Source organism: Podarcis raffonei, chromosome 11, assembly GCF_027172205.1.
Source record: "Podarcis raffonei isolate rPodRaf1 chromosome 11, rPodRaf1.pri, whole genome shotgun sequence".
In the NCBI taxonomy this organism is placed as follows: Eukaryota; Metazoa; Chordata; class Lepidosauria; order Squamata; family Lacertidae; genus Podarcis; species Podarcis raffonei.
In genome coordinates this window covers 20,045,300-20,117,388 of record NC_070612.1, presented here as the reverse complement: position 1 = coordinate 20,117,388, position 72,089 = coordinate 20,045,300, and positions in this window count along the sequence as shown.

Genomic DNA, 72,089 nt, shown 5'->3' with positions numbered 1-72,089 from the left:
TAGAAAGCTTGGACTACTGCAATGTGCTCTACGTGGGGCTACCTTCGAAGGTGACTCAGAAACTACAACTAATCCAGAATGCAGCAGCTACACTGGTGACTGGGAACAGTGGCCGGGACCATATAATACTGGCCCTGAAAGACTTAAATGGGCTCCCAGTATGTTTCTGAGCGCAAGTCAGATTTTGGTCTGACCTTTAAAGCCCTAAATGGCCTTGGCCCTGTATACCTGAAGGAGCATCTCCACCCCCATTGTTTAGCACGGGGAATATTTTAGCATCCATTGGATCTAGCTCAGTCATAGAAACCTCTTCTAACTGGAAAGGACAACCTCAGAGTATTCGGTTTGCTCCACTCCCAAGCCGGGATTATTATCATTAAGTCAATTATTTTTCCAATAATTGAGATATTTTGCATAATCTGTCATAATGTTTGTACTGCTAAGCCTCTGCTGCTTTGAACTCAGCTATGTTTGTTGAGGGGGAAATGGCTCCCAAGAGTTTTCCATCCTTAAGTGAACCCTAACCTGGTCTGCGGAAACAAACTCAGTGTGGCCAGGAGGGGTAGGAAATGTAACACAGGACTAAGGAAGTTGGTTTATACGCAGTCAGGTCATTGGTCCATCTAGGTCATTGCTGTCTACACTGACTGGCAACAGTTCTCCAGCACAAGTTCTCTTTCAGCCCTACTGTGATGGCCTGGGAATCGGATTCAGAGGCTGAACCTGAGGAATCCCAGCCTGCACAGGAGTCCCCGCCTCCAGGACCAGCTGAGCCAGGGCTGGGGCTTGAACCTGAAGGGCCCTCACCTGTGCCGGATCCTCAGGAGCAGACACCAGCTGAGTCTGCTCTGGCCCCTGAGGTGATGGAGGACCCATTGCCTGCAGGTGCTCCACTCTCAGCCCCGTCAGGGGAAGCTGAGGTTGCCTCTGGGTCCAGTAACCCTTCAGCCTCTCCTGAGCTGCACTAAATCAAAATAAATGAGCTAATAGGTGCCATGGTTTGAGTTCGTAAATCTCAATATTGAATGTAGAAAACCCTGACCAGTTTACTCAAGATGCATAGCCACTGAGGCCACCTGAGCCACTCAGGACAGAGAGGCGGGGGAACTAAGTTCTCACAGGAGGAGTGCTTGCCTCCAGGCCAGGAGAGGCGAGTCACCTGTGGACCGGGACCGCCCTATGCCTCGGGGCAGATAAAAGCCAGCCAGCCCAGTCCCAGGTTGCGGGAGCAACATTGTTGGTAACCTGTTCCTGCTGGCACCCTGTCCTGCTCTTCTGCCAGAGTTCCTGACCACAGCTGACTCCTTGCCTTGGACTCTGCTTCAGCCTTGACGGACAGCCTCCATACCACACCCTCGACCTTGGACTGGACTCAGATCACGCAGCACGGTAACCCCCCCCCCCCGGACCAGCACACCTACCTTGAGATGCCAGGTTTTGGACCTGGGACCTTCTGCATGCAAAGCAGATGTGATATGGCCCTTGCCCAACTTAAGGAATGACAGATAGGTGTGTATTGCACTAAATCTAAATAAATGAGCTAACAGGCGCCATAATAGGAGTTCGTAAATCTCAATACTGAATGTAGAAAACCTTGACCAGTTTACCCAAGATTAAGAGCCACTGAGGCCACCTGAGCCTCCAGCAACAAGATGGATTCAGGAGTACCCCAAACTCTGAACCTGTTCCTTCAGAGGCAGGACAACCCCATCCAGAACAGACAACTAACCAACCTTCCAGATATGGGAATCACCAACCCACAGTTACTCCAGGGTTGGAGCTCAGGTTCTTGGCCTTTATCCACTCCACCATTGCACAGTCCACATCATGCACAGCCTCTCCTGACTTAGAGATTATGGAGATCTAGCATGTTTCAAGTGCTCTGTGTCATCCTCGTCCAACAAATCCACTTTTTAAAAAGCCCAGATATTTCGAGGTTTTGAAAGTGACAGGGTTTTAAATCGGCAGTGAAAAATGTGGGATGGATGACTAATGAGAAGATGTGTAAACAGCCCACAAGCAAATTAGCACAAATGTTCATTGCTGTGTAACCTCCCTGAAAACAAATTGGAACGAATGCTCAATAAAGACCAGACATTGTCTAACCTCTGTGTAAGCTTTGTGCAAGCAAATCAGGATGCATGTTCAGTAAACAGGTCATCTGGAACAGTCCAGCAAAAATAAAGACTCAAATTAAGGGAGGTCTTTATAATGAAATATCATGGAAAGCACCAGAGTACAAGATTCTGCATAACATTCCAAATCCTAGCCATAAAAGCCACTGAGCAAACTGCCTCTGTTCTCCTCCAGCCTTCCCTTGCCTTTATGTATCAGAACAAAATCAACTCTAATTCTAAGTATTTAATATAGACTATATTTTCAGCAGTGTCCAATATTGTCTTTGGGCTGGCTGTTTTGTTTAGGAGGACTGTTTGCAGCTGCAAGAGATTGTAAACTATCATAGCAAAATGTTTTCTTTTTCTGGTTGAGAATTAAGCCTGCTGTGGGGAGAATTCATGCCTAAGTCAAATTGTATGCAGTCGTGTTTGTGTGTGTGTGTGTGTGTGTGTGGCAACCATAAATGCCCATTTGCTTGCTAGAATTTGTCTTCATAAAGAAATGGGTCATTACGATGACTGCCCTTAACAAGTTATTTTTACGTGGAATTTTCATCCTTCACCCACCCCAAAATCTTACTTTCAATCTTTGTGTTTTGTTTCAATTATTCCAAGACCTTATTGTGGTTTCCTGAGCAAAATTACATCCTGAAGTCTAGGGTTTACTATAGACGGAGGATCATATAAAGTAAAAAGCCAACAACAGGGGACAATATGTTTTATATGTGCATTTAACTACCCCAAACTGGAAAATATTGGCAAGTGGCACTTAATTATGGCACCCTTGGTTTTCAACCACATTTTCAAGAAGACAAATTGAGCCATGGCTTATTTCTTGAGGTTCTTTTAAGGCATTGCTTCTCAGGTCAGCTTTGTTCAAAGCTGATCAGTCCTGGTTGCTTCAAGATGGAAGGAGCTTAATTTGCAAACAGGACACTATCACAAATGGGCAACAGTGTTTTTGGTTTTTTTAATTTATCTAATTTCTGCTGGAAAGGGTAGATCTTAATTAAATTTGGAGCAAAGGAGATATCCAGTGCTGGATTTACATAAAAGCTAAACAAGCTATAGCTTGGGCCCCACTCTCTTGGGGGCCCACAAAACAATTAAAGGAAAAAAACAACTGGATGTACATTTCCAAAATATAAGATAAAAAAAAACAAATAAAATAAAACCTACATATAGCAACAGTGTCTTGTGTTGTGTAGGCTCCTATGATGTAAGTAATGGGTCCCGCCTGCTAGCCTGCTCCCTAAAATATCCCTGGTTTGCTCGATTCTATATATAAGGTGCCTACATTCTGCATGGACTTTGGACATGCCTGGTCTACTCTGACTGGTAGCAAGTACCCAAGCTTTCAGACACGAATATTTCCAATTCCTTCCTGGAAATGCTGAGGACTGAACCTGGATCTTCTGCATGCAAAACATGCTGCTTACAGTATACTCTCCTTGCCATTTACAGTAGAGATGGGGAGGGAAACTTGCACTCCTCCCCAGATGTTGTTGGACTACAACTACCATTATCCCTGATGCTTGGCCAGGTTGGCTGGGACTGATCAAAGTTGGAGCCCAGAAACATCTGGAGTGTTACAAGTTCTCCATCCCAGCAGTAACGGTTGATGTGTTCTGGGCAACGTCTTACTAGGGCTGGGACCAGGGTCATGCTAGTTCTGGAATCAGGGAACAAGCTACCTCCCTCCTCCCCAAGATCCCAAGTTCTCCTATCAGGTTTGTATTTTGCGATCACTAATAGAATTATCCGTCTTTGTTTATCTTCTCCGTTTATGTTAAATCCTTTTCAATTATTAATTGGATTGAAAAGTAGTTTCATGTGAGACACATTACAAAAGAGAAAGGGGGGAAAGAACTATAATTCCAGACAGATGTAATTCCAGTTTATTTACCATGTTGATTTTGGGCTTGTGAGTTTTAAACAACACCATAGTTGGAGAATTTCCTGCTGGACAGCAGAACATCTAGATCTGAAAACAAAAACAGGGCTGGGAAGGAGCCATGGAAGTGTGGAAGTGAAATGGCAGGGATGTTGACAAGACAGCGTTTCATCTAGTGGCAGAATGGCTTGAGTGAAACATCGCTCAGCATACTGCAGAATTATTGTGTTTTTTTCATACACTATCCAGAACCAGGAATGGTTTATTTTATTAGCCTTCGGGATAATTGCTTGGATAACCCTCCGGGGGGGGGGCAGATGCCAGTAATGGGCATGAATGATCACTCTTAAGTGCACCTCACAGCTCCCCCCACCCTCAGCTGATCCATACTAATATTATTGTCTCCTCTCAGCTCATTGAATCATTGATCTGATTATCAGAGATGCGACCATTTGCTTCCCAGTGTGGTGTAGTGGTTAAGAGCGGTGGACTCGTAATCTGGTGAACCGGGTTTGCGTCGCCGCTCCTCCACGTGCAGCTGCTGGGTGACCTTGGCTAGTCACACTTCTCTGAAGTCTCTCAGCCCCTCTCACCTCACAGAGTGTTTGTCATGGGGGAGGAAGGGAAAGGAGAATGTTAGCCGCTTTGAGACTCCTTCGGGTAGTGATAAAGCGGGATATCAAATCCAAACTTCTCCTCTTCTTCTTCTTTCCCCAGTCAGGGTGCTGGGTCGAATAGAGGCATTTAATCCACTGCTCACCCCAGTACTGTGTCTTCTTTATTTTCTTTTTGCCATCCCTGTCTAAATTGTTGGAGTCTTGAAGGATGAGCAGAAACATTTGCTTGAGGGGAGCAGATCAGCCTTTCCGTGGGCCAGATCAGTATTGCAAACTGATGTCGATATGTAGAGAACTGAACTTATTAAGAATGAAAGAAAAGAGAAAGAAACTGAAATTGACACGATTCATCCATCCCGCCTGATGTTACCAACTTCCTGCCCCTATTGCCTCCAATTTGGGGGGGGGCATTTAGGCCCTCCCCCAACTGTGTTGTCAATTGCAGCCAGCTTATTTTGTCACATAGAACTCCATAAGAGGCAACTAACAACCAAGGTCACACCTACCTGCAGAGACCTGCCGGGGTTCTACTGTGTGCAGGCAAATCCTATAAACATTTATACAAAAATAAGTCCCATTGAATTCAATGAGGCTTACTTCCATGGTTGTGTAACCCTTCACCACAATCCTATGCATTTCTACTCAGAAGTAAACCCTACTGAGTTCATACAGGTAACTGCATGTGTAGGACTACAGCCTTAGTCAAGGTGACAAAGGGACTATTGGGAACGGACAGTGACGCAGATACATTAATTTATTTATCTGTAAAATACAGTGCTGAAATATTGATATTATTCTGGCACCATATATAACAAACTGACACACTTAACAGCATTTGTGGATAATAATATTATTCCATTCAGCATTTAGGCTTGGGGGGGGGGAATAAGATGAAACATTAGGCATAATAATAATAATAATTACCAGACACTTTTCAGATCCTTACAACAAAGTTTCAGTGAACGTTATTCAGTTGACAGTGATCTGGGTTTGCCCCCTAAGGTTAAAAATAGTTCAAAATTTGCAGTGTTGAAAGACCACAATTCCTGACATTTTTAGCTAGTTTATTTTCTCAATACAATGCAATCTCTTACAATAACTCTGCTTTATTTTGAGCAGCTATATAAATGGAACTGGGGAAAATAGCCCAGATTCATAGCCAATATAAACTGCCACTTCAATCCACAAGCCAGCTGAGTTCAGATAGTTGGCTTTAAGGTGATTTATGGAGCAATACTGTGAGCGGTTATGATCACAGGAGGTGGAGTAGGGCCTGGTAAGTATGATTTAGAGGGCAGGGAAGGAGCCATTCCATCCGGCTGCAGAAGAAGGAGAGATGGGAAGAAGGGAAATCCATCTGCTATGTTGGGAGATTAGCTGTTCTTGGTTCCTCCACTCCCTAGTGCGGCAGGAGCTCACGAGAGTCCCATGGCCACACCCATAAGTAGAAACCCAGCATGCAAACTACTGTGTTGACCCATCTCACATCAAAGAGCAGCAAGTACATACCACAGCATCTATTTTACTGGGGTCAGCATGAGTGAAAAACTCTTTTCATAGTTTCCTGGAAGTAAGCATCATTGAACTGAGTGGGACTTACCTCTGACAGCCCTGGTTTAAATTTTAACGTACTTTGAGCTTCAACAAAAATATATTTAGCCAGCTGCAATGCAAGCAAACTTGCAAAGAAGTGCCACCATTTAATCAGTTAGCAGTAGCCTTTTCAGCTGAAGAGCAAGGCTAGGAATGCTAGAAATCAGTGCTTTGTGAGCTTCATTCATGTGACTGATGGCAGTGGGTCTGCAGAGTAGCATGTGTGTGATAGTGGATGAAGCATGGCAGTAGATTTTAATGTAGCAGGTTGTTTGACCATTAGTCACTCCTTCTAAGAGCAAACTCAGGTGGCGAGTTCTGATGGAACTGGAGGCAAACAACCCAATGAGCACAAAGCATGCTAAGTAGCCATAAAATGTTGAACATCAGTTGGGGTGGGTGGCGATGGATGGAATGCCAGACTAGAACAGCACTCCTGGTGGAGGGAGGATGCACTGCAACTTTTTTGTTCCAGGTCCCATTGTTGGGACTAAACTGAAATTATCTGCTCAGCTGCATCTATGGTATTGGGAAACATTCCCCCCCCCTTGTATTTTCAACACTTCATATGCATTTACATAACCTACATTGTTTTTCTACCTTACCTTTTTTTCAAGGAGTCCACTGCGATGGTTACCTCCACCCTTGTTTAATCCCCACAGCAACCCTGTGAGACAGGTTAGTCTGAGAGGCAGCAACTGGCCCAAGGTGACAGGACTTGAACCCTGGTCTCCCAGGTCCTAGTCCAACATTCTAACCACTACACAACACTGTATTGCTTCTCCGATCAATAGCATGTGGATTTCAGCACAATTACATGACTGCCTATACAGTGGTACCTCGGTTTATGAACAGTCCTATTCAGTTTACGAACTCCGCAAAACCAAAATTAGTGCTCCATTCGGGAACTTTAGCTCAGTCTATGAATAGAAGCCGAATGGTGGAAGGGCACCGGCGGCGAGAGGCCTCATTAGGGAAAGCACGCCTGGGTTTAAAAATGGATTTCATTTTAAAATGGATTTCTGGAACGGATTAAGTTCGTAAACCGAGGTATCACTATACTTAGAGTGTGTCTAGACTAGAGCAATTCAGCCTAAAGCGGTTGTACAATTATTCCCTCAGGCCAAGTGGCCTAAGATCTGTTTGTGTATGCACGTGTTCTAACAATGAATCGCAGTCTTCAAATATTCACTGACCCCATGAAACAATCAGAATATGCTGAGTAAGGAATCTAACTATAATTTGTGGTTGAGACGAATCTTCCATTACTTGGCTCTGTGGGTTTTTAAAAGAATTTTAAAGGCATTCATATTTTCCAGCTTTTTCTAGAGAGACTAATACTTTCTCAGCAGAATAAAACTTTTCAACAAAGAAGGGAAATTGAAAGCAATTAACAAGAGCTTTATATATCCAAGAAATAATAGATCTTCCTATGTGGGCCTTTCATTAGAACAGAGCATGGAATTGTACCTTCTGAGTCATGGACATAGCGGCTATGTATTTTATTATATTAAAATATATTGATAATACAAATTACATTCCTTTCTTAAGTGATGGCCTTACATTGGGAAGAATAACACAGCCCCTAGAACATTCCTGTACTACAGACATGTATCACTTTGATACCAGTTTGACTGTCATGGCTTTTTTTCTAACCACATCAATTTACCACTTTCTGACAGCAATTCAACTCTGCTGGTTTCTAGTTTAAAACAATGGTTTAATCCAATAGACAAAAATGGGAGTAGCAACAAAAATTTGCAGCATGAAGTGCTCTGGTCCAATGTTTCATTCAGTCAGTTAGGCCTCTTTCAGGGGAAAGTAGGGAGCAAAAATTATCTGGAGACCCTGAGCCAAGGGTGTTCACCCAAAAACTTGAAGCATGGGTAAAATGTTTGCATGCTTCAGATTTATAAGATCCAGCACTGTTCTGATTCAGTTCACATAGCAGTTGTTATCTGTTGGCAGATCTTTTAAGTGTAAAAAAATGTGTTGCTATTTTAGTCCCAAAAATCTGTCTCCTTTTCATGTCTCCTTTTTATATGTGTGTGTAAGGTAAAGGTAAAGGGACCGCTGACCATTAGGTCGAGTCGTGACCGACTCTGGGGTTGCAGCTCTCATCTCGCTTTATTGGCAAAGGGGACCGGCATACAGCTTCCGGGTCATGTGGCCAGCATGACTAAGCCACTTCTGGCGAACCAGAGCAGTGCATGGAAACGCCATTTACCTTCCCACTGGAGTGGTTCCTATTTATCTACTTGCACTTTGACGTGCTTTCGAACTGCTAGGTTGGCAGGAGCAGGGACCAAGCAACAGGAGCTCACCCCATCGTGGGGATTCGAACCGCTGACCTTCTGATCGGCAAGTCCTAGGCTCTGTGGTTTAACCCATAGCACCAATATACCAGTTGGGCAAGGGGGAGCAGGCAGGATACACTAGTCATTTTAAAAAACAAAAATATCCCTTCACTCAATTACAAACAGCATCCACCTGGTCTCACTCCTGTTGCTTCACCCAAGGCTGTGTCTTCTAGCCGGCTGCAAATCTCAGATCTCTGTGTCTTTTTGGTCAAATTGCATCTCCAAAACCAATCTTTTTCTTTTTAATTTTTTGCGCTCATACACATACAAACCTTCAGAAAATTTATCATTCTCCACCCTACCCGGACTGGGAAGTGTGCCCCTGTTGAGAGTAACCTCCAACTTTAATGGGCCATCTAAATAACCATCTTCCAGATGCCCAGGGAAGAAAGATCCACTGATCATCAGCAAGCAATCAAGTGCAAAAACGGGTCACTTCATGGCAGTTCCCCACAAATATGCTCAGCTATGGTAGATGTTTATTTCTCAAAAGTACCAGTCTACAAGCCCCATGTTATGAAAAAGGGTGTCTGCAAGATTTCAGTGTGAGCAAACAAAGCAATGTTTGAGTTATGGAAGTGTGGAGGGACATCTGCAAGTAGTAACTTCCTCTACCCCCATCCCCCTATCAATTTTGTTTGCTTTCTTACACTCCTATAATTTAAAAATAGACACACACATTCGACGGAATGGGTTCCTCTTCTCAAACTTTTATGAAAATAAATATGCTGTCAGGCTAAATGCTTCTGTTCATAACGTCAGCCTCTTGACTGCATCTTTACAAGTGCATCACCCAATTCACTCTCCATGAGTTGACAGTTGTTGTAGCAACAGCAATTCCATACTGGCTAGTCCAGCTCCAAAACTAAGGAACACGTTTTATTCTTGATACATAGGTAACCCAAATTTGGGCCTTGGGTCAGATTTGTCAAAGGAAGGCATTTGAGGGAGGATTCAGCTTAAGGGAAAGCATGTCAAGGAGGATCTAACTTTAAAGGTCCACACTAAATATATCTAGATCTGGTGAAACAGGAAGAAATACTTTCATACCCAACAGCATCTTTTTCTTTTGGCACACAGTTTTGTGTAATTGCACTAGGACCACTCTTTACTCCATCATAGAAAAGCCACCTTTTTACAACATGTTCCAAAATACGTTAAAGCATGATCTTATTGTTGGTGTATATGCAGGGTAACCTCTCCACAAACAAGTCACTTTTTGTGGATTTTATGGGATTGGCTTCCATTTTGATTTCAGTCATGCTACCAGAGAGCGTGGCTCTGACACTCAAATGATTTATTCCAAAGTAACCCAACAGGCTTCAGATGCTACTGCACATTAGCATCTTGAGGCCATGCAACAAAATCCTTACTCGGGAATAAATTCTCCTGATTTCTATGGGTCTTTGAATCCAGTGTGTTCATGACTAGCCAGAGACACTGAGTACCTAGGATTCACTAGAGTTTAGTTGAAACTTCATTTCATAACACATTGCACTAGTTTCCTTCAGAATACTTGGGACTGTGGAATTAATTCCTGTAAGTCTTTCAGTTACATGGCATTCTACGCAGACTGGAGTCAGGGACAATTTTTGATGGTGGTGGTGATGATGAATATAGTGTCATTATTATATGTGGTGCTTTGCAGACAGGGGGATCTTACAATCTACTACCTTCTGCACAGTGAAGTCAACAGAGAGAGGAAAAGATAAAGATGAAAATAAACAGAATAATATACATCTTCAATTCTGTTATGCTTCTTCTCTCAGACACCTTTTGGAAAAAAAATTGTTTAAGACAGGCCTTTGTAATATGAATTTTCTTTTTTAAAAAAAAATCCAATCAGTTTTGTTGATGTTTCAAATGATGTTTTTATGGGCATCTTTATTGACTTTATTTTTGGTTGGGAAACTGTATTGCAAAAATCAGAAGTGTGAACTTTGAAGGGTAGCTCATTTTCAGTTTGCTCATTGTTTCTGCCCCACCCTTACTCCAGCATCCATCCAGCTGAAGCCATCATAGTTTTGTAAAGTTTCAGCGAACTGTGCTAAATATTTGCCTTCACCATGCAGACTTTTCTGCAAACATTAGGACTTCTCAGTGGTCACTGAATAGCGCCTGCCTCTAGATGGAATAATGGTTACCTTACTTTGTTTACCCTCTACAATGTTTCCATCATTCCTGTGGGCAAAGTTAGATGTCTTTTTTTGGCATTTTTCAAATTGGTTCCCCATTTTCTGTCTGTGGTTCACTGTTTTCTGGGAGATAGGAAGCACAGTAATAGAGGCAAATCCTTAATTAGAGATTATAACTAATGATGTTTTTTGGTGCAAAAAAAAACCCTCCAATCTCCCACAAAGGCTGGAGAGGGACCATAGATGTGATGAGTTTCGGCTTTCATGTATGCTAATAGTTTCTTATTAAATTAAACCTTAAATACCAGATATTTGTGTCTTGGAAACTTGAAAATAATTTCTGGCTTTAATGTTAGATTTTTCTGGGCAAGCTGATGACCCGTTAAAGCCATTTACTGATACAAAGTTTTTAATTTAACCCAGTCTGTGGCATTAAATGATTGAGTGTGTTTTAAACCCAGAAAGAACCAACCAGCAATTTGACAAAAGTCATGGCCAATCACTCAAACAGTTGAACAGGGCAAGAGCACCAATTAACCCCATCGATACCATGCGACTAAGCAACATTTTAACCTCAGGGAGACATCTTGAAACTATCAAAGTACAGAGCACTTCATTTCTCATCCAGACTTCTTCTCATGAAGCAATAATATCTGCAGAGCTTGTGGCCTATTCTACACTAGGCTCCTAAGTCCCTTTCAAAGTTGGTTTAGCAAAGCTGAAGTGTAACTGCGTAAAAGCTACACAACTCCAGTATAAAGAACAATTATGGCTGCCCAACTACTACCAATTCAGGTTCAATGTCCTTGTATTAATTTACAAAGTTGGTTGTGTGTCAATTGGATGTGTGCTATGAGAGGAATCATTAGGAAAGGAATTGAAAATAAAACTCCTGATGGGGTCTGAACTGGTGGTGACTGAGCAGGAATGAGACCTTGGGGTCGAAGTGGATAACTTGATGAACATGACAACTCAGTGCGTGACAGGTGTGAGAAAGGTGAACTTCATGAGAGGAATCATTAGGAAAGGAATTGAAAATAAAACTGCTGATACCATAATGTTGTCATACAAATCTATGATGTGCCTGCACTTTGAATACTGTATACTGTTCTGTTCTGTTCTGGTCAGCTCACCTCAAAAAGGATATTGTGGATCTGGCAAAGGTTCAAAAAGGGCAACCAAAATGACCCAGAGGATGGAGCAGCTGCCCTCTGAGGAAAGGTGACAACTGGGGTTTTTTAGGGTAGAGAAAAGGCAAGAGGGCACATGATGAGAGGTGGATGAAAGCATGCATGCACAGCGCGGAGAAATTGGACAGAGAGAACTTTCTCCCTCAGACATTCAATGAAGCTGAATGTTGGAAGATTCAGGTTGGGCAAAAAGAAGTACAATGGTACCTCAGATTACAGACGCTTCAGGTTACAGACGCTTCAGGTTACAGACTCTGCTAACACGCTTAACCCAGAAACCTCGGGTTAAGAACTTTGTTTCAAGATGAGAACAGATATTGCGCGGTGGCGACGGCAGCAGTGACAGCGGGAGGCCCCATTAGCTAAAGTGGTAGCTCAGGTTAAGAACAGTTTCAGGTTAAGAACGGACCTCCGGAACGAATTAAATTCTTAACCCGAGGTACCACTGTACTTTCACGCATAGCACAAAGCTAAGCTGTAGAATGCACTCCCACAAGAGAGTCATGGTCACCAACGTGGATGACTTTAAATGAGGATTAGACAAAAATTCATGGGAGGATAAGGCCGTCAATGGCTATTAACCCTGACAGTTATGCTCTACCTCCACTGTTGAAGGCTGTGTGCTTCTGAATACCAGTTGTTGGGGACTTCAGGAGAGGAGGGTGCTCAGGTTCTGCTTGTGAGTTTCCCACAGGCCGCTGGGAGAACAGGCTGCTGAATCAGACGGTTCCTGTAGTCTAATATGGTCCACGATGTCCTGTGAACATGGTACCAGCTGCATTGATAGATCAGTCCTTTTGACAGCACATATTACCTGTTTGGTTGTATGGGAGAGTCTAAATCTTTCCTCATTCTACAACATATGATTGACAGCTAGAGATGGGGAAGAAAATTGATTCAATTCTCATTTAAATATGAAGTTACCTAACATACAAGCGTGCATTGTATTTGGGGAAATTGCCTTGCAAAAATGTTTCTGTTATGCATACAGAAATGTGTATATTAAGAAGAATTTGTACTATAATGCCGGTGAATTTTTCAAGAGGATTTTTATATTTTAAAAATCACAGACTGATGTGGAAATGTGAACTGAAATTAAGAGTGGGAAAATGAGAAACTGAGAGAAGCCAAAATTTAGATGGGTCCCTTAATTTTTTATTTATTTATTTATATATATATATATATATATATATATATATATATATATATATATATTTGTTTTCTATTTTCAAAGAGAAAGTATTAAATACTCTGGGAACCTTTTGCAAGAGTTTAAGGTAACTCAGCTTAGAAATGGCACTTTTTATTTTAAGAAAGATGGTACCTTTTTAACGTACACCCTCTTTTAACTTTTTTTTCCCATCAGTGAGCTGAACTCACAGGGAGCTAATTGCTCTCATTTATTATTGGAAACTTAATACAGTAAATCTTTTGCTGCATACTCATGTAAACATATAAGCATAAATACACTTTTGGAGTTCCCTATGCTATCATAGATACATTAACCCAAGTCCATTTAGAGAGTGTCATGACAAAATCCTAGGGGCATTTTTTCCATAGATTAAAGAGAAAATAGAAGCAAGATGAGAGAGAAAAGTAAGCAAAACAAAGCCATTAAGTAAATCAGAGTTAGAAGAGGGGGATCCATGTGTAACCAATTTAGCAATGTCAACACATCTGGCAGGCAGGGTCCTTTCTCATGTATTCACATGATAAATATTTTTTATATGTAAACTATACATTATCAAGTATGAGTCAATTTTGTTGAAACAACAGTTGGGGTAATTATATATTATCAGGCAATACAGAACAGCCCTGTTATCTGAACACCTTGCAAGATGGGGATTTTGTCGATAATGCACAATGTCTGGGAGACGCTAAATAAAACGGTTAGTTAAGACTTATTGGTGGCTTATCTCTAAACAGCAAATTAGTAGGCAGTTGAATGTCTTCATGCTTCTTGCCTAGACTGTGCCAACTTCACTGGCTCCCAGTCCATCTTTTCTGAGCCCAACTCAAAGTGCAGACTTTGATCTTTTAACCAGTTTACAATGTAGGAACCAGGTACTCAGAGGACTCCTTGCCTCCATGCCTAACCTTCTGCAGGTGCCTCTGCCATCGAAAGGTACAGTTGGCCGATTGTGGAACACTCTCCCCAGACAGGTTTGCCTGGCACTGGGGATGGGCGAGAAATTTCATTAAGGTTTTTTTTTATTATTATTATTATTATTATTATTATTATTATTATTATTATATTGTGAACCTGTCCAATTCATGTCTCCAGAAACAATACGCAAACTGAAATGCAGTTACCCTTTGAAATTCATACTTTTCTGAATTTTGCAATGTGGTCCTCTAACCAAACATCACATACAAAAGTGTATGTGCTAGTGGAATGTGTATTCAAAAATGCATTTATTAGTGAAAAGAACATGCAAAAAGTCGTTGTATTAGAGATTATTGTTTGCAAGAATGTGTGTATTGGGCAACATTGAATGTGAATGTATACTGTAGATTTGGGGGGAAATGTGCTAAAATCCTGGTAAATATATGTGAGGTTTTTTTGTGTGTGAGAGAGAGCTTTTATGAGAACTTTTATTTTTAAAGCATTGCAAACTGATATGGAAATGTGGAAAACTGAATAAAAGATTTGATAAATGAGATAATGAAACTGAACAATGTGGCAATCCCTACCCAGAAACAACTTTTATTGCCCTTTTGGTGTCATGCAAATACATTTGGATTCTGCTGACCATTTTGTGCTGCCTTTATAAATGTGTGGCTTTTATTTGTTGATTTATTTTTGTATGTGCACTTTTGTTTTCATTTTTCATTTTTTGGTTGTTTTGAACAAAAACATGTCCAACATTTAAAACACATATATACATACATATATACATGCCAAAATTACCTCAACAACAAAACACAAATATCACAAATCAACTATGAGTTGTGTCCAGGGCTGTCCCCCCCCCCACCCCAAATCTTATCCTGAGAACGGGGGGAACCTCACACTTATCTGCTTCCCCTGTTCCACTGACAGATTCCTTCTATCGGCAGACATACAGCATTGGATGCCCCCTACACGTCAATATAAATTGCATAGCCTCACAATTACATTGTGCATTGTATGTTAAAATATACTTTGAAATATTATGGGATGTCTAAACTCTCATAAGGCCCAGCCAACATGGGCAATGGTCAGTGGTGACGAGAGGGCCACAGGTTAACCACCCTGGTTGCATATGCATTTACATGTTCAGAACATAGGAAGATTTTAAGTATGTGTTATGTGACCTACTTTCTTTTGTCTGTTCTGAATCTACTGCCAAACCAGTCAGCTGCACTGGGTGACCCTGAGTTCTGAGAGGGAGAAAAATCTCCTCTACCCACGTTCTCCACACCCTGTGTCATTTTATACAGCATATAATTTTTTACCCGATTGACGCCTCTGTTTTAGCTGTAGGTGGAATTCGGTGGGAACCTCATGGTGTGCAACCATCACCCACAATTCCTGCTAAATGTTTCTGGTTTTACTGGAACTCTGCTTAAATTTCTCAGATGTTTTGGTCAAGGAGAAGCCTTCCAAATTCTCTGGATCTTTTCTGCTTTTGCCTCTAGGTTGTCACTCATTTTGTGGGAGGGGGAAAGGAGGTGTAGGCGCAAATTAAAGTGGATTAAACTGCTCTGTTGCCTTCATGTAACGGTGCCACTTTAAAAATGAAATTGACTTTTTGCAGTTATGTAAAATGAACGAATGATTAATGGGAAGACTTAAAATCGCTTGTCAAGCAAGCTGGGATGAATTCAGGATAAATACTCAAGGTCATGACATTTCCCCACAAACCAGGATGAATGCTCAAAAAAGACCCGATATGATCTAACTTCAACGTTAGCTTTGTGCAGGTCATATGGAGGGATGGCTTCTGTTATCCTGAGCACATCGTGGCCCATCACATAAAAATATAATGAAATGACAATTCCCTCCCTCAGAATCTTAAAAAAACAAAAATTATGAATGTAGTGGGTGGAGATATGTGGTCATTCAAAATTAAGACTATTTAAGCCTCATTTATTTCAATGAGGGTTTTATAATAAGAAACAGATACATGAAAAAATGAGGAAATCAAGTACGTTCTTAACCAGTGACAAATATATTATTTCATTAACATGCTTACAGACCAGTTCTGAATGTTTAGTTGGGATGTATCATGAGCTATGCTGGTGTAATATCAAACAATATGGCATTACACCGACCTTAGAAGGATGTTATACCAGCATTAAAAGTGGAAATACATTCACACAGATGTTCTGGATTGGGGTGTCCAAGGCTGTATAGATTATTATTATTTTAGATAGATTGATATATATTGTTATCTATCATCTTTCTATCGATCTATCATCTGTCTGTCTGTCTGTCTGTCTGTCTATCTATCTGTCTATCATCTATCTATGGCTTCTTCAATTAATGTCCACAACACTTACTCTTTGTGAGAGATTTAATATTGATTTAACTTATCTAGAATGTTACATCCTATCTTTTAAGTGTTCCTTCCTGTGATTTTTTCCCCTCTCTCTTCCAAATTTGATTGATGGTTAAGTGTGTGCAAGAGAGAGTGTTTTCAACTTGGCTTGGAAGTTTAAAAGGGAGTTTTCCTGTGAGGCCCAAATGGGAACCAGTGATAATCCTTTTAAGAAACACCAAAGGGAAGAAAGAAAAGATGAAAGGGGCAGGAAGAGGTAGTGACAATTTATGGTGCAGAATCATCCTTTTTTCTTTCTTTTCCTGCTTGAGAGCTACAGCTATAAATATTCACCTCTTTTTCATTACTTACTTTATTTGTTGGTGAGATGCATGCATAAGACAGAGACAGAAAGGAAGGGGGAGATTTATCTATCTATAAATAAAGTTAATCATCCTAACTGTACTAGCTGCATCAGATGAGGTGGGTCCATAGTATGGTGAAACTGGAATAAAGCACCGAAAGAACAGGTTCTAACACACTCAAATGGCACAGGTACTTGGAATTTGTGGCATATATTCTGAATGGAAAGAGGAAGTACGTGAGATCAGCAGTGAGGTTGTCAGGCTTACACTTCTGCCTAATTCTGACACACATTGCTGCTGCCGCGTGAGTGTTGCCTATGGTGTGTGGGGTTCCCCACATTGAATCAGATTGGTTTCAAAGTGGTGAGGATTTTCTTATCGCAACTGTATTCTGCAACGTGTCATTGATTACTGGTGGGTTTATGCTGGGCCAGATACATATAATTCTGCTTTATTAGTTCTTCTGTGACACTTCCCCCAGTGTAATAATAATAATAATAATAATAATAATAATAATAATAATAATTTATTTGTACCCCGCCCATCTGGCTGGGTTTCCCCAGCCACTCTGGGCAGCTTCCAACAAAGATTAAAAATACATCAAAATGTCACACATTAAAATTATATGGTATTATTGCCATCTCGAGGGGCACCCTTATGCCGCAACACTGCCAAAGCAGAACAAAAAGAACAACAGCCCTGGAACATTTGTGCTGTGAAATTTTATGGGATTTCATCTGGAAGGTATGAGACACGCACAACCTGGAAATAAAGCTGCCTGTCCACCCAAAACGTTTTGTGTGCACAAACAGTATTGAAAGCAAGATTGCATTTAACTCCCCTGATACAGTGGTACCTCGGATTACATACACTTCAGGTTACATACGCTTCAGGTTACAGACTCCTCTAACCCAGAAATATTACCTTGGGTTAAGAACTTTGCTTCAGGATGAGAATAGAAATCGTGGCAGCAGGAGGCCCCATTAGCTAAAGTGGTGCTTCAGGTTAAGAACAATTTGAGGTTAAGAACGGACCTCCGGAACGAATTAAGTACTTAACCCGAGGTACCACTGTACTGTCATGAGCACCAAAGAATTCACCATAGAAAGGACACTTGGAAGGGGCCATCAAATTCTCTCACATACAGACTTCCGGAGGCGGCGCCATCGGTAATGGCTGATTCCCTCCTGTTGTGAGGGGATTACTCCTCGGAAATCGGGTCTAACTGCGACGGCGACGCGGGGACCCTTTAGAAAACTACAGGCGGGAGAAGCCTTTAGCGCCCCCCTAAATGCAAAGGAACCCTGTAAAGGGTCCCGGAGCGGAACGGGGAGACAGGCGCGGTGCTGGGAGCCATCTTCTCTTTCCGTGGAGTGAAGCCGCACAGCCGTTGCCGGAGAGCGCTGACCTTTTTCCTGGGACAATTCGGCTAAAAAACAACTACCCATGAGTAGGTCAAGTTTAAAGACTCAGGGATTTATGAAAAAAGAGGATTAATTTGGCACCGAAAAGGGAACGGCGAAAACAGGAAGTCCGCCTTCCTTTCTGTATATAGATCAAAGCAAAGACTGACTAAGTTAATGCTGGAGAGTGGGGGATGAAAAAGCCTTAATCCTAACGTCAAATCAAAGATCTCCCTCCCTGGATTGCAGGAGAGGGGAGGGAGGAGAAGAAAACGTACGTTGCCTGCAAGAAAAGTGAGGGAAAAGGAGTAAAAGACCACCACTTAATCCCTGGGAACGGACTGTCAGATTGATAAAATTGTTGCACTGAGAAACCGCACTACTTATGGACAATGTTATTTTGTGACAGGTAACTCAAGGTGGCTGTCACCAATGGAAGCAAAGGCTCAGAAAAAGCTCAATATGGAGGCCAAATGGCCGAAATATTGGGAAATATTGGAACAAGAAGGAGACAAATTAAAATTGCAGAGTTTTGAGAAATTAAAAGATAAAGTGCGAGATTGGCTTCATTATTATCAAATAAGAGAGGCCTATAATTTGGACAAAAAAATTGGCTTCCAGGTGGAAAAATCAAAATTGGAAACAGAACTGTTAGATCCCAAAACTAAGATACTTTCAAGAATGTATAACTTGCTGTTAAAATGGAATATGCAGGATGAAACGGTTAAATCTGCTATGATTAAATGGGCACAAGATGTTGGACACAACATTATGTTTGCTGACTGGGAACAGTTGTGGACCACCAGTATGAAATTTACGGCATGTAATGCCTTAAGAGAGAATATTATGAAAATGATATATAGGTGGTACATGACACCAGTCAAGCTTGCAAAAATATATCATTTGCCCGATAACAAATGTTGGAAATGTAAAGAAAATGAAGGTACATTCTTTCACCTTTGGTGGACGTGCCCAAAGATTAAGGCTTTCTGGGAGATGATCTATAATGAAATGAAAAAGGTATTTAAATATACCTTCCTGAAGAAACCAGAGGCCTTCCTTCTGGGCATAGTCGGCCAATTGGTGCTAAAGAAGGATAGAACTTTCTTTATGTATGCAACAACAGCAGCAAGAATACTTATAGCAAAGTATTGGAAGACACAAGATCTACCCACCCTGGAAGAGTGGCAGATGAAAGTGATGGACTTTATGGAATTGGCGGAAATGACTGGCAGAATCCGAGACCTGGGAGAAGAGTTGGTGGAAGAAGATTGGAAGAAATTTAAAGATTATTTGCAGAAACATTGTAAAATTAATGAATGTTAAAATGATGTTGGATTGGAAATAAGTGGTATTAGCTACAAAGTTAATAAGAATATGCAAAAATGAATTGATAATGGATGAAAATATAGAGTTATAAAATGTTAAGATATTGAGTTAAGATCAATGAAAGAGGGTAAGGATTTGCCGATTTGATTATTTAAATGGGAATACAAGAAGGGGAGGTGTGAGGAGGTCAAAGAAACAAGCAAATGAGTTTTAAGTTATGGAAAATGGAATTGTTTTTAATTTTTTCCCACCTATTCGTTTTTTGCATTTTGTATTTTTATTTTTATTTTTTATTTTTTATGTTTTTTGTATGTTTTCTTTTATCTCTTTCTTTTTATATGTTCTCTTTGTATTTTGTAAACTTTTGACTTTTATAAAATCTCAATAAATATTTTATATAAAAAAAACAAATTCACATACACACCCATCAAAAACATCCAGCCCAATGCCTTCATTACCATTGCAATAGCTATTTGGAAGCCTACAAGCCTCATAGGCCATTAAACCTTGATGGAAAGGAGAGGAATGGCAGCCCTCACATCTTCTCTCTTGGGCACACAGCCACTTCTCCCACCACTGTTGGCCAGAAAAGTAACAGGAAGAGAAAATTTGAGAGGGTTGGCATGGCAGACAAAGGGATCATTTTCTAAGACTCTGATTGGCTTGAAAAACAATCTTGAGTTCTTCTCGTTTTGGAGACAGAACTTGATAATCTCCAGGTCAATCTGAGGCAAAGAGGAGAAAGCTCTCACACATCCAAATATAATTTTTCAGCAGGCAAACTGCCTCCTATTGCAAATTTAGATTTTTATTCTACATTGTGCTTGCAATTAAGTCCCTTGTGGAGGGTTCATCATTACAAGAATAGAATTCACCCCTCTTTCTCTTGGTTTATGGATGCTTCCTCAATTAATGTCCCTTTGAGAGTCTCCCTGTACCCCAATAAGGCCTGGAAACATGCCAACCCCTGAAATAATGGAAACGTGTTTCTGCAGTCCTATGTCCTCTTGATTACCAATACAGAAATACATTTTGTTTTGCAGGGAGACAGATTGTCTTTTGTCTTCTTTTTAAGAGAGGAAGGGATATCTTGGCTTTGAACTTGTCTCATCTTCAGATTTGAAGTTGGCTGTGGCAATAAACAATTTTGAACAGATTTTGATTTTTCCTTGTTCCTGGGTGAGGTTTATACTTCACCATTTTATTTTTCCAACCTTTTTTCCTTCATCTGGAATCCACTGGTCCTACTCAAAGGACCTTGACAGTCATCTCTCAGCTCGCCCCTGAACCCACAGAAACGGGTTCCTTTGAATTTTTTTTTTAATATTTTTATTAAGAAGTTTTTATAGCCACAAAAACATAACTTAACATTACAATAAACACAACAAATACATAAACAAACAAAAACAAAAACACAACAAAAAACAAGTACAATTTCATATCTTATTTTCTTATGCCTTTCTTCCCCGACTTCCTCATGCCTCCCTTTTCTGTATTCCAGATTCTAATCAATTATTCAGCAAATCTTCCCTTATTTTAATTTAATTTTAATTTAATCTTCCTTATTCTCCTTGTCTTAACCATTACTAATAGTAACCGTTTACTTTCTAGTCCAACATCATTCTAACTTTCATTAATTTTATAATATTTCTTTAAATAGTCCTTAAATTTTTTCCATTCTTCTTCCGCTGCTTCTCTTCCCTGGTTTCGGATTCTGCTCGTCATTTCTGCCAAGCCCATGTAGTCAGTCACCTTCATCTGCCATTCTTCCAGAGTGGGTAGATCTTGTGTCTTCCAGTACTTCGCGATAAGTATTCTAGCTGCTGTTGTAGCATACATAAAAAAGGTTATATCCGTCTTTAACACCCCTTGGCCGACAATACCCAAGAGAAAGGCCTCTGGTTTCTTAGAGAAGGTATATTTAAATACCCTTTTCAGTTCATTATAGATCATTTCCCAGAATGCCTTAATCTTCGGGCACGTCCACCAAAGGTGAAAGAATGTGCCTTCCTTTTCTTTACATTTCCAACATTTATTATCAGGCAAATGGTAAATCTTTGCAAGCTTGACTGGGGTTATGTACCACCTATAGATCATTTTCATAATATTTTCTCTTAAGGCATTACATGCCGTGAATTTCGTCCCGGTGGTCCACAACTTTTCCCAATCAGCAAACAAGATGTTATGACCAATGTCCTGAGCCCATTTAATCATACTTGATTTAACCGTTTCATCTTGTGTGTTCCATTTCAGCAGCAGGTTATACATTTTTGACAAGTTTCTAGTACTTGGTTCTAACAGTTCAGTCTCCAATTTTGATTTTTCCACCTGGAAGCCAATTTTACTGTCCATTTTAAACACTTCATTTATTTGATGATAATGCAACCAATCCCTCACCTTCCCTTTTAATTTCTCAAAACTCTGCAATCTCAGTCTGTCCCCTTCCTTTTCCAAAATTTCCCAATATCTTGGCCATTTAGACTCCATATTTAACTTTTTGACTGCCTTAGCTTCCATTGGCGACAACCACCTTGGAGTTTTACTTTCCAGCAAATCTTTATATCTAATCCAGACATTTAATAGTGCTTTTCTGACAATATGGTTTTTAAAACCTTTATGTGCTTTAACCTTGTCATACCACAAATATGCATGCCACCCAAAAATATTATTAAAACCTTCCAAATCCAAAACATCAGTATTTTCAAGAAGTAGCCATTCTCTTAGCCAGCAGAAAGCTGCCGCTTCATAGTACAGTTTAAAGTCTGGCAGGGCAAACCCCCCTCTTTCCTTTGAATCCGTTAGTATCTTAAATTTAATTCTGGGCTTCTTGCCCTGCCAGACAAACTTAGATATGTCTTTTTGCCACTTCTTGAAACAATCCGTCTTATCCATTATTTGTAATGCTTGGAACAAAAACAACATTCTCGGCAATACATTCATTTTTATAACTGCAATACGACCTAACAAGGAAAGCTTCAGGTTTGACCAAATCTCCAAATCTTTTTTCACTTCTGTCCAAGTTTTTTCATAATTATCTTTAAATAGATTCACATTCTTAGCTGTCATGTTTATTCCCAAATATTTCACTTTTTTAACCACAGTCAACCCTGTCTCATTCTGAAACCTTTCTTTTTCAAACTGTGTTAAATTTTTCTCCAAAACCTTGGTCTTTGACTTATTCAATTTAAATCCTGCCACTTGACCAAACTCTTGAATTATTTCCAAAACTCTTTTCGTGCTAGCTTCTGGCTCTTGTAATGTAAGTACTAGGTCATCTGCAGTCTTTTGTCTTCTTTTTAAGAGAGGAAGGGATATCTTGGCTTTGAACTTGTCTCATCTTCAGATTTGAAGTTGGCTGTGGCAATAAACAATTTTGAACAGATTTTGATTTTTCCTTGTTCCTGGGTGAGGTTTATACTTCACCATTTTATTTTTCCAACCTTTTTTCCTTCATCTGGAATCCACTGGTCCTACTCAAAGGACCTTGACAGTCATCTCTCAGCTCGCCCCTGAACCCACAGAAACGGGTTCCTTTGAATCCCTGCTTGGGTAGGTGGCAACATAGTCTCTCTTTCCTCTTTCCTTAACATTTAGGATTATTATTAATAATAATAATAATAATAATAATAATAATAATAATAATAATATAATAATAATAATACCCCGCCCACCTGGCTGGGTTTCCCCAGCCACTCTGGGCGGCTCCCAACAAAGGACTAAAAAGAGAATTGTTATGTACTGAAGTTCTCATCCTGGGCCAGCAGGGGGATACTGTAGATAGTTCAGGTCCACATATGCAAATAAGGGATTGAAAGTGACGTTCAGTGATTGGATAGTTACAGAAAATGGTTACTGTTGCGTTCTAGTGGAGCTCTATATAAGCAGGCTGGCTGAACCCTTCAGTTCTGTTCTGTTCTGGCCTGTGAATAAACAAGAGCTGTTTGAACAATCACTGTGTCGTCTGATATGTTCACCCACAACTTAACAAGAATAAAACTTCAGACATTAAAAGGTTCCCTAAACAGGGCTACCTACTATGTAGCTGGAGCATAGCAAAGGTTTTTAACTAGTTCAGAAGTGGGGTGTTTTGGAGGACCAATAAAAGTACAGTTGCATAATAGTTAAAAATGTTAGTTTTGCATGCCATAATCATTGTTTGCAAACTAAGTTGCATGTTGTTCCTCTGAGGAAACTGTTAAGCTACATATTCAAATTCTATCTTTTCCCATGTAATCCCTAGTTGTATAGATTGTTTTATTTTTCCATTCCCCAAGATTCATCCATGTACAATGTGGTATTGATTTCTCCTTTATATTATTCTCATAGCTTTTGTAAGCTGAAATGCATTTGCTGTTCTTTTGCTGGTGTATTTAAAATCAGACTTTTCAACAGGAGCTGTTTGGTTACGACTCTGTTGCCCACTGGGGTAAATTAAGGACCCCTGTTTCATGAGCCCATATAACCTTATGGAAACCGCTGCATGTATGTACCCCAACGCCATGAAGATTTGGTAGGCTTTTTTACCTTTAAGGAAGATAGAATAATGAAGATAAAATAATGAAAAATAGATTCCGCAATAAATATTTTTCAGATGATTTTTTTCCTCCCCCTGGGAATGTACAGACTTCAAAGGATTCCGAGGTTTGGCTGTGATAACCATCCAAGCTTTTAGGTGTTTGTCAAGCTTTATCCAACCCCTTTAAAACATTTTAGAGTCTCTAGTACTAGGCCAGAAACACAGTAAAAACAGTCTGCCTTGCAGGATTTTGGCGTTCTAGCTGCCCATATCTGCCAGAACCAGGGAAAGCAAAGGCACGCAAACACTAACTTTGTTATTGCTTTTTAACTTAAGCTTCTTCCCCAACCTGAACAAAACATTTCAGCTCTGGTTCCATGTAAGTTTCAGTCAAAAGTCTGCATTGCTTTTAATTCTATCACAATTTATTATCTCATCCCTCGTTTTCAAAATCCTACATACTTTTACTCATCTTCTGAGTAGAAACAGATGTCAAGAGCCTTGCAAATCAGCTTCAGAAAAGAGAATGAATTGGTGATTGGATATGGACTCAGATCTGCTTCGTACAGACGGCATTTGAGATAGCAGATGTGTGGAGAAGGCTCTGTGGGAACCGGGGATGCTACTGTTCTTTTCACTGTTTTATCAGTCGTCAGCTTTTAAGGATTAGCGTTTGCTGTCACCTTAGATCGGCCACTGCCGCAGTCTCTGTATCGCCGCAAAGCATTTCTGTCAGTGCTTTGCAATAGCATGGAGGGAAACTGCATGCCAACTGCAGGCAGCCAGCACATATGGCTAGAGGCCTCATGCTAGAAGTTCATTGTGTGGAAAACCTCCTACACCAACCTTCATCCGGCTTGGGGTCCTCCAGATGTTTGGACTACAGCTCCCATTAGCCACACCCAGCATGGTTGTAGTTGTCCAAAACACCTGGAAGGCACCAGGTTGGAAAAGGCTGTGCTGTGCAAATGCAATTTCAAGCACTTTCTCAGAGGGCATCCATTTTGTGAGCAGGCGGCAAGGAGCTTCTGGCTTACAAGAAAAGAGATTCTGACTCAACATGAGGCAGAACTTTATGGTGGTAAGAGCTGTTCAACAGTGGAACGGACTTGCTCAGAAGGCGGTGGGCTCTCCTTTCTTTGAGGTTTTATAAAGAGAGGTTGGGTGGCCATCTATCATGGATGCTTTAGTTGAGATTCCTGCATTGCAGAGAGTTGGACTAGATGACCTTTGGGTTACCTTCCAATTCTACAGTTTGGCTGATTTATACAGTCTTTGGCCCTTCCATTTTGGACACTCTCATTTGAGACCCACCACCATCTGAGATAATACAGTGAGTGAGTATTTGAAACAGGGCCTTTTCAATTGTGGCACCTGTGATGTAGAATGGCCTCCCAGGAGAGGTACATCTGATTCTATCATTGCCTGTTTTTAAGTGATTATTGTTTCACTTAAATGGGCCTGTTTAGAATATTGGTTTTATCATTTGCTCACAGCCTTGTACCCAGAGCTGCTCAGGAATTCTCAAGGACCAAAAATTTGAAATCAGTGGCTAAGATCAATGAAGTTTTGAAAGCTTTGGTCCACCATGCTTATTCAAAATGGCATCTTATTTTATCCAAACGTAGATACAAAATACATAAATACCAGCTCCTTGATCTCAGGAACCATCAAGAAAAATGAGGCTATGTTATCTTAAGATGTAGCCAAGTTCATACTTTGGTAAAGCTTTCCTTGGGGCTGATGAGCAGGTTATATTTTGTTATGACTGTGTTGACTTATGACATTTATTTACATATTTATTTATTTCATAAGATTTATACATGGCTTGATTGTTTTAAAAAAAACATTGAAGTGGTTTACCAAAAAACACACACAATGAAACTGTGTAAATTCACAGCCATAATTTAAAACATACAAAAGTTAATATACCAAAACATACTAAAATTACCTCAACTTTACAAGCATCTGAGTAGGCTATTTTTATTTATTTCATAAAAAATTATGCATGTGTCCTTTGCATTTGGACTGCTGATTTTATCTTTCTGCTTTCTAAATTGTACAGCGCTTTGTGTATTTCTGATAAAAAAACTATTTTATAAATGTTAATGATGGATGATTATTATTATTATTCCCACTGAACCATGGAGCAGTTGTCTGTAATTGCTCTGTTGCTGAAAAACTCCATTCTTTATTTGGCAAATTACTGTACTTCCCCTCCACTTCCTATCCTGCAATTAACCTGCAAGTTATTGGTTCAAGGGGCAATTGCGGAGCTTGAAGTCAAGGAATTCAGCAACCAGCAATGTGTTTTACGATCTGCAGAGATGCTCAGAGTGGGGAAAGGTAATCTTACTTGAATAAGGGATGGGTAAATGTACCAATTTTGGTTTCTCTCAGTTTTGATTTTTCCAATCTTAAATTCAGTTTCTCCACATTTCCACATTAGTCCTCATGAAAATTCACCCACATTTAATTCCAGTTTCTCCTAATATACACATTTTTGAGAAGCAATTCTTCCTAATATATGCATTGTATATGTTTTCATTCATATAAGTATTTATATGCAAACATTACATAGCATGTGCATTTTTGTACACATTACTTGTCTAGAGGACTACATTACTATTTCAGAAAGTGCAAATTAGGTGAATGAGAATGGAATCAAAGTTCTCCCTCATCCTTAATCTGAATGCAGCCTTGCTCCTTCAACAGGTAGTTTGTGCAGGAGTATTCTGGTTCAAGACTTGACTATTCAAAAGACACAGTGGCCAAATAACCCAAAACACCACATTCTTGCACTGTTTATGAAACATCTTCTTCCTAGGCCTAACTGTGGCTCATAGGTACCTGCCTTATACTGAGCTAGAGAAAGGACTGCACCAACAATAATTTAAAAAGAGAGGGGGAAATGTGGAAAAACACATGTGTGGGATGAAAAATATCAAGCCTGAACAATATATGAAGAAATAAGTATTGAAATGCCATAATCCCAATGTGTTTTGAGTATTGTTCTTCATCTTAGCATCAATATCAACTATGCCCCTGCTAAAATAAGGGATGAGACACACTTTCGCCTGAAAGACTTATAAGAAAATGATTCCAGTCCATAGGAAGCTGCTTTATACAAAGTCAGATCATTTCCCCCTTCTAGGTCAGTATTTTTAACACCATTTGGCATCAGGTCTCCAATGTTTTGGGTAGGATCACATTCCCAGCCCTACTAGGAGAGACTAAGAATTGGACCTATGGTCTTTTGCATAGAAATGTACCATTGAGCGATGGCCCTTCCCTTAAGTGTTAGCCTCAGTCTCATACCCTCCATCATTTCACATATGAAAGCACGGAGATGGTTGTAACTCCCCATTTATGATACCAAGGATTACTTCCTGAACCTTCTTTTCTGTTTACGATTTGCTGAAGGCTCTATTGAGTCTTCTAAATGCCATTATCTGTTTAGAGCAGATGTAGCCCTCTAGATGTTGAAGTACCAACTCCTACCAGCCTGTCAACATGGCTAAGGGCCATGGATGATGGGAATTGTAATCCAACAAAGTCTGGAGGGCTAGAGATTAGCCACCCCTGGTTTATGGTATGGAAGCTTGATCTCAGCTGATCTAAAACCCAAGCAGTTAAAAAAAGTAAAAAATAGGAGGCAGATTAATACTGGATCAATGTTCAGTATTAAAACCAAGAGAAACCAGATGGATCTAGTGCACATGTAAATAATTATTAAAAATGATGCTACACAAGTGTTTCTGGAGAGGGTGTTCCACAATGATGGTGGAACAACAGAAAAGGTCCTCTGTCCAGTAGCTACCCACCTAACCTCTGAACACCTAACCTCTTGTATCAAATGTTGCCTGGACCATTTTGCAATGGACACTTTCGTAAGGTTGGTTGTGAGCCAGGAACATTGTTACTACTGAGCTATAAAACAAAAGGGCATCAAGCCTCTAAGCCATGTAGAAGTCATCCCTGTTGACCCGCTAAATCCTTCCTATGTGAGGAACAAGATGTAGAAACATCAAAGTGAAGGAAGGCACTCAGTTATTCCCTTCTTTCATATTGCTTCACATGTGCCATGGATTCGTGCTCTGGCATTGAAAACAGGTGGTGCAGCTAAGCCTCATAAGCCCCCTCTCGAGTTAAGCATTGCTTGTGTATAACAGTGCAATGTTGGGGATGGGCACATGCCTTCTAGGCAGAAGATCCCAGATTCAATCCCTCGTACTGCCACTAAAAAATCAAAAGTCTAAAAAAGATCCCCACTTGTGATTTGGAGAACAGCTGTTGGTCAGAATCAGTCCCTGGACTGGAAGGGGAAATGGTCCCATTCAGCATTAAGCAGCTTCATATGTATGTCCCTTCTGTGTTTTTTTTCTCCTTTTTCTTTTTGTTCAATGGATAGTTTACATCTGAATCTTCTCCCCCACACTTCTCCCCACAATTGCCAAAGGGCACAGATACACATTCTTGGTTATAATAAGTAAATCTAATTTGGCCTTTAAAATGCGCACTAGGACTGTTCCATAATTGGTCTTTCACCCAGTGATTGAATTGTGTGACAGTTCAGCAACCGGCTGAATGAATGAAAAACACAGAACTGCAGTGTGTGGTAGAGGCTGGCTTCAGAAGCGAGAGAGATTTGCCTGTGACCATTTTGGCAAGCGCGCAGCTGGAAAGACAAATGTTGTCATAACCTCCACCCGCTGGAATCTGGTTGTCGGTTTAGTTAACATATCCCCTGGCTATTTGAACTGGTCACTTAAGAAGTCAACAGCAAGTCAAGCTGTCGTGCATTCCTTTTTTTTTAGTTGCTCCCCCCTCTCCGCAGCAACAGCTGGCTTTCCTACATTTCTGTTTATGAATTAAACTGAAATCCTTTTTGAACATATATTCTGTAGAGGAATCGACCAGAGAAGACCAGCAAGTAGAGACTGTAAATGCCTGCTTCAGAAGAGCCAGAAATGGCTTAGATCAGAAATCTTCTTTCTTCTCAAAGCCCTGTTCCTACCTGGTTTTCTCCAAGGAATCCTTGTATTACTTGGAAATGGGGTTTTTGAACTTGTTTTAGAGCTGGTGGCCAGTCCTGTTTTCACCTGCATAAACTGAGAATGTTCTCTGGGGAGCACCCAACACTCCATATATGTTGCATAGGAATTTCAGTAGGGTGGCAACTTTGCATAGCAAAAACGAAGAAGACATACCCCCCCCCCAAATCCAAAGATGCACATAAAATTTATACATGCTAATTTAGAAATTATATCTGCAATTTAACTAGAAAGGCAGCACATTTTGCCATAGAGGAGAAGACAGTGACAAGGTGACCTGTTCAGTCTGCTGTCCAGGAGATCATTCTTGACCAGCAACGTTAAGGCCCCTGCACCCCCTTATTATGGTTCCTTTTCTATCTTGGAAGTGTCCTCTGGAAAGTAGGGCACATATGGCTACACCGGTGGTGTGCAAGCTGTCTTTCAGGGAAGCTTATCTTACCTCTCTGTAAGGCTGGAAGGCTACAAGTAAGTCTCCATGTAAGACTGGCAGCAGCTGTCCAGAGTTTCAGGCAGGGGTCTCCTGTTGAAAAGAGAGGTTTGGGAGAGAGATCCTTACTCTCTCATAGCAGATTTAAGCACAAGGGTGACTACTCCAAACACGTTCAAACTTGGTTAGATTTACATCTGCCCTCATCCACCTTTAAACAAATGTTCCCACCAAAAACACTTAGGCTAGAATAAACCACAGACACCTAGCTTTGAAAATAAGTCAATGTTTTGCTCACAGAGTTTCCAGAAATTGCATCAAAGCAGTTTCCATCTGTTGGCAGTAAAAGAAAGAAAAAGAAAAAGGTTCTAACTGACTTAAAAAGAAAAGTATTTGGTTTCCTAACAAAAAGGATCGCACAATCTTTGGATTAGCAAAGATTTAGGCTGTAAAATCTCATTTTAGAGATTCAGTTCACTTGCAGGGAGCCATAGCCACATGGCTCCTTCTTCACGTGTTTCAGGAAGGACAAAGAGAAGCAGGGAGCGGAGGCTCTTGAGAGCCTGCTAACTTGAGCTGAGGCTCAGGTTAACCCTTTCATGCATGCAAGTGTGAGTCAGTAACTGTATATGGCAACATCTCTCCTATCACTATCCCTGTGTTCTTCTGCATACAAAGCAGATGCTCTACCACTGAGCAAGAAGTTGAACCCAAAGTATATTGGTCCCTTTGAGGTAGAGGAACAGATCAACCCAGTAGCTTTCCGTCTACGTCTGCTGCCCTCCATTGTGCTAATATAGACATCACAACTCAAACAAGTGCTAACACTGTCAATCTAAGTTGATTCCTCCCCACTCCCCGTCTTAGTCTCAAACTTGAGAACTCACAGGAATGTCTCTTGTTGAACTTGGGCACTTTACAAATTGTATAATTGTTGCCTCAGGACTGATCAGGTCTTCGGAAGTATATGTTGGCTTTGGATAGAACTAGCATGTGTGTGTGTGTGTGTGTGTGTGTGTGTGTGTGTGTGTGTGTGTTTAAAAAGAACTTGGATGATTTGACTGTGACAGTGCTTAACCATCTTGCAACATTTAGGACTAATAAATGTTTCATGTTATCCAGGTATTTGCTCTAGGACTCTGGAAAGGTGAAGAGGACTTTTGCCAATCACCACAATTGCTAGCTTTTACTGGTCTTTTACAAACCACATCAGAAAATTCTAAATTTAGATCTATTGTTCTCCTATTAGATGCATAGCCTGTGGTTTATGAGCATAGTTGGATAGGCTATCATAAAAGAGAATTGTCTTGCGAGTTTTTATCCAAGTCTGCCAGATTTCATTACCAAGCAAGCAGTGGTCCTTGAGTCAACATTTTGTTCTTCATAGTGTGCTCTTCTTTTTAATTTTTTAAAAAATAATCCCATTGGGCACCTTCTAAACCAAAAGAAGTCAGAAGATAGATCTCCCCACCTACCGGCAAATCTCTGATGGATTTTCAGAAGATTCACAATATATTACTCCCAATTCTTCTAGCGATAACAATAAAACCTCTCCCTCCACACCCTTTCATTGCTGGTGAAATTAAAAAAAAATCTTTGGGGGAAGGAACGAGAGTGGATTTTTGTCTCAAAGGACTGCAACCTCACTTCTACTGAAAGTGAATTCTTTCTTTGAGCATGTATTCAGATGTGCTTAATTTTAAGTGTATTTGCCTTCAAAGCCAGCCCAAGACATTTTCCAGCCAGAGGCATGCACCCATTCCACATACAGTAGTGAATCCTACTGCAGTTGTAGCAGTGGGGCACTGCATTGCCCCTGAGGGGCAATGTTGACTGAACTAAAAAGTTTCAATTCGTATTATGTTGACTTGTTGAGTTTAATTAATTGTCAGATGAAGTTATTAAACTCATTTTAAATAATATTATTTCCCCCCCAAAAAATGTGCTGTGAGCCCCCCCCCAAAAAAATTATTTTAAAAACACATATTTTTGCCATTTTGTCACACACACCCCTCAGTGATGACACCCAGGGCGACCCGCACCCACCGCACCCCCTTCCTACGCCACTGGGTATGAACTGTTCAGCATGGAACAGGTTGCCCCAGAAGGTGTTTAGAGGTTTCTATGCAGAGGCTGGATGGCCTCCTATTGGAAATGTAACAGCAGGTTTCCTGCATCAGCTGGGGTTGGAGTAGATGAGGTTTGAGATCCCTTCCAACTCAATGATTCTATGAATGTCTAAGTAGTCTGGACTTAGAGTGCACTGCAATCAATGGAAGGTGTTGTAAACAAAACATCTGCCCTTTTTCCCTCGTGGGGTATCCAAGAGCCCATATAGAGTCCTTACGTACGTCCCTATTGGTAGGAGAAAATAACAGAGGCCAACCAGAGAATATTGAGAAGCAAAGCGGCTAGTAAGCCTGATCTTTATTGATCTGTTGCAACAGGGTGCTCCCCTCACATGCTGGAAAGGAGGAGGAACCCAGAACCAAGGTGTGCCTGCCCTTATATAGACATTTTTAATTCCCTTTCCTGGAGCTCAAGACCACCCCTCCATACATCACACATATATCACAGAAGGGATGTAACCCAAGACCACCCGCCACATAACTACATCACAGAAAAGGTGGTCTAAAACAGAAATTTGAATGTTTTTCCTGTCTGCCGGGTTATCTGATTGCCTTTTCTGATAGTCTGTCACCCATTAAAATGTTGATTACTCAATTCCTGAGACAATGGGAAGGCTCCCTGTCCCCCTCCCTCCTTGTAAAGAAAACATTTGGTCAGTTTGGGAATCAAAAATGGTTTCAGGTCGGTCTTCCTGTGCTGATCTATGTACGTGCTTGATTGGTACATTTATGAACATTTAATATATAACTAAGACCTTAAAGGTCTTAGATCACAAAGGTTTGTCCAGAGTATGGATAACCTTCATAGAATATAATGCTTTAAAGCTTCCCATAAGCATCTGGTTGGCCACTGAGAACAGGATGCTGGGTTAGCTGAGCCATTGGCCTGCTCCAGCAGCCTCAGCTTATGTTCTTAGATGCTGCAGTGAGAATGAAGAGAAAGGGTATGCTAAATGATGACTGTACCATGCACGCAATCCCATGTCACAATTTGGGCAGCATTAAAACTGGGGGGGGGGGCAGATGGTTTTTTGCAGATGCTCAATTCATAAATATGCTGAACATTCCAGTCCAGGAAATTATGAACTTCCATGACATCACAGGGACTAACTGCTCCAGGCTTGCAATTTCCTACTTTCTGTATGCCCAGAAAAGTGACTCATGGCTACTCAAATACAAGCCCCACTGAGTTCAGTGAGACTTACCTGCAGGTGGATGTATGGGGCTGGGTAGGTCTTATTCTGAGAATGAAGTGTGCCTTCGAGTTTAATTCAGAAGAAAACAGGACTTGGAGCTATCAGTTTAGGAAGCATATTGATGGATAAATAAATAAACATGTATATTTATATAATAGCTCCCCACTCATATACACAAGATCTGAGGCTCCACAGATTCTATTAGTCAGTTGCCCTTTGGCTCATAGTATGCGTAAGCTCCTTTCCAGTAACTAAGTTGCCTGAGTCATTGGGCTTGTCTTGCTCAATAAATGGAACACACAAAGAGAGGCGGTTATAGGTATTGATTCTACAATTTTGTTCATGGCAGCATCCTTCTATATCTACTTTCCAATAATGTGTGGTTTTCATTTGGCCCGGGGGGGGGGGGTGTTTAGCTCAAACACTATAATCAAAGCATGTACAGTGGTACCTCGGGTTAAGTACTTAATTCGTTCCGGAGGTCCGTACTTAACCTGAAACTGTTCTTAACCTGAAGCACTACTTTAGCTAGTGGGGCCTCCTGCTGCCGCCGCGCCGCCAGAGCATGATTTCTGTTCTCATCCTGAAGCAAAGTTCTTAACCTGAAGCACTATTTCTGGGTTAGCAGTCTGTAACCTGCAGCGTATGTAACCTGAAGCGTATGTAACCCGAGGTACCACTATATAGGAAAGTCGATCTGGCAGAAAGCAAGACAGAATATTGTAAGATATTATGCAACCTCTAGCAGATCTAGGATTATATCAGATGCAACGTGTTTTGTCTACAGCAAGGTTGGCCAATCTGAGAACCAGCCTAGCCTCTAAACAGTAGTCCAGGGACTAGAAGTGTGTGTGTGTGTGTGTGTGTGTGTGTGTGTGTGTGTACACAATATTTATGCTGCTTTTCAAACAAAATGTCCTCCTAAAGTGACTGATCACCAAGAAATTATAAAGAAAAAATACAGGAGAACAACATCAAAATCTAATAACTGAAGGCACACATAATTAGAAATTATAACAAATCTTTAAAAACAAAACAAATGGAGCAGCAGCTAAAATCAAAGTGATATAAAACAACATATCAGCCAGTTTCTTTTGCAAGATAAATCTGGCACCATTGAGCAATAAGGAATTTCACACATATGCTAAGCAGAGTATTATTCAAATCAGAATTCTTCAGGTTATTTTCAAATTGTTCTTAACAGCAGGATCTGAGCACAAAAGCACTCTACCTTTTTTGATTCCCAGTAACCGACACAGAGGCACTGCCTCCAATGGGGGAATTAGAACATAAACATTGTGGCTAATAGCCATCAAAAGCCTTATTCTCTATGAATTTGTCTAATTCACTTTTACAGCCATCTAACATGCCTCTGGACAGCCTGTAGACTGGATGTGGGCCTGTTGTTGCTCATCCAGCAACTGGCATTTAACAGCCTGCAGCCTCTGAATCTGGAGATTCCATATAGCCATCACGGTGAATAGACCTTTGAGACACCAATACTTCATGAATTTGTCAGATCTCCTTTAAAGCCATGTAAGCTAGCAGCTATCACCACATCCTGGGGCAGCGAATTCCATAAATTGATGATGTGTTGTGTGAAGAAGTACTTTCTTTCTTCTGCCTGAGCCCTGACAAAACTTTATCGCCACCTTGAATGAAGCCTTGTATATGTGTTTTTTAGAGGCACTCTGTAAATCAGCCTTCACCAACTGGACACCTCCATCTGTTTTGGACTACAACTCTCATCAGCCACGTTCTGGCTGGAGCTGATGGGAATTGTGGTTCAGAACATCTGGAGGGCACTAGGTTTGCAAAGGATGGAGTAAGCTGAGCAATAAACAGGGACCACTTCACTGAGGTATTCAGCCATGCAAGTCTTCCCAACAAAGCGTCCAGCAGCAGATTCCAGCAGAGAGAGAGAGAGAGAGACTGGCTAACTGTGGATGTTGCCTTGCACTCTGAGCCCATCCTTAGAGAGAACTAGAAACCGGAATTCTCAAGGATTTTGGAACACAAACAAAACTGGATTAATAAGCATGTCATCTTCTGAAAGTTTCTTGTGGGCAAAATAGCTATCATTTTCTGGAAGACAGCCTAACTTTACTCTAATAAAAAATGACTCCAATTGAATGAGAAAGAACTGGAGGCTGGGAATTATGAAAACAAACAATTGACCACATTTCAATTTTGTGGTGCAGGAAGCGATGAAGAGACGCAAAGCTAGAAGAAAACCCTGCCAAGTCTTCTGGGGAATCTGTTGATGCTTTTAAACAAAAACAAAAACAAACAAAAAAACAGGGCATGCATCAGTTCCATTTGTTTTCTGGTGCCATTACCAAACAATAGACTCCATTTATATGAATTGTGTACATTTATACAGTCAAGCACCTTGGGGGAAAGTATTAAGCAAAAATCTTCTAACAACATTGTGTGCTCCATCTTGGGATTCTTGATGGACATATCTCCTTACAAAGACAAATTGCCTCAAAGCAGCTACATTTTCTGCAATCAGTGAATTTCCAGTACACTTACTGCATATCGGTAGTTGTTTTTCTTACCTGTCCCCAAACTGGGTAATTATTAGCTCTTTTCAAACTGAAGCCATATTTTGAATAAACGCTGAAGGATATGCAACACTCATTTTGTCCACTGACTATCCTTCACAAGCTAAGACCCAACAAATGGACTTATCATCAGTGAGAACAGCAGGGACTTTGGAATAATGCTCCCTTCATCTACCTCAACTGCTCAGTCCCATTTGCTCACACATAAGAGTAACCAACTGTGCTCAGGGTGGCTGCCATTTCTTTCTTTTTAAAAAAAATAATTTTTATTAACAGGCCAACCAGATCACATTAATTCCAAATCACATTAGTTCCAAATTATACAGCCAAATTTTTAAAATTTTGTTGGGGGTACCCATACTTCGAGCTCTGAAAGGGATCCAAACATCACTCTTGCTGCTGCTTTAATTACACAGTTCTGTCCAGATAGTCTCTTTGTTATTTTCCTCATCTTCTTGTTATCATATATTCCTTTCTTTGTGATCTCTGATAATCGGGTGGCTGCCATTTCACCTAGCAAATGATGAGCAGTTGTTTATATCATTGCATGTATGTATTTATTCCATTTATATCATGCCCTTCTACCCAAAGGAAGCCAGTGCAGCAAGCACATCAATATTATTATTATTTTAAAAGAATTTTTCAAACAGTTAAAAATATTATTTTCTAGGTTGCCAGGAAGAATATCTTGCAACCACCAAATGCCTGGGTAATGCTTTTAAAAGAATGCTTTTAAATTCCCCCTGAAAATCTCCAGTGGGAGATACACTGCAGTTGTCACATCAATGATTCAAACAAGTGGCACACCCCAATGGCTTACTACAACCACAGTACAGTGGTACCTCGGGTTACATATTCTTCAGGTTACATACGCTTCAGGTTACAGACTCTGCTAACCCAGAAATAGTACCTCGGGTTAAGAACTTTGCTTCAGGATGAGAACAGAAATTGTGCTCCGGTGGCGCAGCGGCAGCAGGAGGCCCCATTAGCTAAAGTGGTGCTTCAGATTAAGAACAGTTTCAGGTTAAGAACGGACCTCCAGAACGAATTAAGTACTTAACCCAAGGTACCACTGTATTGCTGAAAGACTGAGGGGTGTGTATTTCAGCAGGAGAAGGTTAAGGGAGTGGGTGACTGTCTTAATAGTCCCAGGAAAGTTGCCACTTAACCTTCCTTTTTAGAAAGAAGATTGGCTAATCACCATCAATAGCTGGTCTTCTGAATGGCTGGAAAATATTTCTCCCTCCACTCCAGCCAAGGTTGGGCTGACCTAGATGTCTCTGTGTGAGGAGAAACAAATTTGGAATTGGAGATAGAAGATGTGATAGATACAGATAATTGAGCTTTTAGGCTGCCTCTTTGGAGACCTGATAAAGAAGCACTAGACTTCTACCCACTGCTGTTTAAGGTGTACAAAACACCAGAAAGCCTCCAAAGACTTTCTTCTGAGAGAAATCAAAGCTGAGTAACCACAGCACTCCCAAACTCCTCACCTCTCAGGGAAGTGGGTGAACATAACAGGATAATTTTGCTGTTTTTATCTTGCTCTTCCTCCAAAGACATCAGGCTGAGAGGCAGAGATGTCTTTGGATCAATGACTATGCCATAGCTGTCAACTTCTCCCTTTTCTTGTGAGGAATCCTATTTGGAATAAGGGAATTTCCGTTTTAAAAAAGGGAAATGTTGACAGCTATGGACTATGCTGAGGGCCTGACTGGGCTTCTGGGCAACCAGTTGTTAATCCTTACAAGAAATAAATAATATAAAGGTTCTGTCTAGATAAGCTGATTTAAGGCATTTCCACCTCAATAAAAGAAATTAATTCTAACCTTGAAAGAAGAATAGATTCATCCAATCTTATAGTGCAATGACTTCATGGGCTATTTTAATATTCCTGGACCATCATGTATAAGGCCTCAAGCTCTTAGCAAAACTAAGCTGTGGAATTATTTAATATTTTCTTCTTACTTATTTCCTCTCCTTTCCCCCCCCCATTTTTTTGTATAACACATTACAGATGGAACTCACCATATAATTAAAATAAAACGGAGTAATAAAATTGTTCAATCACCAAACTGGTGGGGGTGGGTGAAAAAAATTGCTATGATTCAAGTGTGTGGACAGTCACTGCAATCTGTTGATTACAAACAAGCCTGAAATAGTGTGTATTCTGGATCAACTCTGGAGCAGCTAATCAACTTATCAATATTTGTCACTGAAGAAGACCATATGGTCAAAATACACTTGGCAACTCAGAAGTGTTGCTTATCCATATCAGGTTGTTTAGTTATTTTCTTCTGTTTTTCAGTCCACGCTGTATATATATGCAAATATGTAATTTTTACAAAACCACATGATATATAAACATAAAACAAGAACATCTATACATCACACAGATAAAACAGAATTGTGCATTTGAAACAACTATCACACATGAATATTTATCAAGCTTTGATTTAAATTCTTTACCCAGTACTTAGCCCTATTCCTATACTAAAAGCAGGTTCCCATACTATTGATTATTCTACCTTTACAATGCTTCTACATTAATATAGAGTCCACACCATTTCCTGATACTCTAAACTCTCTACTGACATATTAAGCTACTAGATCCTTTCCTTGTTATTTCATATCACTGTAAGTTTTATAATGTACATTTGTTCCCAGATTCTTTTTTTTATTCAAGTCTATTTTACTGGGTTTAATTATTATTTCTATGCTTCGGTATACAAAATTCTGCATATTCTTAGAATGTATAGCCCCCAGAACCACTGTGATGTTGCTATACTCACTTAAATTTAACAGGCAAACAACAACAACAGGGTGCATAGGGATTTGTACATGAAATGTCTTATTTATTACGTTCTTTACCAATTTCCAAAGAATTTGCAATACAGTCGTAACTTGGAGGTAGAACCGAATCCGTTCCAGAAGTTCGTTTGACTTCCAAAACATTCGGAAACCTCCTGCAGCCAATCAGAAGCCATGGAAGCCCCATCGGACGTCCGGGTTCCAAAGGAACATTTACAAACCGGAATAATCACTTCCAGGTTTGCGGTGTTCAGGAGCCAAAGCCTCTGAGTTCTAGGGCGTTCAACAACCAAGGTACAACTGTATATGAGACTCTTAATCTCATGGGCTTGGACTGGACGACCTTGGGGTCCCTTCCAAATTTACAATTCTATGTTTCTATGATCGCACATCCACCATAAATGGGGGGGCGCCCCTCATTCATCTTCAGTTATCGTCTTCCAACAATTACCCTCCTCCACACCCCCAGTTGTTTTAGCTTTCCAGATAGTCTAGAACCATTGTGTGGCCATTTAATAAGAATTATCCCTATAGTTTGGAACTATGGAAAGGTTGTGCGTATGCTAAAGAGAAGGAAGGGATGTTTGCTGGGGAGAATGTGTGGTTCCCCATCCCTAATGTACAACAATGCATTGAGCAAGACTTGCCCTTGTTTTGACTGCCATATATGGTGCAATACATGGTCTGAGTGGTCAGGAATTATTTTGGTTCCCCACTGAGAAACCCCACCCCACCCACATCTGGGCTTGGGGCTCCGTAGGGTAAAGGCTTTGGGGAGTGGAGGTAGCTTGAGATTCCCCTTGTAGAAAGAAAGCAGCTTCTTCTGGAAGCCCTTTGCCGAGTAGGTCACAGCAAGCCTTTTTCCTGGCCGTTTCGTATGAAATAAATAAAATCCTGAACGTCATTTGTACTCAGAAATCAAAAGGTCTGAGTACCAGGCTCGCCATGAGCGCTAGCAGGAGGGGCGGGGGAACCCTGAAAAATCCAGAGAGAGAAAAACTGTGTGTGACATCTAGTCGCGTGTGTTTTGAATTACTGTGCATTAATCAAATGTTTTGTGAACCATTTTAAGTAAGTGGAAGAGACTAGTGGAATGAAACAATATAATCCAGTACAGTGAAAACATGCATGCCCTAAGGCAGAAAAACTTGTAGTTTTCTTTGCTATAACATAGTCAGGAGGGGGGTTGTTGATTTTTACGCGTGCATTCATGTGATTGACTAAGGGGCATTTGAGAAGGCAACGAGTCAGGCACAAAAACGTTAGGATAATGGACAGCTTCTTTCAGTATGGGAAAAGATATCATCAGTATGGCATAAATGAAAATTGCTCTATGACTATGGACACAGGAAGATACCAAATGATAGCGATTCTAATGATGTGAGATACATTTCTTGCTTGATTTTTGAATCCGTCCCATCATAAGTTGTTGGACTCTATTATGCTGACTGGGGCAGATGTGAGCTGGAGTTCAACAACATCTGGAGGGCCACAGGTTCCATGTCCCTGGTAAACAGAAATGAAATGTGAGAGAGATATCAATTATGTTTGTTTTGTTTTGGGTGCATTTTCATGTACTTCTTTCAAGCAAAGTCATTTCTTGAGGCTAATGGTTAGCCAGTGTTTCTAACAGCTTTTGAAATCTGCAAGAGTAGCTACAGAAAACCCCTTGCCATCTTTGAGGTGATGGCAGATGGAGAAACATTTGTAAACATAGAAAAGTGTACCTGCAACAATCCTGTGATTTGTCAACATCATGACAATCCCAATAAATTGGATTTTACTGCAGCATAATAGAAATGGCTAAGGAATTTAATGTTTTCCCATTTTGATAAAAACAGGCCTGATCCACACCTTGTGGACAAAAGTGCAGACCGGAACTTACTTATCTACAAGTTTTCGTGCTTCACAAAAAAGGGCAATTTTCAGCTCAAAGATGCCAGCATAGAACTCAAAATGTAGCAAGAAAATACCATTTAACATGCCTATTAATATGTGTATTTAAACATTCCTTTTCATGTTTTTTTTTAAAACACAAAAATGTGTAGATTGATGTAGAAATGGGACACAATGCATTTGTGGATGAACACATCCATTTTGTCCCATTTCTGCATTTGATGTGAAGGGTTTTTGTGTTTTTAAAAAAGATTACTTATGGGGTGGTCTGAGCATGGGTTGTCTTTTTTATTATTTTTCTTTCCTTAAGCAAACAATCAAAATACCAAAATTATACAATTTATAACACATGTACAAAACATATTGTACTACAGACAGAAGCAAACTAAGATATGATTAAGTAGACAAAATCCTATTTTGGATCCTTGCAGCAGCAGAAAGGGGAAATCTAGCAAAGGTTTCTGTTCTTATTTTGTTTGTTGCAGCCAATAAGTGAACCAAACACTATTCAAAAGTCCTTCCTTGATATTTTACTAGGAGTAAGCAATCTAGGCTTGCCATACGTTAGGAAAATTCTTGACGTGTCCTGGTTTTCAGGTGTAAAAAATGGCGGCAGGGTGGAATTTTCCCAGATTGGCAAAATGTCAGAGGAAACCTGGGTTTGTGGCAACATGATGGGGGAAAAACAGCTCCAAAAGCTTAAAATCACTATTTTGTGGGGAGGTGTCTCCAAAAAAAGAAAAAGCACATTTGCGGGTGTCATGAATTTTAATTTTTTGAAATATGGCAACCCTAATGCAATCTGTTTCACTCCTCACTATAAAAGTTGCATAGGAAAAAAAAACATGTATTAATGTTTCTTTTGTTCCATCTCTGCAGGATTATCACGTCTGGGGCGTAGACAGTGGCACCTGCGTCTGGTAAAAATGCATCCTGGAAATGATGCCCAGACTACACACTTCAGCAGTGACTGCAGAGGTGTCCCTCTGCTCACATCCACATGTGGGTATTGCTAACACGTGGGCACCAGCGGACAACAGCGAGAGCAGTGAGCAAGCAGAAAAGAGGTTCTGGAGAAAAAAGCTGTATGTCACATGGCCTGCTCTCCACCTCCTAAGCTATCCTACTGCCCCCAGGCGCAGTGAAGGATGCTGTGCCGCCAACAGCCTTGCTGAAGTGAAAGTCAACTGCTTGTCCAGTCACCTTCTGTATGTGGGATGGGATGGCAGTGGGTGGGTGGGGTGCCATCTTGACCTTTGCACCAGGCAGCAAAATGTCTTGGGCCACCTCTTCTTACCCCTGAAGGTCAGAGCACAGAAACTCTAAAGGACAAACCGTCTGACACAGTGAACAAATGCTTTGAGGATGCATCAGGTCCTTTCCAGCTTCCTGATGGAGCCTTAAAGCAATAAGGAGAAGCTTGTGGCTGTGTTAATGTATTTGCTCTCCATGAAAATATGTAGCACTTTCCCTCTTTCCCTTGAGCCATCTCACACTTCGGGCTCATCTGTCTTAAAGGCAGCATTATCTGTGATCTACCACAGCCCCATCTTTCTCAGCTGTGTATATTTTTAGGACTACATGGAAGTAAGCCATTTCTACGTGCAGGCTTTGTGTGTGTTGATTATTATCCTGCTAAGTTAGCCTGGCGTATTCCCCCCTGCCCCCGTCAAACAGGAACACGCTGTTCATGCACACACTCTCCTTCCTTTGCTTGTGTTTGTCTTGTAAAGTCCAATTTTCTCTAACTGCATCTTGCCACGCACTGTAAACCACATTTGTGTCCCATTTAAACTTTGAAACCACAATAGATGCTGAGGAACAAGAGGAACCACACACCCTGCCTTTTTTGACAACACTCCCACACATGAATAATTAGAAGCACATTAAAATACTACACACACATCGAAAGAACGAGACAGCTGCTCTGCCTCGTGCTCCCTGTCTCAACCTCTTCCACTTTCAATTCTACCCAAAATCGCCTGGAACAGTAAACAGGGTAAGGGAAACTTAATACAAACAATCTGTGACACGACAGGAATAAATATCCTAATAAAGATTTCCTGACAAGTGTACGCAGTCAGGAGGGTTCGGGAAGGCTTTGTTTTAATTAGCCAATGTTCACCGCACACTTGCCTTAGGAGTGCATACCTCACTTTCTCTCTGTATTTCAAACAGACAAATAGTGGGACCCTGCATTAGTGGCAAGGCAGGTGAGAAGAGTAGATAGAAGGAAGAGGTCTCTGTCAACTGCTTTCAAACCTCCGAGCTAGGATTCTTGGCCTTTCAGTGGGAACGCTGCATAGTGTTTCCATATGCCCCAAATTGGCTTGGATAATACAGAAATGAAGCGTCTTGTCCAAGGTCCAGAACAACCGCCTTTCTGGATGGATATGCGCCTGATGAAACAGGGAGTGGCTGTGGAGAAAAGATGCATTTTATGGACAAGTCTCAAAACAGCAGTGCTGTATCATTTCAAGGGCAAATCAGAAAAAGACTGTTCTTTTCTGGCAGGAATTGCAAAGTGATAGTAAATAGTGGTATTCCAGGTTGGTCTAACACAGAGGTAGGCAACCTAAGGCCCGTGGGCCGGATGCGGTCCAATCGCCTTCTCAATCCAGCCCACAGACGGTCTGGGAATCAGTGTATTTTTACATGAGTAGAATGTGTGCTTTTATTTAAAATGCATCTCTGGGTTATTTGTGGGGCCTGCCTGGTGTTTTTACATGAGTAGAATGTGTGCTTTTATTAAAAATGCATCTCTGGGTTATTTGTGGGGCATAGGAATTCGTTCATTCCCCCCCCCCAAAAAAAAATATAGTTTGGCCCACCACATGGTCTGAGGGACGGTCGACCGCCCACAGCTGAAAAAGGTTGCTGACCCCTGGTCTAGCACAAATAAGAGTGTCAGGGGTTCTAGGAACCCCTGAACAAATCCTAAACTATATCCAGTGGCAGACTTGGGGCTCTCAACTTTCAACAGCACCCGGTGCAGTGCTAAAATTTGGCACCCCCTGCCTCTTGCGCTCTGTTCTACAGCATTGTTGTGGCGCCCCCTGCAGTGCGGCACCCAGTGCGGTCTAACCAGTTGTGCTAAGCTAAAACAGTCTCTGCTCTATCTGTTGGAAGTGCAACAGCAGGGGTCATTCGGTTAGTACCTTAAGGGTTAATTCTGTTGACAGCCAACCAAGAGTTAGTGGTGGAGGTATTTTCTGGCAACCTGGCAAAACAGCATTATTACTGACATAACGTGCTGTGGTTGGCGGTGTTTTCATGCATTGTCGAATATTTCCCTGCTATGAACAAGACCAACCTGCTTACCAAATAGTTACATGTACTTTACCTTGGTAAAAGGTGTGTTAACTGATGATAAATGGACTTCTTCCTCTCTTTACCTCCCCTTCCACCTTCCATTGCCCTCTGGTTCACCACCCTCAGCAAGCTGTTTTGCCTGCTCCAGCTGTTTAGCCAGGCAGGTTAGTTTTCCAGAAGAGATGCTGATCCAATTTATGAAAACAGCACGTTCTATTTGTTATTTACTCAACATGCTGAGTGCTAGGTCCTTTTCTAACTGTTCTCCAGGCCTTCACTCCAGGAAAACTTTGCTGCTGTTATTGGCATCCACCTGTCTCAAGAAAGAACGGAGTGCACCTCTGGGTATGAAGTCATATTGCTGCATTTGCAGCTACAAAGTGACAACCATGGGGTGCAAGCCAGGGCAGTGTGTAGGGAGGTCCTGGGCTGCCCAGACGACGAGACCCCACTCTCAGCCTCAGTGATGTAGTCCAAAGGAAAGCAGAGAGATACATTTAGCACCAACGTGTCTGCCGGAGTTGCCAGAAGGAGGCGTATGAGGCGCCATCCAACCATCATAGGGACTCTGCTCCAGCTTTGTGTAGGATTTACTCCATAGCCTTTTCGTCTCCCAAAGATATCCCACAAGGCAATGGAGATTTAGGATCAGAGTTTTCCTTCTCCTAGATGGCTACCTTTCCAGGGTGACAAGCCACGTCTATTGCTTTGAAGTCTCCAAGAACTGCAGCCTCTCTAGGAATGTCAGCTAAGAGCCCGTCTCTGAAATTAATTGCAAAAGGGGCTCAGGGAAAGCAGTATAAATGGGAAGGGAACAGGAAACTCTGATGTAAGAGAAAAACACTCAAAGTAGAAATGTGAATGTTTGTGAGCAATTTTTGAGAACTTGTCCCTAATGTTGTTTTGCTTCCAACTGAAAACTGGCCTTTACGGAGTAAATATGCAGGTCACAGAAAGAGTAAAATTGCACCCCTTAGGGTTATTTTGGCCCTTCACAAAAGCATGTTTTCTCCAGATTCTTAAAGAATTGTCTTGAGGGGTTAGATTCTCCGAGAAGCAAAACTATAAAAGAAGCACCTTTGATCCTTGATTAGACTAAAGGGTTTTGCTGGGTATCAGAATCTGACTTTCACTCAACAGAATGACTTTTAATACACCTTTATATGTATTGTATTTGACCAAACTGTGGGAGGCAGTGGAAGACAGGAGTGCCTGGCGTGCTCTGGTCCATGGGGTCACGAAGAGTCGGACACGACTAAACGACTAAACAACAACAACATACATATTGTATGTTTGAATAGGTAGCCGGGGGGGGGGGGACACAGGAGAGAGAATCCAGAAGGAAACTCGTTTGGTTTAAAAAGGCTCAATTAGTCACCAGGTTCAAGTGCCTTGACAGCAAGATGCAAGTTAATTAGCTTGGGCTGCTGTGTTTTCATCTGCTTGTGAAACAGCCCATCACATCTGAGAGAAAATACCTCCCCACACCACACGCCTTCCCATGTAAACACCTTCGGTTGTGAGCCTGAATGTGGTTATTAGCCATCCATAAAACAAATCAGCCTAATTAAACAGTGTGACATGGTAGCCCTGAGCAATTCAAATAGCTCCTTCTTCAGGAGTAAAAAGGAGCTGGTAAGTAGGTTAAGGAAATGGAATGTTTTGACCAGGGGAGTATATTTCGAGAAACCTCTATGCAAGGATCAGATCTGAAGACATTTTGAATCATGCTCTTCAATATTAAAAGCAAAAGTATCCCAAGAAGTATAGAAAGGAGGGCTTATTGTAAACAGAATGCAGCCATGTTCATCCGAGTGGCTGTGGACAAATCAAAGTGGTCTGATAATCAGACGTGAATACCACTTAAATAAGGAAAGCAGACACACTTTTACTAATTGGATTTAAATATACACAATAATAATAAGAAATTGTGTGTTAACCACCCTGTTAAGGGCACAAGCCAGCCAAATTGAAACATTTTGTAGCACAATTCTATGAATATTTGCTCAGAGGTAAGTCTTTGCTTTTTCCACATTTAATTATGAATATATCCAGAAATGGATCCTTAAAGCATTCTGAGAACTTACCCCAACCCAAATGAAATCAGAAGCGGTACAACAACCAGATATTTACTTGCATTTATGACCAATTCATATCCAACAATGTGTGTACACAAACACATGCACCAGTATGTTTTTCATGTATGTAGTTGTGTTGGTGTTGTTTTTCATTGTTATTAAAATGCATATATATATATATATATATATATATATATATATATATATATATGTATTCTGGAGTCAGTTTAAGTCACTCTGAATATGTTTTACTGGAAAATAGCACAGAATATATGAATCAGTAAAAATAAAATAAAAATGAAGCAAAATGAAATAAACTGTTATGACAGTAAGTGTTCAGTCTCCTGTAATTTTACACATAGGTTTAAGCTTAGGCTGTCATTCGCATTTGTCTGGTGCCAATGAATGCCAGACTGGAAGAAACTGCCAAGTTTTTTTGTTTAAAAGTGTGATCTCACATGAAATGCCATTTTGATGTTTGCTTAACTGCCATGTTAAGAAGAAACAGCACCCATTCTTAGTTGGCCTTTCTCCAGTCATGGCATCCACACCTGATATTCTCAGGTAGCTGGCAGCCCCAGCACTGTCATCTGCTTTGGGTTCTCCTTTCATTTTAATTTTTCCAGCTTGGCACTCGAAGCAGCATTGGGTGGTGAGGTCAAGTTCTCATTTATATTTCCCACGATTGCAAGGGCCACTGTTGCTGACACCGTCAGACAAGTCCTTCAGGGTCTACCAGTTGGTAGAAGAAGGCCACCAGAAAGCCCGCTTGCAGCTGGCCCTATGTCATAACCGTCAGTTCAAAGGAGCTGAAGTCTAACTCACAGAATTCTGGGAAAGCAAAAGGAGTGCCCCCCTCCCTGATTATTGGCCGAAGGGGAAGAGTCAAACTGCTTGTTTTAAAGAAAGCCAGGCTAGAAAACCGCTCAGGTTTGTGGAAAGTTCTAAGAAGATGAGCTCTCCTTTTTCCGACATTGGTCAGCCAAATTATTCCTGGAAGCCCATATCCAGAGCCTGAAGGAAATAGCCAAAAGGCTGGTCCAAAGAAACCATTCCCATCCTACCTCACAGATCTGCGAATCAACTTTCTGTTGTCTCCATTTGGACCGAGGGCCAAACAGCCTTTTATTTCACATTGCAGCTTTGAAGCACACGTTCTCATCGTAGACAAAACTGTGATGTCTCTATGGCAAATGGAAAATGATCAAATGGGAAAATCAGGTTCTCACAGTGACTTTTGTTTTTATCGTTACAAAATCAGTGAGAACAAAGCAGGTAGGAAAAAGCAATTGGCATAGCAATACTTAAGCTCAAACCATGAATAGGGGGACTGTGTACAACAGCCACACTCTTTCTACCTCCACCCTTCAATTGTAGAGCAGGAAGATCTGAAAGGAGGGTGAAGCTTTGACTGCATACTACTTAAAGCACATATAACAGCCAGTGTGGTATAGCGGTTAGAGTATCAGACTAGGACCTGGGAGGCCAGGGTTCAAATCCCTACTCAGCCATGAAGCTCACTTGGTAATCTTGAGCCAGTCACTAGCCAGTCAGCCTAACCTACCTCACAGGATTGTTGTTGGGCAATTAAATGAGTAGAGCCATGTATACTACCTTGAGCTCTTTGGAGAAAAAGGTGAGGTATAAATGCAATAAATAAATAAATTAAAGCACACCCACCCACCCAAAGAATCCTGGGAACTGTAGTTTAACACTGCTGGGAATTATAGCTCCATGAGGAGTAGACTACAGTTCCCATCATTCTTTTTTGGGAAGGCTTCAAGTGTATGCAGTCCTTGTTCAGCTGAATGTTCAATCCTCACCTCTATCAGAAATCTAGATCATGCAGAATTCAGCTGAAGATGCTTACAATCCCTCTTCCAGACCTTCTTATATGGTGAAAGGAGCAGGACTGGAAATTTTAAGCCTTAACTCAGCAGCTGATGTGCCTCTCACGAGGGCTGGATGATATCTGGTTTTCAACATCATGATGTATCACCAGCTAAACATCGCGATATAACGATATATCACAATGTCTGAAGTAAGGATGGAGCCATGTAGAGGCATCAGTGGGCTTCATGGTTTTTCCCGCATCATGGGGAGGTGTGTTACGGAAGCAAGGTTGGTTCAGTGCAAATGTGCTGGCAGGAGCACTGGATTAGGTCCACTGGCGTGTTTGCATCATGCTGACTTCACTGCCACTACGTCCCTCTCCCATCTTCAGCAGTTCAGTTTGACGGACGCTAGGAGAGCAGCGTAGCCCCACCACAATGTCCGCTGCTGTCCATGCCCTTTCTCTGTGCATAGGGCTTAAGAACACCTGAAAAGGATTTGTGTTTTTGGAATGCCGGGCAGGTAGTGGCTCACCCATATAATAAACACAGTGTCTGGGATGTGAGCTGGATCTGCTATTTTCCAGAGAGCATGAACTTTGGAAGGATAACAAAGGATCCTGATATACAATGGAGGCTATCGTGGATTGTTTGATGAAAATGTGAACTTTCACCCTCACATGTATTGCTCATCTAATTATCCATGAAGGCTCTACTTTATTTCCCCCAACAGTAGGATATAAGTGTTTGAAGTCAACAAATAACAGTCTTGGGGTTCATAAATTTGAGATGGGGTAATGGGTCATAAAGCTGAGCTGTACATTTGGCCAAGGGCTGCAAAAGCTATTTTGAAAGATTTACTGTACAGTTGCATATTTACTGTCTTCTGCTATATTTTTCTCCTCAGGAATCACGGAAGGATAATCATAGAGCTGGCAGGGCCCAGTGGATTATCTAATCCAATCCTTGCCTGGTTCCAAGATATGATATCCTAATCCTAAAAAGAGTCCTATTAATTTCCCTCATGAAACATTTGAGGGAAGAAATTCTGGAACCTTCTACTGGAGCTTTTTTCCCCTCCCCCTACTGGTGAAGTAATATTTGAGGGGGAAGCATACTTACTTGATAGACTAAGGGTGAAATCTAAACTCCCACTACACTGGAGTGGAGGGGATTTGGACTGGGTAGAGGTGTCCCAATCCAACCTCTGCCCACAGGGGAGTAACAGTGTCACCCTGCTGGCATGGATTCCACCTGCTAAATGTGCAAGTGAGCAGCTGGATGTTCTGCTGGTGGGATCCCCTCAGGCAGTTGCCGAGAGACAGCCCCCACAAAAGCAGTCAATTCCCAAAAGCCTGTTGGAACAAGGAAGTATTCACCTCCTAGTGGAAGAATTTTCTAGGGAGGGAGTTCCAAAGTCTGGAAGCAGCCACTGAGAAGGTTGTGGGATGTGAAACACAAGAGCAGTCAAGTACAACATTCCTAGAGTGAACATGTTTACACATGGGGAGGAATGGTTGTCCAGCCAGCAGGTAAACTTCCTGTTTCCTTCTGGGCTGGGACAGACTTCCTCTGCATGTGACTAGAGGTGGGTGTGGCCTCACCTGTGCAGGTAACGACAAAAGCACAGGGCAGGGCAGCTATCTCTCTCTTTTTGACTACATGCATTGAAGAAGCAACATCTGCTTAGCCAAAGATGCTCTCTTGGCTTCCAGCCAAGAGAGGACAAGAGACTGTCTCCTTATGAGATGGTTTCCAAGTGTATGTTACTTTTCTAAGATAAGTCTGCTTTCTGGGATCCGATTGTGAACAGAATGTGAGTAAACTCTTTTTATACTTTTATAGAAGACTGTGTCGTGTCTTATCTTTTATGAGGGAATATGGGGAAAATACCAGAACAGTTATTATAGAGGCTTTAGCGAGCCTGAGCAAATGCATCCGCTGTGAGTTTAAAAAGGGGAATGTTACTCTGCTAAATTGTGAACTTGTTAACACAAATTGGAAAGGCTATAATCAAACAATATATCCTCTCCTGCATCCCTGAACATTCCCACAAAGGTCCTGTACTGCATCCCCACCAAGCGTCCCTGGGAGGGTGGTGGGACTGAGAGAAGGGCCTCCCCTGAGGATCTCAAAACCCAGGCAGGATTTTACGGTCTTTCAGATAGCTTGGACTTAAACAGTGTAGGGCTTTATAGGGGATAACCAGCACTTTGAATTGTGCCCTGAAACAGACCAGTAGCCAGTGGAGTTGTTCTAGCAAGGGAGTCATATGTTTTTTATAAACAGCCCAGATCAACAATCTCTTCCTCTGCTCATCCTCCACCCATTTTAAAATTCTCTGTGCTGTGCCATGAAGGGGAGATGAAGGCATCGTGGATCAGGCTTGTTGTACTAAATCAAATTTCCCCAGAGGTTGCTATAATTTGTAAATAGCTAACATGAAGTCAAGTTCTGCCAGAAAACATTTGCATTCTTGGGAAGTCCAGACAGCAAAACAGCAACTTGTAAAACCTTTTCTCGGGACTTGATGATCTAAGGGGAGAATGTACTTTCATACTAATAGATAAGATAGTAGAAAATGAGCATTTATCATTATTTCCATGCAAATATATTAGCCAGTGGGTTTTTAAAAAAAGCACATTTGTGGCTAGCTGGAATGAAACTAGAAAGCCTTGCTGCACATACCAAGAAACACACATAATCTTAGACCAAGAGGGGAGTATTTTGGATGTTGCCCAGTTTGTGGTCTATTTCTGGTTTATAACAGAATTCAAAGACATTGAATATACTTATGAAGTAGTTTCTTGCCATCCCCGCTCCGGAAAAAAATGCTTAATTAAAAGCCAGACACACTCATACAGAGAGAGACAAGTTTTTTTGTGTGTACTGTTCACACCTGCAGACTCTGTGACCCTGTACATCTAACGTAGTCATCTAGTCATCCACTGTGGCCACCTGAGTACATGACAAAACCTTTTCCTACCCTCAATTTTTTGCAGTTGCAGTCAGACAATTAAAAAGACCAACAAGACGCTTATCAAGCTCATCTTTGGCTCTCCTATATCCTCTCCTAGTGCCTAAATCCATTCCTACATCTACGTCCCTCCACATCTCTCCATTCAGGTAAGCAAAGGCACAATCACAGTTCAAAGTCACATTCCAGCAAGACAAAGGTCTGGAGTAAGGGATATGAGAGGGTGTAGAATGGGAAGAGTACCAAGCACAGCATTTTGAATCCTGGGGTGGGGGTCACATTCAGCTCATGGTCCTGAGGTTCCCCACATAGGGGATCTAATTGGTGATTGTGGAAAACAGTGTTGCTGGACTAGATGATCTGATAGAGCAGGGTTCTTCTTATGTTCACAGTTGCTTCCCTATGGTCTGATCCAGTTTTCAATTTACAGGCTCCTGGTTACTTTTGAAAGAATCAGAATGAAGATAATTCACCTCGACTCCTGTCAGTTTATATGGCAAATATTTATAAATCTGAGACATTGCATTGAAAATAGAGAATCAGGCGATCAGTGGTTTCTTACAAAGAAATTTTATTAATTTCATTAAACATTGCAAACAGCAAACAAACCCACACTGAATTACTTCAGTTACAAGCTCATGCGAAGCAAAGCACAGTTCAGAAGCAAGAAAAGTAATATTATGAGTGCTCTGCTCCCATGTAGTCAGTGATGGAGAATGCAACATTCAATGGACTTCAGTAATGAAAGTGCAATGGGCATGTGGGACAAATGAGAACATGGCGGGTATATAAGCAGGTATCACATTGCAAGCTGCTCAACATCCGCTAGTGCTGCTGCCCACACAGTGACCTTGTGTTTCTACTCTCTGTTAAAACACATGGTAGGTGCAATTGCGAAGGCTGTATGCTCCAGCAACTTGGGTGGTGCTGTTCCACATATGCTTTTAGGGCATTTCTTGGGTAACAGTATTTAAACACACACACGCACACACACGTTTTATAAAAGGGTAACAGCCAAGATTGAAATTGTTCAACATGCAGCATTCATCCATACATCCATACTGGAAGGAGAAAGAAAATTTGCCAAGAAAGAGGAAATGGGCACGCAGCTCGTTTATAGCAAACTGCAACTTTCCCCTCTTAATGAGAAACAAGCCTGCAAAAGTCTCTGTGTGTCCCATTCTTCTGCCAATGAACAATACACTCTTTTTTTCTCTTCTTTTGTGGGATTTACCTCAGGTCACTGTGAAGAAAAACTGCAGGCCTGCTCCAATTTTCAGCCGAGTAAATGGAACCATTCCCTCTGACTTTAATCCATTTTGGATAGATTTCTTGTATAACTGACTTTGTCGTAGCAAAGAGAAGCACCATCCCCAATTTCAGATTACTCTTTCTTCCTTTGCCTGTAAGACCTTCCAAGTTGAGAAGTGTTTTTTTCCATTCTCTCTCTTATTCTCTCTACACACATACACACACACACACACACACACACACACACACACACACCATAACAACAACAAAACCAAAAACTCCTGCAGAATATTTCTTTGAATTATGATAAAAGGAGAAAAGAAATGAAAAGTTTGAGAGGCATTCTAGAGACTCATCACACAGCTGACATTTAAGAAAAATAAATACAGCCAGCAGCTGTTGTGAGTTGAACAAATGATATAACAGCCATTACCTGAAAATAATTTAACAAAAAATATTCCCGTTTCAACGAACTGAGTGGAGCACATTTGTTAAAACTGTCTTGCTTATCTTATTAGAATTTTGTATTGCTTATCTGGGGAAAATTCAATAAATGCCCATCTAAATTAATATAACAGTTTATTTACAAAAAAATTGCAGGCAGTAAGTGAATGGCTGTACAGCTTGAAGCTCCACAACAGAAATAGAAAATATCAAGATGCTTAGTGGTTGTAAGTTGCACAGGCTACTCAAACCCATCAGCTTAAGCACCTAGGGGATAGCTCAGTTGTAAATGACTGCAGTTTGGACTAACACAAAGATTCAGAGAAAGTGAAATTGAGGGAATAAGAGAGGCAGAGATGGAAATGAGAAGTGAAACCCCAATAATTACCTGTGTTAAGGAAGGGAAGGCAAATAGAAATGTTTCCCTTGGTCTCACCATGACCTGCAGATCCATGGTCATAGCTGGGTCATGGATCTAAAATAGTGTCCTGGTATGGAGGGGTTACCAGCCTTGGACAAGCTTCCATAGGGCATCCATGAGCAAAAGTCTGGTTCCACCCTGTGCCCCTTGGAACTCCCTCAACGGTTGAAAAATAGAAAAGGCTTTCCTTCTGGACTGGACAGAAGGGAGATTAAATGTTGTTTAATTCAAGTTCTGCATCGTTACAGACATATCAGGACAAGTTTTCCCCTCACATAGTGGCAGGGAGATAGTGGCCAATCGGAATTCACACTCATGGGGGCAGGTGGAGGACATGGAAATTTAGACTTCATCCAATTACTAGGGGAATGAGCTTGGTGGAGGCTGCCTTCGGTACTACCTCAAGTCAATTACATTTTGTAAATTGTTTGGAGGTTTCATTGCAATCAAACTATATATAGATTTTGTTGAACAAATAAATAAAGTGCTAAATAAGTGTGTCTGTGTTCATCAGATACGGTGGAAGTTCCAGATACCTCAAGTTTGCACTTTCATGATCCATTATGCATAGTGTTAGGGAGAGCTACTATGGGATGTATATTGGGTGGGAACCACTGGGGTTTCCCTGGTAGTGGTGGGTACTTACCTTGGGCTACTGCTGTGTCCTCTGATTCCTTGCAATGATGTTGTGTTCATTGCTCAGAGCAATGCTACCACTCAAAATATTTATAGCCCGTCATTCATCAACAAGGGATCCCAGGGCAGCAGTACAGTTTTTTAAATGCCAGGATTAAATACAGCGAGAACAACCAGTACAGCTAAGAACAACAACAGATAATCAGGTATCAGAACAAAGATGCTGTTTGATTTAGCAGGGTTCTTCTTATGTTTCTGGAGGACTCTAATGGCAAATCAAAACCTATCACTTTCATCATAGTCACAAGACTTGTATTTCAGAAAGTTCTAACACAGGAAGACAAATGTGGTTGCTTTACTTGTGAGGCCAAATTGAAACCAGCACTTTGGGGTGGCTTTCCCTTGGTGTTCCTGTTGGGGTATTCTAGAAAGAACTTGAGAATTGGTCTTGAACAGGTTGCTAGGCAACAGAAAAATCTACCCAGCAACAGGTGGCATGCGATCAACAAAGGTCAGAGTAAAGTGTCAGAGTGTAAATGAGCATGAGTCAGTATTGGGTCTCTGGTTGGATGGTTGGAAGAAGAAAAGATTGTGCTATGGTATTTGTATTTGGCCAGTGGAACTTTTTGGAAATAATAAAGAAGCTCAATTAAAAGGAAACTCTGCTGCAAGTCTATTAGAAGAAGAAAATCCAAGAGTAAATGCTGCACACACATCAACAGTTCCAATACACCCTAGATGAGGAATCAAAATGAACCCTGTGGTACAGTCTCCTGGCCTTTTAGCTGTTTCAAGAGTATGGGGAAAGACACTGGTTCAGTAGTAGAGCAGACAGAAGGTCCCAGATTGAACCCCCAAAGCAATTACAGGGTCTGAAATCCTGGACAGCCATTGCCAGTCCGTGTAGACAGTACTGAGCTACATGGAGCAATGGTCTGACTCTGTGTAAAGCTCCTATTTTATTTTTATCTGTTCCCAATCAGTCCAGCTTCCATTCCACTCTCTAAACTGTATTTCTATAGCATCCCAGTTGTTTGGTTTGTTTTTAGTTAGGAAGGAGGAGGAAGGAAAACAAGGGGTGGTGTGATAGAAGTTCATCAAACTTACCAGCTTTCATTAAAGCCAGGCATGATGTGGAGAAATACAGAAACATTTTAAATAACTAAGTTTGCATTTGCCTCTCACTACATTAGGAACTGGGATCATCCAATGAAGCTGAGGGGTGGGAGGTTCAAAACAGACAAAACGATGTCCTTATTTACACAGCTCATCACTCACCTCTGAAATTTGCTGCTATAAGATGTGGTGATAGCCACAAACTTAGAGGTGTTTTTTTAAAGGAATTAGACAAATTTATACAGGATAAAGCTCTCCATAGCAATTAGTCTTGATGATGGATGTATGCCACCTCTAGGATCGGACACATTGCTGGGAAAGATCAGCAGGGGAGGACTGTTCTGCTTGTAGGCTTCCCAAGCCATCGCACTGGCCACTCTAGAAAACAGGGTGCTGGACTTGACAGGACTTTGGTCAAACCTTCTATTCTTAGGTCATTGTTTTGCATCTCTATGGGTTTTGCAGATGGCCACATACATTATGCAGATCGAGATTCTGAAACAAAAATGCAATTAAACATCTGTTAGGAATTTCCTAATCCTATTGGATACAAATTTGGGACTGGGGAAGAGGTTGGTGGCTGCTTTCTCTTGAATTCTGCTCTATGTAGCCTTGAAAATGGAAAAAAAAGCAGTGAGTTAAAACACACCCAATTTTGGCTTCATGTGCTGTTTCACTGAGCTGAAACAACAAAGAGCAACTATAAAATAGTCTGATGTGTACCAATAGAGTAAGCACTATTGCTTCAGAATGTTACTTAGCTGGCTAGATTAACACACACACACACACACAGAGAGAGAGAGAGAGAGAGAGAGAGAGAGAGGGAGAGGGAGAGAGAGAGAGAGAGTATGCCAAAAACAAAAAGTTGCTGCTATTCACAGTTCAACTCAATCCAACATGCTCTCTTCCAACATAGAATCATAGAATTGCAGAGTTGATGGAATATGCAGAGATGGTGAAATTTACAGCAAGATCAAAAGAGAAGGACAGCAAAGACTTTACAAAAGATTGGAATGTATTTATTTTATATATACAGAAATATTGTAAAGAACTAGACTCGCTAGCAGGTTTTGAGTAAACCCTTACAATTAACAAAATAGAATGTGGTAGATGTTGAAAAATGATGTGGAAATAAGTAAGTAGAATATGGGATTTAAATGATTTGATATAAAAGATTTTGGAAGACTATAGAGTTTTTAGGTAAAGAAGAATGATATTAAGATTAGATTAGAATATGCAGAATGAGAAAATATTAGAAAGAACCGGAAGGGGGAAGTTGAGGGAAGTCTGTGGGTGGGGGGGAAGGGGATGTATGCTTACTTTCTTATGTGATTTATGTTTATGGATTATTCAATTTAATTTTAAAAATCTTTTTTTAAAAATAATAATTGCAGAGTTGGAAGGGACCACGAGGATCATCAAAAATAATAATAATAATAACAATAACAACAACAACAACAACAATAATAAATTTATTTATACTCCGCCCTCCCCAGCCATGACCGGGCTCAGGGCAGCTAACACCAGATGTAAAACAATTGATTGAAATACAACTTAGAAACAAGATTATAATACAACATTAAAATGCAGCCTCAATTCAGCAGAAACTCAAAAACTTTTTTGGGGATGAAAATGCCAGGTCTTCACCAAGGCTAACTATCCAGACTGGTCCTACGTAGGCCAGAAAAAAGCCAGGGAAGTCCCCAAGTAGGAGTTCCATCACAGAAGGAAAAAAGAAAAAAAGAAAGAGGGGTTCTAGTCCAACCCCCCGCAATGCAGGAATCTTTTGCCCAAGATGGGGCTCCAACCCACGACCTGAGATGAAGAGTCTCGTGCTCTACAGACTGAGCTATCCTTCCAAGATAGTGTGTTCTCCCTCCCTTCCTCCCACCCAGTTTTCCTTCCTTCCCTCTCAGCCAGCAGTCCATGCCCTCTCATTATGCTCAGTCCTCATCGGGCTGTTTCTTGTCTCCCTCCCTTTTGAGGTTCCCCCCCCCCCCGTGAATATTTCTTTGTACTTCTGCAAGCATCAGGGTTCCCCCAAGTCCACTGGCGCCTCTTTCTTGAGCTTTTTTATTTGTCTACATAGGCACTCACAGCTGAACATTGGGAATAGAGTGGGCAAGTGGGAACTGCAACACATTTCAGTGTGGATTGTTTCTTTTCAGGGTTACATCCAGCCATGCCCACTTCAGTGATACTCCACTGCTTTCCCCCTTCCCTGATTTTCTGCATTTTCCACTCCATTTTTTTAAGGGGTTGCCCCCTGCCCCAGGCTATTTTTACAGAGGTGTTGGGGGTTTTTTTGTAGTTCTGTAAATGTTTGGGTTCTTGGAGCTACTGATACCTCGCTCTTGTTTGTGGATGGCACTGTTTTGTGATTTGGGCACTACGTAACAATCAGCACTCAGAGAACACGTTCACAATTCCTGTATTCGTGTATGTGCACACACATATACATACACATATAGATGCATTGCCATAGGCACAAAATTCAGTGGATTTGTTGCGTTCGTACGCCTTGAAAATGGATAGTCCATAAATTGGTTCAACATGAAGCATTTTCCAATTTGCAATGGCCCTTTTCATTTCCATACTGGGTGGTCCCAACCAGCATCTCATGATGCAGAGGCAGGCAAATGTGTTTGTAAAAGAAAGACCCAGGAAGGAAGGCATTTTTCACTATAACCTTGTACATGATTTGTAATCAATGACATTTTCCTTCCAGCAAGAGCAGCAGATCCAAATTCTGAAACGGCTTTAACTGGTTAAGGGGGGGAAACAAAGAGTTCTTAATTTTTGAAGGAGAACCCTACGAGGCGAGACTCTGTGCTCTTGCTAAGGAAAGCCAGCCTTTTTTTTCTATGGTTCTGTGTTTGAAATGAAGCTGAAAACTGCACTTCATAGCTGATACCGAGGTGATACTCTGCACTATTTGCTATCTATCTTCTGTGGCCATAGGTTTGGTTCACATAAGATTATTCATCATTTAGGAGCATAGGAAACAGTCTTATACTGAAGCCAAACCACTGGTCCATGTAGCTCATTATCTACTATGATGGACAGTGGCTCTCCGGGAATTCAGGCAGAGGGGGTGTCTCTCCTCCACCCCCTGGAGATGATGATGATGATGATGATGATGATGATGATGATGATGATAATAATAATAATAATTTATTTAAATCCCCGCCCATCTGGCTGGGCTTTCCCGCCACTCTGGGCGGCTTCCAGAAAAATATTAAAATACTGTAATACATCAAACATTAAAAGCTTCCCTAAAGAGGGCTGCCTTCAGATGTATTCTAAAAGTCTGGTAGTTGTTCTCTTTGACATTGGCTGAAAAAGCAAATAATATCTTGGAGGTGGGAACAGGCCATTGTTACAGGCACCATATCACAGACAGAACTTCCATATCTGCCCTCTTTGGGGGTCCAGGCTCACATCACTGTACAGTAATTCACTTGATGCAATGCAGCAAGACAACACACATTCACTCTGCTCCCTGCATTGACCCCAGCCCAGTGCTATCAGACCCTCCAAGCGTCCCTATTTTCCAGGGACAGCCCCAAATTTACAGAAGCCATCCCAGTTTTTTATTTGATCCTGGAATGTCCCGCTTTTCCTGAGGACGTCCCTATTTTCACTGGAGAAATGTTGGAGGGTATGGAGTTATGTGGCCCCCAAGCCAAGGAGATAAAGAACTATACAACCTTTAGAAGACATCTGAAGGCAGCCCTGTATAGGGAAGTTTTTAAATGTTTAATGTTTTATTATGTTTTTATATATGTTGGAAGCCACCCAGAGTGGCTGGGGCAACCCAATAAGTTGGGCAAGGTATAAAAAATAAAATTATTATTATGGAATTGGACGTCCTTGTTCTCATTGGAGAAATGTTGGCGGGTATGTTCATTGAGGTCATGTCTGCAGTGCCGTAGCCTGCTAAGCACATTTAAGCTGGAATTCAGAGCTTTCATGGTTCCAGCTCACAGGGACATCATCCATATCTTCAGAAACTACCTACTCACAAGCCATGAACCCAATGCAAGGAGAGCACTGGAGAGAGGCTTCTGCTGAGCAAAAGTCATGCACAGAGCAACTATGCACATCCCCGCACACTCCATCTCTCTGAAATTCTCGCTGTTTCTACTGTGCAAGACAAGCAGCCGTATAACTAAAGGTGCGTGGCTGGTGGGCTGCATCAGCCTGCAGTAGGCTGTAGGAGAACTCCACTGCCGGTCTACATTTTAACAGAGCATAAGGCAATCCATTGTTAGTGGTTGGCAAATGAAGTATCAAATGCAGGCAGGCCTAGTACATTTTAGAGCCCTTGTTTCATGCACCATGGGCGGTATACGTATCGAATGCCGTAAAAGCCCGAGGGCCTGTAGCAATTGATCCAGAGTTCTGTCTTTGCCCAATTTTCCATTTCCATTTTCCGCTCACATTTTCCTTCATTCCAGCTTTTATTGCTAGTAAATCTTCAGGAGCAGGGGTCAATATGCACATCAGCATTTCAGATGCTTATTTTCTCTCTCTCTCTCTCTCGCTCTCTCTCTCTCTCTGTGTGTGTGTGTGTGTGTGTGTGTGTAATCCTGTGTTTGGTTTTGTCGTGTTTCCTTCTCCAGCCATCTGGTTTCATCTTTTGCTTTATAGTTTCATTGTATTCTCTAATTTCCCTATTCATTGTATTCTTTCCATTGACACTAGCTAGCTTGCAGACTGTGGCTGCTTCAAGATACTAACTGGCCAGTTCTTTCTAGCACTTCTTATTCATAGCTCACTCCCTTACAGCTTACTCTTTAGAAGGCAGGAAACATTGGGAAAAGTCATTCTGTGATCAAACATAATAGGGAAGTAAACATATCTCGCAGCTGGATGAGGGAATCTGAACTTGTTATGCAAAAAGAGCAATGCAAAGTGACATGGGTGGCAGAATCGAAACTGTTTATTAGGGCACATGATGGTTAGGAGTGTCCAAGAAATGTAGAGAATTAATCAGAACTTTGGAATGAATGTTAGGGTCTCTCCAAACATCATTTTCCTAGGTGATCACCTAAGATATTTTAAGGGAACATATAAAAATGTAAAATGCAAATTTTGCAAGCAAGTGTGTCAAACACATGCATGCATAAGGGAGATAAGGTCCCACCCACCATCCATTTAAACAGGGCTTTTTTTAGCTGGAACTTGCTGGAACTCAGTTCCAGCACCTCTCAAGGTGGGAACCATTGCCATTATAAGAGAAGAAAAGAGGCATTTATGAGAGTTTTTCTAAATAGCACTTCATTTAAAGCATTCTTATACCATGGCTTTCCCCCCCCCCCACACACACACACAAAAACCCCTTGCAGAGCTATAGTTCCCAGCACCCTTAATAAACTACAGTTCCCAGGATTCTTTGGGGGAAACCATGACTGTTAAAATGGTACAATACTGCTTTGAAAGTATGTTGTGGATGTGACCTAAGAGAAGCTACGACTTCCTGGCAAGTGTGCACTTCTGCACAGTGTTGGCCCAGGACATTTTGCTGCCTGAGGCAAAGGACAAGATGGAGCAGCTCCTCATTCCACATACAGCAGCTTACTGGACCAGCAGTTGAATCTAACTTTAACATCACAGGATAGCATATTCCACTGCACGTGGGGCAGCTGGCTTGCTTTAGGGTGTGCCAGACAAACCATGCTGCACACACAGCTCTGTTTGCTCCATGCCCCTCAGCATCATCTGCCACCTGAGGCAGCCACCTCACTCTACCTAATGGTAGGGCCAGCCCTAATTCCATGGCAAAACCAGGTTCATCCTATGCAATGAGTGAACTGGCACTTAGACTGTGGTGCATTAGTTATTTTAATGACTGTTTATGAACTGTTTTTGCAGTCCTGTTAGGATGGCTATAGTATTTAATTTCTTAATATTAGGCTATCCTGACCACCATCACCCTATGCACATACAACTGAATAAAACTTCTAGGGTTCCTACTCTGCACTACCAGCCAGTCCTTGGCTTTACTCCTGACTTGTTGCTGTTTCGTTCCGGCTTCATCTTAACTTCAACTACTTGGCTCTGGGAAGTTAAATTCTGACTGTGCATTTCTTGGCTTCTTCCTGCCAAAAACCACGAGCCGACAGAGTTCCAGCTGAAAAGGCAAAGCCATGTGGGCACAGACAAGAACTCTTCTTTTCAAAGACAGCAGTGGGGAAAGTAATTGAACCCCAGGATCTAGTCTCTTCGACCACCTCCCATCTATTTTTTTGCACTCCACTTCCCATAACTGAAACCCATCGGTTCATCTGCTACTTCCAGTTAACACCCACTCCATTCCAACATCTCACATGATTCCCTGTATATATGGTGCAATACAAAAAAAAATTGAAACCCTACTGTGTTGGAGAGGCATACGCAATTAAAAGGCTTAGCTCATGATCTCTAGTGATGTAAGATGTGTAAACGGAAATTTTTTTGGGGGGAGGGGGGGAGGCATTCTTCCTAAAATGTATAAATGTCAAGCCCATGAACTTTTGACACACACACACCCCCCTGCAAAAGGCCATTGTAAATCACAGGAGCAAAACTTCCAGTAAATGCCTGCAATTAGCCTAGTTTCCACTGTTTGCCTAACGCAATCTGATGTCTAAGCATTCCATCCCTTGGTTACTGGATGTGACCTTTCTTCTTCATGCTATTTGTGTCGGGAAAGGGAAAGTAATTGTGTATATGTCTACATATCTTCAGATTTAAAATATTTTGAGGTGATCCATCATCAATACCTACCTAACCTGAGGCTATGACTGGCTTAGTACAATACCCAGCCGTGGGAGGGCTTAGCCAGGCAGACTGGAAGGAATTAGCCAATTACTAAGTTGCATATTTTGCCATAAACCTGGAAGCATGGATTCTAAATGTATTCCAAAACTATTCCCTGACAGCTTTTCTAAAATGACCAGCATCCTATGTTACTCTTAATCATGCTGAATCTCGCCCTCCCTTTCTTTTGCTGAAAGCGAGTCTTTAGGATTAAATTTATTAACACACTATAGAAGTTTTATTTCTTAACATAAATTGGAATGATCAAAATTGCTTGTTACTGCAAGAAGTAAGATGCTAACACCAGTGTTGCTGTATTCATCTCTATAGTAAAACTGTCTTTACTAGATTTTTTGATATTTTTTTAAAAAAAAAAACAGCAATCTGGATTCACTTGAAATATGTCACAAACCACTTCTATGATAATCAACACTAACTAGGACTAACTCAGACACATATTTTTTCACTTCCCATGGAAGGAAGGTCCACCCAAAATGACCAAAAACATGCAACTGCGGGTTTCAAAAAGTTTTTGAAATGAGCCAATGCTACATTATAACCCATAAGTAGGCAAACTAAGGCCCAGGGGCCGGAGCCGACCCAATCACCTTCTCAATCCGGCCCATGGACAGTCCAGGAATCAGCGTGTTTTTACATGAGTAGAATGTGTCCTTTTATTTAAAATGCATTTCAGTATTATTTGTGGGGCCTGCCAGGTGTTTTTACATGAGTAGAATGTGTGTTTTTATTTAAAGTGCATCTCTGGGTTATTTGTGGGGCATAGGAATTTGATCATTTTTTTTCTTCAAAATATAGTCCGGCCCCTCACAAGTTCTGCAGGACAGTGGACCGGCCCCCTGCTGAAAAAGTTTGCTGACCCTTGTAACCATATGCCTCATTATGAGTCGGAGACTGACCAATGCAGTTCCACACAGTTTCAGAGACTTCTCAGTACCCTTCTTGCCTATTTGACCACCATAGAATAGTCATGACACACTGTCTGGTTACAGTAATGTCTCTTTGGCCATTTTGGGAGTGACCATAATTGTTGGCTGGAATGGTTTCAGCACCTACGTGACCTTGCAGGTCTATAAAGGAGCAATGAGGTGGGCTCCCAAACGGAGGCTCATCGCTGCACAGGAAAGAGCTCAGGACCCTAGACCAAGTAATATTCAGTATCCATGTCACAAAGTGCTTTTGTTAGGTATGACCCCCTGTTAACAGGAAAGCCCAGGGCAAATCCTAGACAAGACTGTATTTCTTTATTTTTCTGTTAGAGAAGTCTATGAATGCAGTTTCATTAGGTCACTAGATGCCAATGAATAAGAGATGATAGGCATTACTGAGTTAAAATCTCAGATCACTGACCTTGCAAACCCCAAAGGCCAAACTTGCAAAGCAGGTATGCATGAAGCATATGCACAAATCCCATTTCTTGAGAAGGGATTTGACTACATACCTCTTGCCCACTGTTAGGAGAATTTATTCTCAGAATCTTAAACATTTCTATCCCCTTCCAAGAGACCAAAAGGAAGAAGAAGAAGCCTATCTCCTCTGCAGCAGCACAAAATCTTGGTACGTCAGCTTTACTGTGTTTACAAGCGAATACAACCGTCCCTCCCCTTTTAAAAATTCCAGAGTCGGAGCCTATGTGTTTTTAGAGCAGAATCAAGACTGTGCATCAGGTTTTATTGCTGTGCCTCTTTGAGATTGTGCAGAGAGTAGTGTGTAAAAGGAGCTCCAAGAACCATCCTGTTAAATGGGAGGCTGAATAAATGGTGAATGCAATATTTCAACCGCCCAAGCATCAGCTTGACATCATTTCCTGATTAGAAAATTTAAACTGATGTGGAGCTGAACTGAATTGAACGTAAGATTGGAAAAATGAGAAACTGAAATTGGCCCATTGGCCCCCTTCCGTGCCTCCAGTAGCAATGACCGATGCCACTTTAAAGCCTCCAAGATTGAAAAATGTAAAGTAAAATGATGTAGCAGAATGTTATAGGAACTTACTTGGCTTACTTGTGCCCATCTCTTTTACCTGTCTTATTCTACTGAGCAACTCTAGAACAGATTTCAAGCCATTGCTGGTGATCAATGGCTGTGACTTATGACTATCTTTCTCTGTTCTTTCCCCTTAGTTGTAAACATCTCCATTTCTTCCCTGTCTTTTCTTCTTGGTCCTTTTGCTTTCAAGTGCAACTATTTGGCCAAGTTTGCAGCAAATTACGTGCGCAACTACAGTTTTGCTCATGGCAGCTGCATATAAATAGTTCTTCTCTTCGCTGGCGAAAAACAATGACAGGACTGGTATGCCGCAAGCTATAATTTGCTACTTTCTGGAAATCGTGGGACACTTGTTAATTACAAGATGATGCTCAGGCGAGCAAACACTTCGGCCAAATTTAATCCCAGCGTAGTTCAGTTTGGATGTATTATTATTGGCAAAAACTCTGATAGAAGGTGTAGATGAGTGCAGAATTATAAGAGAAGGCCGAGTACTCACTCTTTGTATATATGATGCAGGAAGAACCATCAACCTAGTGACTTTTGAAGCAAAGGTCCATGCAATATAAATGCTATAGGCAGGATGGGAGGTTGTGGACTCTCCTTCCTTGGAGGTTTTTAAGCAGAGGTTGGATGGCCATCTGTCATGGATGCTTCAGCTGAGATTCCTGCATTGTGGGAGGTTGGACTAGATGACACTTGGAGTCCCTTCCAACTCTACAGTGCTATGATTCTATGACTGGACCAAAGGCATTATGCTATCTCAAGAGGCTGCAAAGCACCACCTGAGATGCACACCCCAAGATTACTTGCAACTTTGGGGTCATATTGGCGTATAAATGCATGTCCTTCTGGTAATTTCTTCAACTTGGGGCATTAGCACTTCCCTTGATGGGTACTGGCATTCAGGGGGTGGATTCAAAGGTGTGTTTTAAGCATTTTCACTCACTGAAGAGCTGTGTTACACCTCATGCTACAGCTTATCTACACTTAGCTTTTGTCCCATTCTTTCCAGCTGCAGGTCCAGATTTAACAGCTCAACCAGAGCAAACATCCCGTTGGGTTTTCTGCAGATTGCCATTTGTGCTGATCAAGCTTTAAAAGTATGGGTTTACACAATGAAAGCTCTGGAGCAAAAAAAAAAACACAAAAAAAACAGGCAGGGGTACTTGGATACAGAGCTATATAGAGTGGATCGTGCCTGGGGAAAGCAGAGGAAAGGTAAGGGTGGATAAGCCCAAAGTAAAACTAACTCCTAACGTGGTCATCTGCTTGTGGAAGCAGAAGCACAAAAACTGTTCTGTGGATCCATACCAGAGTCTTGGCCTTCAAGGAGCTGTGTGGATTGACATGGACTATGGGCAGAAGTAGCCTCCAATATCCTTTTCCTCTGGAGGCCTTTCTACTAAGGTCCAGATTTTCTGGCTGAAAACAGAACATTTGAATTGAATGCATTCAAGACTTTGGGCACAATCCACCAGGAAGTATTTCTACATTGTCGCAAAGAACATTTCTGTGCTCTTGAACTGCTTCTATCCATTTTTTTCAATGGAGTTTGTCAAATGGAGCTTTTCCATCATGGATTGTGACCTTTATAGTTTTGTGTACATAGGTGTTCAGCAGTTCAGCTGCTGCTCTCTGGCCCTGCTTTTGGGCTTCCCAGAAGAGACACCTGGTTAACCACTGTGAGAGCAGAATGCTGGACTAGATGGTCCTTTGACCTGATCCAGAAAGGCCCATCTTACGTTCCTTTCATGCCCTGTAAATTTCCATTAAAAAGTGAAGGATTCATGTAGAATACATCCTCCATCTAAGTATGAAAGGATCTGTACTAATCTACTAGGCCATTACCCTCGCCTCTTAGAAAACATTAGCTGTACCAGAAACAACCTGATCACCACCAGCTCTTCACTCTGCAAAGGAGCTACTTCATCTTGTCATGGATTAGCACGCAGAGGCTTGGGCTTTTTCCTGTGATCGCAGGGGGAAATGAGGGGCAGGCAAGCATCTCTAGCTTTCCCTGAATGTTGGACCACCCAGTTGGAGGAAGGGTTTGGGATTCCAGACATTCAGAAAGGGGGCGTTGCCAAGGTTGAGCCAAAAGCAGCTGTCGAGTCAGAGCCAGGAGATGCATCAAGGGTTGAAGCCAACGGGGGCCAAGCCAGGGAACAAGGCATATGCAGGAAAGACAGCCATTGTCTTTGCAAAACCCCAGTCTAAACAGCAACCCTTTATAGCCCTTTCTGCTGGAGGTGAAAACAAGGTTCTTAATTTGCGCCAATGGATGAGAGGGTGGTGACCAAACAAAATCCAAGAGGTTGGAATCTGTTTGGAAATATTTATTTGAAATACATGAGCAGAAGATCAGGGAATGCATTTCAGCTTTGAAATTTCAGAAGATCAGGGAATGCATTTCAGATTTGAGAATACGACCAAAGAGAAATCAACAGCACATTATGCATGTGCAAATCTTGGGGAAGGAGGAAATAAGGAACAATATCTGCAAATAACGATTATGTGAAAAAACAAAATTGAGTATGAATATGCAACTCTATTCAGAAGAACTATGTGCAGCTTAACTTTTACAGTTATTATGGGATGCAAAACTAATAACATTTTAACTATTATGCAACTCTACTTTTATTGCCCCCTAAAACTTCCCCCAGTCCAAACTAGTTAAAAGCTGTGCTATATTCCAGCCTTATAGTAAGTTATCTTAAATATTAAGAAAAGGGTAAAGAAATAATACGATTGCTACCAATCTGAGCAGGAATTTTTTAAATAAAAGTTTCTGTGGATTCAGCAAGGAGCTGAGGGATGAGCATTTGCATGGGATCCAGAGGAATCAAGATGAAGGGGAGAAAGGTTGGAGAAATAAAATGCTGAAGCATAAACCTCACCTGGGAACAAGCAAAAATCAAAATCTGTTCAAAGTTGTTTATTGATCAAAGCCTCAGTCCCAAAGGACTGGCTTAAAGGAGAATGGCCATGAAAGCAGCCGCAAAACTGAAGAAGGGACATGTTCTAAGCAAAAAATAATAATCTTCTATTAAAGAGAAAGCAAATGAATCCAAATGGCTCAGAACAAGCAAAAATCCATTAGAAAAACATGAAGCTAAACCCAGAGGTGGGAGGAGAGAGAGATCAGTTCTAACATTGAGTTCAATCTCTTTTTTAATCCCAGTGACATCCCAAATTTTCTTAATTTTCTTGTTCTCTCACTAAAAATTCAGTTCTGTATTGGTAAATGACAGGTTTCGGGACAAACACTCCAGAAACAGTTTTTTTTTTAGGGGTTGGCATGATCCCAAGCCGTATTGGGGTAAAGGGAGACTCATGAAGGTCACCCAGCTCTGCTAGTGTCATGGAGTAACACATCTTGAACATTCTTCACACAAGTGCATTGTCTTAGCTGGGCTCAAGCCTTGTCAACATTTCCAATTCTCACATATTTCTGCTCTCAAAACAGGCATTCAGGCTTCCTTCAGTCATGAGCCAGAGTTTCTTGGCTTCTAAGGTGATAACCTTCACCATGCATGCATATTTGCCCTCAGGAAATGAGGCCAGTAGCAAAATGCGGCCAGCAGTTCAGCTTGGTGGGCAGAGTAACTCCACTGCCTGGGTAGAGGTGCTCCATACAACAGCCCTTGTGAATCAGCATTTAGGGCAAATATGCCCAGGGTTATGAGGTCCTAGCCTTGGGTACTCCTGACAAAAGGCTTCCATCTAGTCACTCAATACAAGCAAAACACTGTAAGCCTGAGAGTCTTGATAAACTGAAGGTTCACGTACAAATGTTTTAAATAAAAAGAATAAACACATGAACTGGTTCTTTGATTTACTGCAAATCAAGCTGCATTTCTGTTTTATGTCCTTTCTGGTTAAGTACCGACTTTTCAAGGAACTGATCATCCATGTCTCGGGTACATAGGAAGCTGCCTTATATTGAGTCAGACCATTGGTCCATGTAGCTCACTGTTGTCCACACTGACTGGTAAAAAGGCTATTGAGGATTTGGGGCAGGGGTTTCTCCCAGCTCCACCTGGATATGCTGAGAATTGGACCTTGGACCTTCTGCATCAAAGGCTGATGCTCTACAGCTGAGCTATGGCTTTCGTGACCAAAGCTGGCATTTGGCATCCAAATTTTACTTGGCACGCCACCATTCTTATTATCCTATATGTGCTATCCACACAAAGTCACTGAAGTGGGTTTTAAAAAAAACCTCCACTTTGCATTAGTAGGTGTCCAGTCATATATCTAAAGCTATACATTTCTGTGAAATAGGAGCAATTCCCTGGGAAGCCAGCAAAAGTCAGAGTAGTTGCTTGCCATGAGCTAAATTGGGATTGAGCCGTCTATGTCTGACTCTGGACCCCATGACATTAATTTGTTCCACTGGCTTGATTCTGCAAAGGCTGATGAGTTCCCCATGTTGTACAAAGTAGTTTACCATCTTCCAAAGTGTTAAAATTGTTTATAGAACACATCTGCTGCCCTGTATCATGTAATCACAGAGCATTGTGTTTATAAACCGCTACACATAGAACAGGTTATAAAACATCTCGAAACTCAGAAGAGCATGAAATTTATAATAAAAAAGCCATCTTTTTCGCCACATGTTAGGTGCCCTTTCCCTCCCCCACTGCTGGTGCCTATATATAATTACGTCAAAGTCCATCACCTACCAGTGGCGAAAATTTCCCCAAACTCTTAGTTCTCCAAAGCCATGAAAATCCCAAATGCAACTTGGCAAAGGAAGTAAGAGGCCTGGGTGGGGTGTTGATTCTTAAACAATCAGGCCCATGAGAGAGACACATGTTATCATTAAGATCCATGTGGCACATCTCCTGAGGAAGTTCCTTTGAAATTAGTGGACGTTGACTCAAGAACATCTCAGCATGGCTCATGACAATAGCTGGAAAGGTACGTGTGGGTGGGAAGGTTTTGGCTCGCAAAGCCAAGCATTTCATTTAATCCACTCGGCGCTCTCCAAGCCCATCATAAGACAGCTAGCCCTCACACACTGCAGAGCATCCTTTCCAACTGCTACCTCCTATTGGCACCCCCTTCCATGACCTCTCTGCGGTCTGTTCACCACCTGTTCCCCTCTGCGCCAAGCACTCTGTGGAAATAACATCTTTCCATGTCCTTGGAATGAGAGGCATCCTCTGGCATGCAGTCTGGCCATCATTCTAAAAGTCCTTTAGGAGAGCACTGTTTACGGCATTCTTATTATTCCCTGACATTGGTACAAAACAGTTTAGACACATTTAGGCTCCATGTGATCCTCCTGACTCTTGTGTATCCAGTGAAAAGTCAACCACATCATGAAATTAGCCAACCAGAATCTTTCTTCTCAAATTTGGGGGGCCTGGGTGTGGGTCCCCCCCCCATGACTAATGCATCCTTTGCCTATTTACTCCAATGAATCACACTGGTGCATCATTCTGTGGCTACTGGGGTAATTAACACCCCACATTCGGGTGCATTGGGCAATCTGGAATGTAGCCAGCACAAGCTTGTGCTGCTATGGAGAATCCTTGTACACTCCTTTTTTTATCCTTCGCTAAAGCTGCAATCCTGCACCCACTTACCTGGAAGTAACTCCACCCAACCCAGTGTTCTGCGTTGAGATGCCTAGGATCGCTTGGTCAATCACAAAGCCATGCATACGCTTTCCAAAATAAGAAAGATGCCGTCTCAGGTTTGCTAAGTCCTGGCAAAGGGTGCAGAACACATTGCCCCTGCACACTCAGTGCTGGACAAACCAACGAGCATCTGGGTGCTCAGGCCTACATACTTAGGGGTTTTCATCAGTGGTGGATGATAAGCCTGTAACAGCAATGGACTTCTCCCAGATGACTCAGCAGAATGAGAGGTCGCTGTGTATCTTTTTGGAACTAGGAATTCTACCCACCAGAGATAATAATCCTGGAAGATCATTTAATGGTGCTTAATAAATTATTGTTTACATGGGCCACAATCCCATACCAAATTAGGTGCATATGGGCCAAACTACACATTAAGTTAAGTGCATAGTTTGGCCTTGAACTTTTTTTTTTTTTAAGATAGCAGCTGGAAGAGCAGCAGTGAAGGTGGGCTTTAAACTTCCCTCCCATGCCACAGTCCCAAGAAAAAATATCCCTCACTTCTAAACCTGCCATGTATGCTGAGAAGGAAGTTGCCAATTGACACCACTTTTTCCAATACTCCTCTATGCAGCCCTGCCCCTTTCTTGATGCAGGTTTAGAAATGGGGGGAGGGAGTTGGTTTCGGTTCACTTTTCAATGCAAACTCACCTAAATTGCATCTCTCAAACCAATATGTGAATCAAAAAAGCACCAGGGTTTTGGTTTTTAATTCTCTATAGCTTTGAATGGGTGGGGTATTTTAATTTATATATTTTTTAAAAATAGAATAATCTTTTAGCATTTTGTACTCATTTTAATGTATTGGTTTGTTCGTTTATATATTGTAAGCTGCTTTGAGCTACTTTGGTGAAAAAGCAACCAATAAATTTAACTAAATAATACTCTGACTGTTGTATCCAAAAAATTGTCCTGTTCGCACAAGGATCTCCCACTTGCACAATGGAACTTCCTCTTCCTCGCCTCTCCTCATGCACCCTCCATCCCCACCCCTATAAAAACTTGTTCCAGAGAGTTAGAAATACCCCCAGAGCAGCAGCCGGAGGAGAAAGCAGAGTTCTGTAGTGCGAGCAGATGTCCTTGCACTCATGGGATGACTTGGTTGAATATAACACTGAATTTTGTGATGCAGTCCACCAACCCAAAAAAAATGCATATTAAAAATGTTTATATTGAGGTTTGTGTGCACAAAAAAAGTTTTTATTGTCAAAAGTAGCATGCAGAGATACATTATATTGGGGAAATGACTTGCCAAAATGTGTCTGTTGGGACTGTCTCAAGGCAATTTTTAAAAAAATGTAGTATAAACACCAACAATTGGGAAACACTGGCCTGCGAGTGCTCCAATTGGAGAACAGCCTTTACCAAAGGTGTCATGGGCTCTGAAGACACTCAAACTCAAGACACAAGGGAGAAACGTGCTAAGAGGAAGGCACGCTTGGCAAATCCACACCGTGATTAACTCCTGCCCGGAAACCAATGTCCCCACTGTGGAAGGACGTGTGGATCCAGAATTGGCCTCCACAGTCACTTATGGACTCATTGTTAAAACTGTGTTTATGGAAGACAATCTTACTCGGCTACAAGTGATCACCAAAGGAGGAGAATAAGAAGATTAGGAGAAAGGTGAATTCAAGTGTATACAGAGTTTTCTGAAGATTTTCACAAACTAATTTTTGTGAATTCAGAATTGGGGCAAATTGAAGCCGAGACTGAGGAGAAAAGAGAGAAACTGATAGAAACTAAAACTGATAGATTCTTCCATCCCTACTTTGGCTGCAGTCCCATACACATTTAAAGGGGGGAACGTCCCAGTTGAACTCAGTGAGACTGACGTCTGAGTAGATATGTATGGGGTTGTGCTTTTAGGAAGGTTCAGGTTTCTTATTCTTGATTTATATAACACATTTTCTTTGGTCAATATTGCACCAGATACTGGGATAGAGAAGAAAGACAATGGCGGTGGTCCACAAGGAGTGTAGTCTTGTGGAAATCTCTCACCATTTTGCTTTGAGGATATGACTCTCGTGGTATATTAAAAACAACTTTTGAAACTCAATTGAATTTCAAAAGTCGTTTGCCACATGGTGTTGGAGGCTGTTGCTGCTGTTTGAGAAACTCAAGTTCAAGTTCCCTTGGGTCCATAGAACTGGTTTCAAAGTTCTTTGGATCCTGGCCAATGTGGATGAATTAAAACTAGGGCTGATCCAATGCTTAAATCTTTCACAATGGACTGACCCAATTTTACATTCATGAGCAGCTGCCAGGCAATTATTCTGTCTTCCGGACTGAATTACACTTAGGATCCATAAACAGAATGTCAAAGATCTGCGTCCCAAAGCATGCAAGAAGAAAGAAATTTACCTCTGTCATTTACCTTTGCTTTCCTTCCGCATTCCTTATAGGAACAGCATATTTTGCAAGGCCTGTCACAGACTTGATATTTGGTATATTTGATTGTTAAAAAGAAAATAATAGCCCTCTGTGTTGACCATGGCAAAGGCTTATCATATGGATTTCCAGGTTGAAATCAATCATAATTGAAAACACACTGATGGATATACTTATTTTTATGGGTTCAGGGGTCATATATTCATATGTAGGTTAAAAAAAAGTAAAGGACCCCTGGACTGCTTAAGTCCAGTCAAAGGTGACTATGGGTTTGTGGCACTCATCTCGCTTTCAGGCTGAGTGTTTGTCCACAGACAGCTTTCCAGGTCATGTGGCCAGCATGACTAAACTGCTTCTGGCGCAAAGGAACACCGTGATGGAAGCCAGAGAGCACAGAAAGGCTGTTTACCTTCCCACCACAGCAGTACCTATTTATCTACTTGCACTGGTGTGCTTTCAAACTATTAGGTTGGCAGGAGCTGGGACAAAGCAATGGGAGAGCTCACCCCATTGCAGGGATTTGAACTGCCAACCTTCTGATTGGCAAGCCCAAGAGTCTCAATGTTTTAGACCACAGCACCACTCAGGTCCCACATAGTACAGTACCTGGAACATTTGTACTCAGCTTCAGGAATCCAGCAGATGCAAGAGAACATCAACATTTATTCCAGCTACAATGTTGCCTAGAACAGTCTTCCCCAACCTGGTGTCTTCCAGATGTTTAGGGCCACAGCTCCCATCATCTCTGACCATTTAGCCACACTGATTAGAACTGATGAAAGCTTTGGTCCAAAACATCTGGAAAGAACCAGGTTGTGGAAGGCCGGTATTATGTGATATCAACAAATTATCAGAAATCAATAAAACAAAACCGTTTTGTGAAAATATTCTATGGCACACTCATTCTGAGGCAATTAAAATTTCATCTACTCAGCCATAGGGAGTTGAAAAAGACAATACAATAAAAATGGTTTTGTTGCTATCTTGCTTGTTATACAGCACAGCCACCTGGGGCACCTCTGTATTGGATATAATCCAAAATAAGTTCTTACATGAACTCCTCAGGGTCCCACATTTTTCACATCTTAAATCCAGTTCTCCACA